The sequence below is a fragment of the Watersipora subatra genome, unplaced genomic scaffold (assembly GCF_963576615.1).
Source record: "Watersipora subatra unplaced genomic scaffold, tzWatSuba1.1 SCAFFOLD_180, whole genome shotgun sequence".
NCBI lineage: Eukaryota > Metazoa > Bryozoa > Gymnolaemata > Cheilostomatida > Watersiporidae > Watersipora > Watersipora subatra.
In genome coordinates, this window is record NW_027045379.1 from 7,871 (window position 1) to 79,959 (window position 72,089).

General features: G+C 39.9%; 2 protein-coding genes across 2 annotated transcripts; one reads left to right on the forward strand and one right to left on the reverse strand.

Moving 5' to 3' along the window:
* Nucleotides 1-25,001: 25,001 nt before the first annotated feature.
* LOC137410400 (galactosylceramide sulfotransferase-like) lies at nt 25,002-43,457 on the reverse strand (the record flags this gene model as incomplete). The annotated part of the gene is made up of 4 exons (XM_068095826.1): nt 43,332-43,457; nt 40,307-40,479; nt 37,843-38,098; nt 25,002-25,161 (listed from the first exon to the last, which is right to left on the reverse strand). Coding segments are annotated over exons 1-4 (715 nt in total), but the record flags the coding sequence as incomplete, so codon positions are not given.
* Nucleotides 43,458-57,119: 13,662 nt separating this feature from the next.
* On the forward strand, nt 57,120-59,535 carry LOC137410398 (zinc finger protein 862-like). The gene is made up of 4 exons (XM_068095825.1): nt 57,120-57,585; nt 57,775-58,066; nt 58,439-58,677; nt 58,889-59,535. Exons 1-4 carry the CDS (start codon nt 57,302-57,304, stop codon nt 59,469-59,471), a joined length of 1,398 nt encoding a protein of 465 aa, XP_067951926.1. The 5' UTR covers nt 57,120-57,301; the 3' UTR covers nt 59,472-59,535.
* Nucleotides 59,536-72,089: the final 12,554 nt, after the last annotated feature.

Below are 72,089 nucleotides of genomic sequence, written 5' to 3' on the forward strand. Positions count from 1 at the left end.
ATCATCTCATCATACCAACTTATCATACCATCTCATCACACCATCTCATCACACCATCTCATCACACCATCTCATCACACCAACTCATCACACCATCTCATCACACCATCTCATCTCATCATCTCAACTTATCCCACCATCTCATCATCTCAACTTATCCCACCATCTCATCACACCATCTCATCACACCATCTCATCATCTCAACTTATCCCACCATCTCATCATACCATCTCATCACACCATCTCATCACACCATCTCATCATACCATCTCATCACACCATCTCATCACACCATCTCATCACACCATCTCATCACACCATCTCATCACATCATCTCATCACATCATCTCATCATACCAACTTATCATACCATCTCACCACACCATCTCATCACACCATCTCATCACACCATCTCATCACATCATCTCATCCCACCATCTCATCACACCATCTCATCACACCATCTCATCACACCATCTCATCACACCATCTCATCACACCATCTCATCACACCATCTCATCACACCAACTTATCATACCATCTCATCACACCATCTCATCACACCATCTCATCCCGCCATCTCATCATACCATCTCATCACACCATCTCATCACACCATCTCATCACACCATCTCATCACACCATCTCATCACATCATCTCATCACATCATCTCATCATACCAACTTATCATACCATCTCATCACACCATCTCATCACACCATCTCATCACACCATCTCATCACACCATCTCATCACATCATCTCATCCCACCATCTCATCATCTCAACTTATCCCACCATCTCATCACATCATCTTAACATACCATCTCATCATACCATCTCGTCACACCATCTCATCACACCATCTCATCACACCAACTTATCATACCATCTCATCACACCATCTCATCACACCATCTCATCACACCATCTCATCACACCATCTCATCACACCATCTCATCACATCATCTCATCACATCATCTCATCATACCAACTTATCATACCATCTCATCATACCATCTCATCACACCATTTCATCCCGCCATCTCATCATACCATCTCATCACACCATCTCATCACATCATCTCAGCATACCAACTTATCATACCATCTCATCACACCATCTCATCACACCATCTCATCACATCATCTCATCATACCAACTTATCATACCATCTCATCACACCATCTCATCGCACCATCTCATCACACCATCTCATCACACCATCTCATCACACCATCTCATCACATCATCTCATCGCACCATCTCATCGCACTATCTCATCACACCATCTCATCGCACCATCTCATCACACCATCTCATCATACCATCTCATCACACCATCTCATCACACCATCTCATCATCTCAACTTATCCCACCATCTCATCACACCATCTCATCACACCATCTTATCATACCATCTCATCATACCATCTCATCACACCATCTCATCCCGCCATCTCATCATACCATCTCATCACACCATCTCATCACATCATCTCAGCATACCAACTTATCATACCATCTCATCACACCATCTCATCACACCATCTCATCACATCATCTCATCATACCAACTTATCATACCATCTCATCACACCATCTCATCGCACCATCTCATCACACCATCTCATCACACCATCTCATCACACCATCTCATCACATCATCTCATCGCACCATCTCATCGCACTATCTCATCACACCATCTCATCGCACCATCTCATCACACCATCTCATCATACCATCTCATCACACCATCTCATCACACCATCTCATCATACCATCTCATCACACCATCTCATCACACCATCTCATCACACCATCTCATCACACTATCTCATCACACCATCTCATCACACCATCTCATCACACCATCTCATCATCTCAACTTATCCCACCATCTCATCACATCATCTCAACATACCATCTCATCACACCATCTCATCACACCATCTCATCACATCATCTCATCACACCATCTCATCATACCATCTCATCACACCATCTCATCACATCATCTCATCACACCATCTCATCATACCATCTCATCACACCATCTCATCACATCATCTCATCACACCATCTCATCCCACCATCTCATCACACCATCTCATCATACCATCTCATCCCGCCATCTCATCATACCATCTCATCACACCATCTCATCACACCATCTCATCACATCATCTCATCACATCATCTCATCGCACCATCTCATCGCACTATCTCATCACACCATCTCATCGCACCATCTCATCACACCATCTCATCATACCATCTCATCCCACCATCTCATCACATCATCTCATCATCTCAACTTATCCCACCATCTCATCACACCATCTCATCACACCATCTCATCCCGCCATCTCATCCCGCCATCTCATCACACCATCTCATCATACCATCTCATCACACCATCTCATCACATCATCTCATCATACCATCTCATCACATCATCTCATCATACCAACTTATCATACCATCTCATCCCACCATCTCATCATCTCAACTTATCCCACCATCTCATCACACCATCTCATCACACCATCTCATCACACCATCTCATCACACCATCTCATCACACCATCTCATCACACCATCTCATCATACCATCTCATCACATCATCTCATCATCTCAACTTATCCCACCATCTCATCACATCATCTCATCATACCATCTCATCATACCATCTCATCACACCATCTCATCACACCATCTCATCACACTATCTCATCACACCATCTCATCATCTCAACTTATCCCACCATCTCATCATACCATCTCATCACATCATCTCATCATACCATCTCATCACACCATCTCATCACACCATCTCATCATACCATCTCATCACATCATCTCATCATCTCAACTTATCCCACCATCTCATCATACCATCTCATCACATCATCTCATCACACCATCTCATCACATCATCTCATCATCTCAACTTATCCAACCATCTCATCACACCATCTCATCACACCATCTCATCATACCATCTCATCACATCATCTCATCACACCATCTCATCACATCATCTCATCATCTCAACTTATCCAACCATCTCATCACACCATCTCATCACACCATCTCATCATACCATCTCATCACACCATCTCATCACACCATCTCATCACATCATCTCATCATACCATCTCATCACACTATCTCATCACATCATCTCATCATCTCAACTTATCCCACCATCTCATCATACCATCTCATCCCACCATCTCATCACACCATCTCATCACACCATCTCATCACACCATCTCATCACATCATCTCATCATCTCAACTTATCCCACCATCTCATCATACCATCTCATCACATCATCTCAGCATACCAACTTATCATACCATCTCATCACACCATCTCATCACACTATCTCATCACACCATCTCATCATACCATCTCATCACACCATCTCATCACATCATCTCATCATACCATCTCATCACATCATCTCATCATACCAACTTATCGTACCATCTCATCACACCATCTCATCATCTCAACTTATCCCACCATCTCATCACACCATCTCATCACACCATCTCATCACACCATCTCATCATACCATCTCATCACATCATCTCATCATACCATCTCATCATACCATCTCATCACACCATCTCATCACACCATCTCATCACATCATCTCATCATCTCAACTTATCCCACCATCTCATCATACCATCTCATCGCACCATCTCATCACACCATCTCATCACACCATCTCATCACACCATCTCATCATACCATCTCATCATACCATCTCATCACACCATCTCATCACATCATCTCAGCATACCAACTTATCATACCATCTCATCACACCATCTCATCACACTATCTCATCTCACCATCTCATCATCTCAACTTATCCCACCATCTCATCACACCATCTCATCCCACCATCTCATCACACCATCTCATCACACCATCTCATCACACCATCTCATCACACCATCTCATCACACCATCTCATCACACCATCTCATCACACCATCTCATCACACCATCTCATCACACCATCTCATCACACCATCTCATCACACCATCTCATCACACCATCTCATCACACCATCTCATCACACCATCTTATCACACCATCTCATCATACCATCTCATAACACCATCTCATCACACCATCTCATCACATCATCTCATCACACCATCTCATCATCTCAACTTATCCCACCATCTCATCACACCATCTCATCACACCATCTCATCACACCATCTCATCACACCATCTCATCATACCATCTCATCCCACCATCTCATCATCTCAACTTATCCCACCATCTCATCACATCATCTCATCCCACCATCTCATCATCTCAACTTATCCCACCATCTCATCACACCATCTCATCACACCATCTCATCATACCATCTCATCACACCATCTCATCACACCATCTCATCACACCATCTCATCATACCATCTCATCACACCATCTCATCACACCATCTCATCACACCAACTTATCATACCATCTCATCACACCATCTCATCACACCATCTCATCATCTCAACTTATCCCACCATCTCATCACACCATCTCATCACACCATCTCATCATCTCAACTTATCCCACCATCTCATCACACCATCTCATCACACCATCTCATCACACCATCTCATCACACCAACTTATCATACCATCTCATCACACCATCTCATCACACCATCTCATCATTTCAACTTATCCCACCATCTCATCACACCATCTCATCACACCATCTCATCACATCATCTCAACATACCATCTCATCACACCATCTTATCCCACCATCTCATCACACCATCTCATCTCATCATCTCATCACACCATCTCATCACACCATCTCATCATCTCAACTTATCCCACCATCTCATCACACCATCTCATCACATCATCTCAACATACCATCTCATCACACCATCTTATCCCACCATCTCATCACACCATCTCATCTCATCATCTCATCACACCATCTCATCATCTCAACTTATCCCACCATCTCATCATACCATCTCATCACACCATCTCATCACACCATCTCATCACACCATCTCATCACACCATCTCATCACACCATCTCATCACACCAACTTATCATACCATCTCATCACACCATCTCATCACACCATCTCATCCCGCCATCTCATCATACCATCTCATCACACCATCTCATCACACCATCTCATCACACCATCTCATCACACCATCTCATCACATCATCTCATCACATCATCTCATCATACCAACTTATCATACCATCTCATCACACCATCTCATCACACCATCTCATCACACCATCTCATCACACCATCTCATCACATCATCTCATCCCACCATCTCATCATCTCAACTTATCCCACCATCTCATCACATCATCTCAACATACCATCTCATCACACCATCTCATCATCTCAACTTATCCCACCATCTCATCATACCATCTCATCACACCATCTCATCACACCATCTCATCATACCATCTCATCACACCATCTCATCACACCATCTCATCACACCATCTCATCACATCATCTCATCATCTCAACTTATCCCACCATCTCATCATACCATCTCATCACATCATCTCAGCATACCAACTTATCATACCATCTCATCACACCATCTCATCACACTATCTCATCACACCATCTCATCATACCATCTCATCACACCATCTCATCACATCATCTCATCATACCATCTCATCACATCATCTCATCATACCAACTTATCGTACCATCTCATCACACCATCTCATCATCTCAACTTATCCCACCATCTCATCACACCATCTCATCACACCATCTCATCATACCATCTCATCACATCATCTCATCATACCATCTCATCATACCATCTCATCACACCATCTCATCACACCATCTCATCACATCATCTCATCATCTCAACTTATCCCACCATCTCATCATACCATCTCATCGCACCATCTCATCACACCATCTCATCACACCATCTCATCACACCATCTCATCATACCATCTCATCATACCATCTCATCACACCATCTCATCACATCATCTCAGCATACCAACTTATCATACCATCTCATCACACCATCTCATCACACTATCTCATCACACCATCTCATCATCTCAACTTATCCCACCATCTCATCACACCATCTCATCCCACCATCTCATCACACCATCTCATCACACCATCTCATCACACCATCTCATCACACCATCTCATCACACCATCTCATCACACCATCTCATCACACCATCTCATCACACCATCTCATCACACCATCTCATCACACCATCTCATCACATCATCTCATCACACCATCTCATCACACCATCTCATCACACCATCTTATCACACCATCTCATCATACCATCTCATAACACCATCTCATCACACCATCTCATCACATCATCTCATCACACCATCTCATCATCTCAACTTATCCCACCATCTCATCACACCATCTCATCACACCATCTCATCACACCATCTCATCACACCATCTCATCATACCATCTCATCCCACCATCTCATCATCTCAACTTATCCCACCATCTCATCACATCATCTCATCCCACCATCTCATCATCTCAACTTATCCCACCATCTCATCACACCATCTCATCACACCATCTCATCATACCATCTCATCACACCATCTCATCACACCATCTCATCACACCATCTCATCATACCATCTCATCACACCATCTCATCACACCATCTCATCACACCAACTTATCATACCATCTCATCACACCATCTCATCACACCATCTCATCATCTCAACTTATCCCACCATCTCATCACACCATCTCATCACACCATCTCATCATCTCAACTTATCCCACCATCTCATCACACCATCTCATCACACCATCTCATCACACCATCTCATCACACCAACTTATCATACCATCTCATCACACCATCTCATCACACCATCTCATCATCTCAACTTATCCCACCATCTCATCACACCATCTCATCACACCATCTCATCACATCATCTCAACATACCATCTCATCACACCATCTTATCCCACCATCTCATCACACCATCTCATCTCATCATCTCATCACACCATCTCATCACACCATCTCATCATCTCAACTTATCCCACCATCTCATCACACCATCTCATCACATCATCTCAACATACCATCTCATCACACCATCTTATCCCACCATCTCATCACACCATCTCATCTCATCATCTCATCACACCATCTCATCATCTCAACTTATCCCACCATCTCATCATACCATCTCATCACACCATCTCATCACACCATCTCATCACACCATCTCATCACACCATCTCATCACACCATCTCATCACACCAACTTATCATACCATCTCATCACACCATCTCATCACACCATCTCATCCCGCCATCTCATCATACCATCTCATCACACCATCTCATCACACCATCTCATCACACCATCTCATCACACCATCTCATCACATCATCTCATCACATCATCTCATCATACCAACTTATCATACCATCTCATCACACCATCTCATCACACCATCTCATCACACCATCTCATCACACCATCTCATCACATCATCTCATCCCACCATCTCATCATCTCAACTTATCCCACCATCTCATCACATCATCTCAACATACCATCTCATCACACCATCTCATCATCTCAACTTATCCCACCATCTCATCATACCATCTCATCACACCATCTCATCACACCATCTCATCATACCATCTCATCACACCATCTCATCACACCATCTCATCACACCATCTCATCACACCATCTCATCACATCATCTCATCACATCATCTCATCATACCAACTTATCATACCATCTCATCACACCATCTCATCACACCATCTCATCACACCATCTCATCACACCATCTCATCACATCATCTCATCCCACCATCTCATCACACCATCTCATCATACCATCTCATCACATCATCTCATCATACCAACTTATCATACCATCTCATCACACCATCTCATCACACCATCTCATCACACCATCTCATCACACCATCTCATCTCATCATCTCAACTTATCCCACCATCTCATCATCTCAACTTATCCCACCATCTCATCATACCATCTCATCACACCATCTCATCACATCATCTCATCATACCAACTTATCATACCATCTCATCACACCATCTCATCACACCATCTCATCACACCATCTCATCACACCATCTCATCACATCATCTCATCCCACCATCTCATCACACCATCTCATCATACCATCTCATCACATCATCTCATCATACCAACTTATCATACCATCTCATCACACCATCTCATCACACCATCTCATCACACCATCTCATCACACCAACTCATCACACCATCTCATCACACCATCTCATCTCATCATCTCAACTTATCCCACCATCTCATCATCTCAACTTATCCCACCATCTCATCACACCATCTCATCACACCATCTCATCATCTCAACTTATCCCACCATCTCATCATACCATCTCATCACACCATCTCATCACACCATCTCATCATACCATCTCATCACACCATCTCATCACACCATCTCATCACACCATCTCATCACACCATCTCATCACATCATCTCATCACATCATCTCATCATACCAACTTATCATACCATCTCATCACACCATCTCATCACACCATCTCATCACACCATCTCATCACATCATCTCATCCCACCATCTCATCACACCATCTCATCACACCATCTCATCACACCATCTCATCACACCATCTCATCACACCATCTCATCACACCATCTCATCACACCAACTTATCATACCATCTCATCACACCATCTCATCACACCATCTCATCCCGCCATCTCATCATACCATCTCATCACACCATCTCATCACACCATCTCATCACACCATCTCATCACACCATCTCATCACATCATCTCATCACATCATCTCATCATACCAACTTATCATACCATCTCATCACACCATCTCATCACACCATCTCATCACACCATCTCATCACACCATCTCATCACATCATCTCATCCCACCATCTCATCATCTCAACTTATCCCACCATCTCATCACATCATCTTAACATACCATCTCATCATACCATCTCATCACACCATCTCATCACACCATCTCATCACACCAACTTATCATACCATCTCATCACACCATCTCATCACACCATCTCATCACACCATCTCATCACACCATCTCATCACACCATCTCATCACATCATCTCATCACATCATCTCATCATACCAACTTATCATACCATCTCATCATACCATCTCATCACACCATCTCATCCCGCCATCTCATCATACCATCTCATCACACCATCTCATCACATCATCTCAGCATACCAACTTATCATACCATCTCATCACACCATCTCATCACACCATCTCATCACATCATCTCATCATACCAACTTATCATACCATCTCATCACACCATCTCATCGCACCATCTCATCACACCATCTCATCACACCATCTCATCACACCATCTCATCACATCATCTCATCGCACCATCTCATCGCACTATCTCATCACACCATCTCATCGCACCATCTCATCACACCATCTCATCATACCATCTCATCACACCATCTCATCACACCATCTCATCATCTCAACTTATCCCACCATCTCATCACACCATCTCATCACACCATCTTATCATACCATCTCATCATACCATCTCATCACACCATCTCATCCCGCCATCTCATCATACCATCTCATCACACCATCTCATCACATCATCTCAGCATACCAACTTATCATACCATCTCATCACACCATCTCATCACACCATCTCATCACATCATCTCATCATACCAACTTATCATACCATCTCATCACACCATCTCATCGCACCATCTCATCACACCATCTCATCACACCATCTCATCACACCATCTCATCACATCATCTCATCGCACCATCTCATCGCACTATCTCATCACACCATCTCATCGCACCATCTCATCACACCATCTCATCATACCATCTCATCACACCATCTCATCACACCATCTCATCATACCATCTCATCACACCATCTCATCACACCATCTCATCACACCATCTCATCACACTATCTCATCACACCATCTCATCACACCATCTCATCACACCATCTCATCATCTCAACTTATCCCACCATCTCATCACATCATCTCAACATACCATCTCATCACACCATCTCATCACACCATCTCATCACATCATCTCATCACACCATCTCATCATACCATCTCATCACACCATCTCATCACATCATCTCATCACACCATCTCATCATACCATCTCATCACACCATCTCATCACATCATCTCATCACACCATCTCATCCCACCATCTCATCACACCATCTCATCATACCATCTCATCCCGCCATCTCATCATACCATCTCATCACACCATCTCATCACACCATCTCATCACACCATCTCATCACATCATCTCATCGCACCATCTCATCGCACTATCTCATCACACCATCTCATCGCACCATCTCATCACACCATCTCATCATACCATCTCATCCCACCATCTCATCACATCATCTCATCATCTCAACTTATCCCACCATCTCATCACACCATCTCATCACACCATCTCATCCCGCCATCTCATCCCGCCATCTCATCACACCATCTCATCATACCATCTCATCACACCATCTCATCACATCATCTCATCATACCATCTCATCACATCATCTCATCATACCAACTTATCATACCATCTCATCCCACCATCTCATCATCTCAACTTATCCCACCATCTCATCACACCATCTCATCACACCATCTCATCACACCATCTCATCACACCATCTCATCACACCATCTCATCACACCATCTCATCATACCATCTCATCACATCATCTCAACTTATCCCACCATCTCATCACATCATCTCATCATACCATCTCATCATACCATCTCATCACACCATCTCATCACACCATCTCATCACACTATCTCATCACACCATCTCATCATCTCAACTTATCCCACCATCTCATCATACCATCTCATCACATCATCTCATCATACCATCTCATCACACCATCTCATCACACCATCTCATCATACCATCTCATCACATCATCTCATCATCTCAACTTATCCCACCATCTCATCATACCATCTCATCACATCATCTCATCACACCATCTCATCACATCATCTCATCATCTCAACTTATCCAACCATCTCATCACACCATCTCATCACACCATCTCATCATACCATCTCATCACATCATCTCATCACACCATCTCATCACATCATCTCATCATCTCAACTTATCCAACCATCTCATCACACCATCTCATCACACCATCTCATCATACCATCTCATCACACCATCTCATCACACCATCTCATCACATCATCTCATCATACCATCTCATCACACTATCTCATCACATCATCTCATCATCTCAACTTATCCCACCATCTCATCATACCATCTCATCCCTCCATCTCATCACACCATCTCATCACACCATCTCATCACACCATCTCATCACATCATCTCATCATCTCAACTTATCCCACCATCTCATCATACCATCTCATCACATCATCTCAGCATACCAACTTATCATACCATCTCATCACACCATCTCATCACACTATCTCATCACACCATCTCATCATACCATCTCATCACACCATCTCATCACATCATCTCATCATACCATCTCATCACATCATCTCATCATACCAACTTATCATACCATCTCATCACACCATCTCATCATCTCAACTTATCCCACCATCTCATCACACCATCTCATCACACCATCTCATCATACCATCTCATCACATCATCTCATCATACCATCTCATCATACCATCTCATCACACCATCTCATCACACCATCTCATCACATCATCTCATCATCTCAACTTATCCCACCATCTCATCATACCATCTCATCGCACCATCTCATCACACCATCACACCATCTCATCACACCATCTCATCATACCATCTCATCACACCATCTCATCACACCATCTCATCACACCATCTCATCATACCATCTCATCATACCATCTCATCACACCATCTCATCACATCATCTCAGCATACCAACTTATCATACCATCTCATCACACCATCTCATCACACTATCTCATCACACCATCTCATCATCTCAACTTATCCCACCATCTCATCACACCATCTCATCCCACCATCTCATCACACCATCTCATCACACCATCTCATCACACCATCTCATCACACCATCTCATCACACCATCTCATCACACCATCTCATCACACCATCTCATCACACCATCTCATCACACCATCTCATCACACCATCTCATCACACCATCTCATCACACCATCTCATCACACCATCTCATCACACCATCTTATCACACCATCTCATCATACCATCTCATAACACCATCTCATCACACCATCTCATCACATCATCTCATCACACCATCTCATCATCTCAACTTATCCCACCATCTCATCACACCATCTCATCACACCATCTCATCACACCATCTCATCACACCATCTCATCACACCATCTCATCACACCATCTCATCATACCATCTCATCACATCATCTCATCATCTCAACTTATCCCACCATCTCATCACATCATCTCATCATACCATCTCATCATACCATCTCATCACACCATCTCATCACACCATCTCATCACACTATCTCATCACACCATCTCATCATCTCAACTTATCCCACCATCTCATCATACCATCTCATCACATCATCTCATCATACCATCTCATCACACCATCTCATCACACCATCTCATCACACCATCTCATCACACCATCTCATCACACCATCTCATCACACCATCTCATCGCACCATCTCATCATACCAACTTATCATACCATCTCATCACACCATCTCATCACACCATCTCATCACACCATCTCATCACACCATCTCATCACACCATCTCATCACACCATCTCATCACACCATCTCATCACACCATCTCATCACACCATCTCATCACACTATCTCATCACACCATCTCATCATCTCAACTTATCCCACCATCTCATCATACCATCTCATCACACCATCTCATCACACCATCTCATCACACCATCTCATCACACCATCTCATCACACCATCTCATCACACCATCTCATCACACCATCTCATCACACCATCTCATCACACCATCTCATCACACCATCTCATCACACCATCTCATCACACCATCTCATCACACCATCTTATCACACCATCTCATCATACCATCTCATAACACCATCTCATCACACCATCTCATCACATCATCTCATCACACCATCTCATCATCTCAACTTATCCCACCATCTCATCACACCATCTCATCACACCATCTCATCACACCATCTCATCACACCATCTCATCACACCATCTCATCACACCATCTCATCACACCATCTCATCACACCATCTCATCACACCATCTCATCACACCATCTCATCACACCATCTCATCACACCATCTCATCACACCATCTCATCACACCATCTCATCACACCATCTTATCACACCATCTCATCATACCATCTCATAACACCATCTCATCACACCATCTCATCACATCATCTCATCACACCATCTCATCATCTCAACTTATCCCACCATCTCATCACACCATCTCATCACACCATCTCATCACACCATCTCATCACACCATCTCATCACACCATCTCATCACACCATCTCATCATACCATCTCATCATCTCAACTTATCATACCATCTCATCACACCATCTCATCACATCATCTCATCACACCATCTCATCACACCATCTCATCACACTATCTCATCACACCATCTCATCATCTCAACTTATCCCACCATCTCATCATACCATCTCATCACATCATCTCATCATACCATCTCATCACACCATCTCATCACACCATCTCATCACACCATCTCATCACACCATCTCATCACACCATCTCATCATCTCAACTTATCCCACCATCTCATCACATCATCTCATCATACCATCTCATCATACCATCTCATCACACCATCTCATCACACCATCTCATCACACTATCTCATCACACCATCTCATCATCTCAACTTATCCCACCATCTCATCATACCATCTCATCACATCATCTCATCATACCATCTCATCACACCATCTCATCACACCATCTCATCACACCATCTCATCACACCATCTCATCACACCATCTCATCATCTCAACTTATCCCACCATCTCATCATACCATCTCATCACACCATCTCATCACACCATCTCATCACACCATCTCATCACACCATCTCATCACATCATCTCATCACATCATCTCATCATCTCAACTTATCCCACCATCTCATCACATCATCTCATCATACCATCTCATCATACCATCTCATCACACCATCTCATCACACCATCTCATCACACTATCTCATCACACCATCTCATCATCTCAACTTATCCCACCATCTCATCATACCATCTCATCACATCATCTCATCATACCATCTCATCACACCATCTCATCACACCATCTCATCACACCATCTCATCACACCATCTCATCACACCATCTCATCATCTCAACTTATCCCACCATCTCATCATACCATCTCATCACACCATCTCATCACACCATCTCATCACACCATCTCATCACACCATCTCATCACACCATCTCATCACACCATCTCATCACACCATCTCATCACACCATCTCATCACACCATCTCATCACACCATCTCATCACACCATCTCATCACACCATCTCATCACACCATCTTATCACACCATCTCATCATACCATCTCATAACACCATCTCATCACACCATCTCATCACACCATCTCATCACACCATCTCATCACACCATCTCATCACACCATCTCATCATCTCAACTTATCCCACCATCTCATCATACCATCTCATCACACCATCTCATCACACCATCTCATCACACCATCTCATCACACCATCTCATCACACCATCTCATCACACCATCTCATCACACCATCTCATCACACCATCTCATCACACCATCTCATCACACCATCTCATCACACCATCTCATCACACCATCTCATCACACCATCTTATCACACCATCTCATCATACCATCTCATAATACCATCTCATCACACCATCTCATCACATCATCTCATCACACCATCTCATCATCTCAACTTATCCCACCATCTCATCACACCATCTCATCATACCATCTCATCACACCATCTCATCACACCATCTCATCACACCATCTCATCACACCATCTCATCACACCATCTCATCACACCATCTCATCATCTCAACTTATCCCACCATCTCATCATACCATCTCATCACACCATCTCATCACACCATCTCATCACACCATCTCATCACACCATCTCATCACACCATCTCATCACACCATCTCATCACACCATCTCATCACACCATCTCATCACACCATCTCATCACACCATCTCATCACACCATCTCATCACACCATCTCATCACACCATCTCATCACACCATCTCATCACACCATCTTATCACACCATCTCATCATACCATCTCATAACACCATCTCATCACACCATCTCATCACATCATCTCATCACACCATCTCATCATCTCAACTTATCCCACCATCTCATCACACCATCTCATCACACCATCTCATCACACCATCTCATCACACCATCTCATCACACCATCTCATCACACCATCTCATCATACCATCTCATCACATCATCTCATCATCTCAACTTATCCCACCATCTCATCACATCATCTCATCATACCATCTCATCACACCATCTCATCACACCATCTCATCATACCATCTCATCACACCATCTCATCACACCATCTCATCACACTATCTCATCACACCATCTCATCATCTCAACTTATCCCACCATCTCATCATACCATCTCATCACATCATCTCATCATACCATCTCATCACACCATCTCATCACACCATCTCATCACACCATCTCATCACACCATCTCATCGCACCATCTCATCATACCAACTTATCATACCATCTCATCACACCATCTCATCACACCATCTCATCACACCATCTCATCACACCATCTCATCACACCATCTCATCACACCATCTCATCACACCATCTCATCACACCATCTCATCACACCATCTCATCGCACCATCTCATCACACTATCTCATCACACCATCTCATCACACCATCTCATCACATCATCTCATCATACCAACTTATCATACCATCTCATCACACCATCTCATCATACCATCTCATCACACCATCTCATCACACCATCTCATCACACCATCTCATCATACCATCTCATCCCGCCATCTCATCATACCATCTCATCACATCATCTCATCATACCAACTTATCATACCATCTCATCACACCATCTCATCGCACCATCTCATCACACCATCTCATCACACCATCTCATCACACCATCTCATCACACCATCTCATCACTCTAACTCACCACACCATCTCATCACACCATCTCATCACATCAGCTCATCATACCATCTCATCACACCATCTCATCAAACCATCTCATCACACCATCTCATCATACCATCTCATCCCGCCATCTCATCATACCATCTCATCACACCATCTCATCACACCATCTCATCACACCATCTCATCATACCATCTCATCCCGCCATCTCATCATACCATCTCATCACATCATCTCATCACACCATCTTATCATACCATCTCATCACACCATCTTATCATACCATCTCATCACACCATCTCATCACATCATCTCATCACACCATCTTATCATACCATCTCATCATACCATCTTATCATACCATCTTATCACACCATCTCATCAAACCATCTTATCATACCATCTCATCATACCATCTCATCACACCATCTCATCACATCATCTCATCATACCAACGTATCATACCATTTCATCAAACCATCTCATCATACCATCTCATCACACCATCTCATCACATCATCTCATCACATCATCTCATCATACCATCTCATCACACCATCTCATCACACCATCTCATCACAGCATCTCATCATACCAACTTATCATACCATCTCATCACACCATCTCATCATACCATCTCATCACACCATCTCATCACACCATCTCATCACATCATCTCATCATACCAACTTATCATACCATCTGATCACACCATCTCATCACACCATCTCATCACACCATCTCATCATACCATCTCATCCCGCCATCTCATCATACCATCTCATCACACCATCTCATCACACCATCTCATCACACCATCTCATCACACCATCTCATCACACCATCTCATCACACCATCTCATCACACCATCTCATCACACCATCTCATCACACCATCTCATCACACCATCTCATCACACCATCTTATCACACCATCTCATCATACCATCTCATAACACCATCTCATCACACCATCTCATCACACCATCTCATCACACCATCTCATCACACCATCTCATCACACCATCTCATCATCTCAACTTATCCCACCATCTCATCATACCATCTCATCACACCATCTCATCACACCATCTCATCACACCATCTCATCACACCATCTCATCACACCATCTCATCACACCATCTCATCACACCATCTCATCACACCATCTCATCACACCATCTCATCACACCATCTCATCACACCATCTCATCACACCATCTCATCACACCATCTTATCACACCATCTCATCATACCATCTCATAATACCATCTCATCACACCATCTCATCACATCATCTCATCACACCATCTCATCATCTCAACTTATCCCACCATCTCATCACACCATCTCATCATACCATCTCATCACACCATCTCATCACACCATCTCATCACACCATCTCATCACACCATCTCATCACACCATCTCATCACACCATCTCATCATCTCAACTTATCCCACCATCTCATCATACCATCTCATCACACCATCTCATCACACCATCTCATCACACCATCTCATCACACCATCTCATCACACCATCTCATCACACCATCTCATCACACCATCTCATCACACCATCTCATCACACCATCTCATCACACCATCTCATCACACCATCTCATCACACCATCTCATCACACCATCTCATCACACCATCTCATCACACCATCTTATCACACCATCTCATCATACCATCTCATAACACCATCTCATCACACCATCTCATCACATCATCTCATCACACCATCTCATCATCTCAACTTATCCCACCATCTCATCACACCATCTCATCACACCATCTCATCACACCATCTCATCACACCATCTCATCACACCATCTCATCACACCATCTCATCATACCATCTCATCACATCATCTCATCATCTCAACTTATCCCACCATCTCATCACATCATCTCATCATACCATCTCATCACACCATCTCATCACACCATCTCATCATACCATCTCATCACACCATCTCATCACACCATCTCATCACACTATCTCATCACACCATCTCATCATCTCAACTTATCCCACCATCTCATCATACCATCTCATCACATCATCTCATCATACCATCTCATCACACCATCTCATCACACCATCTCATCACACCATCTCATCACACCATCTCATCGCACCATCTCATCATACCAACTTATCATACCATCTCATCACACCATCTCATCACACCATCTCATCACACCATCTCATCACACCATCTCATCACACCATCTCATCACACCATCTCATCACACCATCTCATCACACCATCTCATCACACCATCTCATCGCACCATCTCATCACACTATCTCATCACACCATCTCATCACACCATCTCATCACATCATCTCATCATACCAACTTATCATACCATCTCATCACACCATCTCATCATACCATCTCATCACACCATCTCATCACACCATCTCATCACACCATCTCATCATACCATCTCATCCCGCCATCTCATCATACCATCTCATCACATCATCTCATCATACCAACTTATCATACCATCTCATCACACCATCTCATCGCACCATCTCATCACACCATCTCATCACACCATCTCATCACACCATCTCATCACACCATCTCATCACTCTAACTCACCACACCATCTCATCACACCATCTCATCACATCAGCTCATCATACCATCTCATCACACCATCTCATCAAACCATCTCATCACACCATCTCATCATACCATCTCATCCCGCCATCTCATCATACCATCTCATCACACCATCTCATCACACCATCTCATCACACCATCTCATCATACCATCTCATCCCGCCATCTCATCATACCATCTCATCACATCATCTCATCACACCATCTTATCATACCATCTCATCACACCATCTTATCATACCATCTCATCACACCATCTCATCACATCATCTCATCACACCATCTTATCATACCATCTCATCATACCATCTTATCATACCATCTTATCACACCATCTCATCAAACCATCTTATCATACCATCTCATCATACCATCTCATCACACCATCTCATCACATCATCTCATCATACCAACGTATCATACCATTTCATCAAACCATCTCATCATACCATCTCATCACACCATCTCATCACATCATCTCATCACATCATCTCATCATACCATCTCATCACACCATCTCATCACACCATCTCATCACAGCATCTCATCATACCAACTTATCATACCATCTCATCACACCATCTCATCATACCATCTCATCACACCATCTCATCACACCATCTCATCACATCATCTCATCATACCAACTTATCATACCATCTGATCACACCATCTCATCACACCATCTCATCACACCATCTCATCATACCATCTCATCCCGCCATCTCATCATACCATCTCATCACACCATCTCATCACACCATCTCATCACACCATCTCATCACACCATACCATCATACCATCTCATCACACCATTCCATCATACCATCACACCATACCATCAAACCATCTCATGACACAATCTCATCCCACCATCTCGTCATACCGTCTCATCACAACATTCCGTCACACCATCTCATTACACCATCTCATCACACCATCACACGCTGCCCTGAAGCTGTAGACCTCTTAAGCATCAACAACCCTCAAAGTATGCATAAATGCGATCAATTGTAAGCATCAAAATCTACATAAATATATTGTTTATGGTTCATGGTATGCAAAACCTTTTCTTTATTCAACGATTGACATAAAACTCATGACACTAAAGATATATCTGTAAGGGAAATTGACAGAACAAGAGCTATTACTTCTTTCTTACAATTATTATTTAGATGAGCCTGTCCCATATTGCTCCTCATTGGCTTATTAACTATGCTATTAGCATATTAATTATTTATAGTTATAAGGTCTATGGTGCAACTTATCGATGTTTTGATTTGCTTCAATGCAGAAAAGGATCTCTCGCTCATTGCATTAATGGCAGGCAATACCAATACTAGATTAGTGAGCCTGAAAATTAGTGAAAATGCAAGTTTGAGGGTTTTTTTCACATCCCTACCATAAGCAATAATGTTCAGTTTCTAAGTCTTAACAAAGTTTCACAAGATCACTCATTTGACGAGATCACCACGGAGACAATATAAAATGCTAATTGCTCGCACTTAATTTAGTTGTTAGAATTTCCAACTTGGAAATACCAAATGAATGAGCTTACCTTAACTTTAGGTTGAGGTGGAGAACTTAAAATGAGCTTCTCACCTAACTGCCAAAAGTCACTAAAAAGTTGGGCTGGCTCAGCCGCCCAGTGAGCCACCCAGCCGCCCCAGGGAACACGGGCCTGATAAATACAAATCAATTTTCAGAATCCATTCCGAATACATTCATAGCACCATTTTATATTAGAATACCACTTTATATTAGTATACTATTTTTATATTACAGTACCATTTTTATATCAGAATACTATTTTTATATCAGAATACCGTTTTTATATCAGAATACCATTTTATATCAGAATATCATATTTATATTAGAGTAGCATTTGACATCAGCAACTACAAGTCTGTCTCTAACAGCTTTTTAAGAGTATGTATAACTTATCATTGGCGATTATTGGTAATTATCAACTAAATTATGTTATTGTCAAAAGAAAAAAAAATGACAGGACGGAAATCAGAAACCATTGAATGAGTTGAACCGATGTGTTTTAACATTTTGAAATATAATATTAGACGTGATAAGATAATATACAAAAGGTTGAAGTAACAGAAAGTTCATAAACCAAAATATACAAGAGGATGTAGAATGTTGGTGTCACAGATTAGAAAACGATGTTTGTCATATGTGGGGAAGGACAAATATAAATATTTTGACCATAGTTTACACAGGATTTTCAAACCTGTAAGACAAATGCGAAAATATGCAAGTTTGTTATAAGGCAATATGTTTGAGGATTCTGTGATGTGACGGGTAGCAGTGTCGTAAGCTGGGATACATGGTAGTACGCAAGTCTTAATATAGATTTCTGTGAAAGTAAGACAGGGAGTAGTGAGACGTGTGTGCATGCGTGCTTTATTTCATCAATTAGTAGAAATATAACATTAAGCAAAATGAAGATATAGTTATAATATTAAGTTGAAGAAAATAAATTAAAGATTAGTTCCTACTTGTTAAGACGTTATGAAGCCCACGTGCGCAGTAGCACTGCAGCTGGTCAAGGCGCTGGGCCCGCAGGAGTTGGCACATTCAAGCAGCAGATCTGAACTTATCTAGGCTTAACAAATGGCTTTTAACATTAACTCTAAAACTACTAAGTGCAGACGTTTTTGCGTAAGTCTATTGGAAGACTGTTCCATTGTGTTGGTACTCTGTATTCGAGTGTTTTTGTCCTGAAGCATTATAAAATAATGGTAAAGGTAGAGGTTGGTTTTTAAAAATCTGATGTTATATTGTGAATCCTTTTTTGTTTTGTCATCACTTGAATAAAATTTTGAATGAGCTATCAAGAGAACTTTATGCTGATAAAGTTTATCGACAGGCACCACAAACAGCTGAACAAACAGGGACCGAGATGAAGCCAGTGGTGGTTTATTAAAGATTATGCGCAATAGACATTTTTGTGATATTAATTTTTTTTAAATAGGATAATGAATCATTTCACGAATGACTCCAGACAGTAACCAAGTTTAGAGTTAATAAACGCGTTGTTTATTAGTTTCATAATACTTCTGGGTAAAAATTTAGAACGTCTACTAATAAGACCCGACAGATACTATCCGCTTATTAAGCTTATTGACATAGTTTCTGTAGTGAGACGAAAAAGTATACATCAATGCTAGTGGTCAGATGGCAATGCACAAATTGAAAGCAAGACAACAGTACTACCTTTTGGCTTATGAATTACTTCTGTTCGTATTGAAATATCTTTAGTATAAGTTTTTTTCTTCATGAACTCGAGCTCTCAAACTTGTGGTGACATTTAAAATACAGTACAACAATCAATACCTCACCTCAATGAGCTTTTGCACCGAATTCATTAACATTCCCAAATCTGTCTCTTAAATACCTTTTTATACTCTGAAAACAAGACTGAATTGAATTTGTAGTGAAAACCTTTTGTTTGAGCCTGTTTATTTTGAATACTATTGTCTAATTTCACTTGAGAGGATGGACATTTATAATTTTAAAAATCATTTTTAAAAAAAAACTTATAAAAGTGCCATTTATGTTTTCTTTATAGTACCAAATATGTACAAGACGAGTCACATGCAAAAAAAATACATAGACTAACATTTTGATACGTCGAGCAAACTTCATTCGCGAAAGTCTTTGACATTTCATTCACAATACAAAATAAACAGCAAATCATAAGTAGGAGAGGCGGAGCATACCTCATGCGCATTGGGACATGTCCCAAGGCATCCCATGTGTCCCAAAGCAATCCATGAACTATCTTGCTGTTTGCTTAGTTTACTATTACCGGAGTACAAGGAAAGTTAAATACTGCGCTATGCGCTTCATCAAGGCCATGCCGGCCTTAGCAATAAGTAACAGGGATCAGTAATAGCTACTTGCTTTAAAAGTGCATAAAATATATTATACATTTTTATTACAGAGAGTCATGGTGCCTAATTGAAAACCAACCACACACATTAGTTGTACAGATGAGCATATTACAGCTTTACAACTGGTGTTAAATGGAAAATCTACTTTGCAAGGAGCAAAGTAGATTACTAACTTTAACTTCAAGTAACTTGAGCTTTAACTTGGCAAAATAACGTGAAGAGACATTTTCACGTTATTTTGCCAAAGAAACGAATGCAATTGAACCGGGCCAATCTCCAGGCAGTTTGACCTATCGGCTATGGTTTAAAAATAGCAGTGTTCGATGGTGACCAGGAGAAAGCTATAACCTTTTGACTGCATCTACACTGCATGATGGGCTCACAAAAAAGATGCTGAGAGAACTTGCTTTTGAATATGCGAAGATCAACTATCGCTCTTATTTAACTAGCTGGGATACAAACAAACAAGCAGGTCTGTGGTAGTTTACTTGTATATGTTATATATGTTCTACTTATAAATATTCAGAACGTTTCCTACAAGTTTGCAACTACTATCTAATATACCGTAAAACCTCTAATTGATTTCCACCTCTATTTGACTGCCACCTCTATTTGACCACCACTATGAGAGAAAGGTTGGAAAATGGAGCGCTACCGTCTAATGGAGCGTCACCTCCATTTGATTACCACTTTGACTATCTTTGATGTTTATGAGTCCATAGTATCAAGTGATCTGTAAAAAAGTGCCTACAAAATTGTATTCATAACGAATTGTTTACATTAACAACAATCAATCCCTTGTTGACCTACTCCAAAGCTTTTCGCTTTTTTCATCAAAACTTTGCAAGCAACGCCATAGATATAATCAATAAATTTCTCAGGCTAATAGTAGTTCCTTGTTTAACTCGATCTTTCTACTTCGAAGTACTTATATAAAAACGGGTTAAATTTACGTTGGTAGATGAACTTTAAAAGCAGCACCATAAAAATAATTACTAACTCTCTCAGGCTAATATTAGTTCCTTGTTTACTGAGATCAACAACCTTGGCTGCACAGTCACTGTCCATGATATTAGTCCACTGCTAGGGTGAATCCTATCCAAAAGCTGTCACTCCTGCTAATGTAACTGCAGGTTCTAAAGAAACAGAATTTTTGCCATATAACCCGTATAGCCATAAAATATCCAAAATATATTTGTGTTTGTTGTTTAGTGCTACTCCAGTTGTTTAATATATAGTCCCAATGCAACCCGCTACTGTCCCAATGCACCCCGGTATCGGATGCATTGGGAAGCCATTAGACATTAGAAAGCTATAAAAAACTGATGACAAATTCTTAAATACTCATTCTATGGTATATGATTATAACAAAAGATGCTCAAAATAACACTTCATAATGACCTTGAGTTACAGCAGAACTGCTATGAAATATCCCATTTGAATCAAAAATGTTTGAATTTTGTCCTAATGCATCTGTTACAATGATGCAACCTCTGTTACAAGGGTGCAACCTCCGTTACAAGGATGCAACCTCTGTTACAAGAGTGCAGCCTCTGTTACAAGGGTGCAACTTCTGTTACAAGGGTGCAGCCTCTGTTACAAAGGTGCAACCTCTGTTACAAGAGTGCAACCTCTGTTACAAGAGGGCAACCTCTGTTACAAGGATGCAACCTCTGTTACAAGGGTGCAACCTTTTTTACAAGAGTGCAACCTCTGTTACAAGAGTGCAACCTCTGTTACAAGAGTGCAACCTCTGTTACAAGGGTGCAACCTCTTTTACAAATTGTATTCATTTAAAGATGACTAGACTTTCTTTCTTTGTTTTTATACACACGCCTGCAAAAACACAAAATCTCATTTTTTAAAGACAATTTGTATTATATTTGATTATCAAAGCTCTCGATTTACTTCCAGAAGGAGAAAAGTCAAAATTAGGACAGTTCTCATGAGTAACAGAAAATTCTTCATGCCATTGGCAAGCAGGAACAGTTAGCGATTGAAGTTGTTGATTAATCTTTGTTTGGCAGTATTCTGTGACTTTCTTGTTTAGTTGGCGAAAGTGTGAGACCTGAAAAAAAAGTTCGCACATGTTCAACAAGAAATTAACAGAAAATATATGCTGGAGAGAAGAATTCACCAAGTTGAACTGTTTACATTTCAGAACTGTTTCACCCTTCGACTATAACTAAATTTGTTAAAGATTTTATGAACGGCTCTATTCATATGTAATACTATCATTCGTCAATGAATAAAAAAAGAACGGCAGCTTTAAAGGGCACTAAAAGGAAATTGAGGATGAACACAAAGTAATAGTAAGAGAAAGTGAACAAAAACTAGCTGGTCAATGCACCAATCGCGCCTTAGCCTAATAAAAACTTGGTGAATATGGAATACAGTATACGCACCTATAATAAACTTCCTATAACTTAAATTCCACTTTAATGTAAATAATTTGTGTAAAGTTTTTGCTTGATATTACATAAAAAATTCCATATAACATAAAGAGTCAAGTTGATGCAAGTTCTCAAATTTGATTTGAATAATGAGAGTCTCATAGTTAGCCTCTTTTACTGTAAACCAAGTGTAAGTGGTAAGAAGTGTAAGTGGTAAGAAAAAAGATAAACGTTGTCGATACGAACTGATAAACCATTGTTACTGCACAGTCAACGAATTAAAAATTAAGTTTAGCTTTTTTTCTTGATCACAGGGTGAGTTTGAAAAAATCTTGGGACGAAATCGATTATTTACATGTATAAATATAACATAACATAAAATCCCTATTATTTGTACATTCTTGGAATAGAATACATACGCTGTGTGAGTGTCTAATGTAACTACTCAAAATTTTCATCTTTCGCTTTAGATCACGACTAACTGGTTGTGATTTTTTCTTTTTTGAAACTAGTTTTCAGTATCTAAACATTTGAGTATAGGACTACTATATAGTTATATTAGCTCTTACTCAACTTGCCAGCTAATCTCAATTATTAAACACCATCTCAATGCCAGGCAGCGAAAAACACGTTATTTTCTATTAGGTAAAATGGGCAACTGTTAGTAGCACATGGAGAGCGGTTGGTGACCAGGGATTTTGACGATTGATTAATAGTTTCAAGCAGCTTCTAGTTTCTGATTGGTCAATTTTGTGCCGAGCTCTGTGATTAGCTAAAAATCTCAAATTCTGCCTCTCTGCAGAGCATTTTTGACATTTTTTTGTATTTGGTCAAGTTATAAAACAAAAGTTATTTTATGATAATCTCATTTATTTATTCATAAAACCGAAACTACTTCCGTTTTGGGTCTATGCTGATTTCTGATTGGATGTTTTGCTGATATTCCTAATTGGTCTATCGTTAGCAAAACAACTCCAAATATTTGAAAAATTTGCATGCGGTATCACTTCTCCAGTCAATGAAATAAAAACATACAAACATGTAGAATGCACTTGCACTTCATAGCTGTAGGCAACTACCCGGCGTGGACCCGGGTAATAAAAAAGTTTTTGGAAAGAAAATTAATTTGTATTTACTGTAATAAAGCAATATTTTCCATTCTAACTTTCAAACTACATATCATGAGAAATGTGTTTTGTGTAATTGAAATAAATTAAGAAAGAAGATAGAAACAACTGTAAAGGTTTTTTTTACGTTCTATCATGAGAAAAATGTTTTGTGCAGGTAAATAGAAAATAAGACAACTATAAAAGGGTTTAAATGTAAATGTGAAATAATTAGTAAGTAATGCGTCAATTGAGAGGAATGTGTATGGTTCTTTGGTCGCTTGTTCGTAGGTCTCGGTAATCTGCTTGATCAGGTTGGCTGCAGTCATGGCGTCTCCAGGATTATTCTCAATAAAGAAATAGTGCGTATTGAGCGAGATAATTTTCATCAACTTCGAGAATATGTTTTGTACCACCAGAAAAACTGTGAGATTCAGGTGAGGACTTTACTTAGTAAAAAGCGTGTCGACTTTTCCTCCCTCAAAGCTTCCTTCATGAAAGTTTTCAGTAAGATCCATATGTTACCTTCACCACTTTTCAAACCGAAATCATCTTTGTCTGTGTCGATGACTCCATCGTGAAAGTAAACTTTGTTGTCAAATCTGTCAGATGTCATAGTAGTGCGCGATGTGGATAGCTGATGGATTCACTACACTCTCAGAATGAGATATCAAACCAAAAGGCAGTCTCGTATTGCCTGCACCCGTCGACGCTCCGATCATTATGGCCACCAGTGACTGTATTAAAAAATCGATAACCGCTCGAAGGTGTAGCTGTTCATACATGGTTATGTATCAACCCCTTAAATTCCATTCGCAGCGCACCTGGTGATGTAGCCACTTATATTGTAGGTGAATGAGGAGGAGTAAAAGGAGGAGGCAAAGGCCAGTCTTCAAAATAATGACAGCTGTTTCAGTGCCCCTTTCAATACCGTAACTGTGAGGGTATATACCGAAGCAAAGAAGATTACTAAAAAGCTTCTAGTGATCACATTCGTGACAGCTCTCTTTATCCGTTTCCGTCGAGTTTCATGGTCGAAATTTGCCCATGTTGTTCTTTTATTGATGTTAAAAAGGAAAGGTGAAAGGAGGAGAGCAGAAAAGATCAAAGATGCCGTGAAGATGTGGTTTTATTATTTTAGATTTCAGGTTGCTATATTGGTAGAAGTTACAGTGGTGTTGTTACATTAGTGGATATTTCAGTCAAATAGTGGGAGGTTTGATTGCGAGTGAAAATTGTTAGTACAAAAACAATTGCACGAACTATAGTAATGAGGATTCGTGAGCAACAGACAACCCCAAAACTGTTAAGAATGTTAATAAAAATATTGTGTTGGTTCCTGCGACCAACACGTAGAGGCGACTAGGTCGGCTTACTCTACCGGTCAACATTCACCCTTCACAGGGGCTGTGTGCTGGTTTCCCGTGACCAACACGTAGAGGCGACTAGGTCGGATTACTCTACCGGTCAACATTCACCCTTCACAGGGGCAGTGTGCTGGTTTCCCGTGACCAACACGCAGAGGCGACTAGGTCGGCTTACTCCACCGGTCAACATTAACCACCTCACACAAGGGATTGCACCAAAGAGGTTTTATACTAGGTCGACAAGGTCGACCGGAGGTCGACGAGGTCGACAGGGGTCGACAGTGTTTTTATGAGTCTATTCCCACAGCACAGTCCATAGACCAAGTCTTTGGAGATAGCTATATGCCGGGGTGGTTCTGGTATCGCTTAATGTAGCAGAAAGAGTATGATTCAATTGCACTGCATGTATTGAACGAATACAAAGGGCCGAGACTCTGCCTTATGTACATGAAATTATGCAAATTACATGATAAGACCAGCCTCCCTTAGGGGCGTGGCTAACAAAAGAAAGAAAGGGAACATAACTCTGGTTAGAAACTGTACAAGAGGGGATGGAAATCTTGTGTTCCACCACACACGCCGCCCCTATAGACGGCAATCGGCTATAACAAAAAAAAACAAAAAAAACAAAAAAAACACAAACGAGCTAGAATATACTACAAGATAAAAGATGTGTAAATAATGGTTTCTAGGAATAGTCAATGTTTTTAACGGAATCTGTATCGTAATCTTTCACTTAGTCGACATCTGGTTAGCCAACTCTTCCAGGCGGCGGGCCGTTCGTCTGAGGCTGGAGGCCTCCTCTCGGAGGGCGTCTACCGTGGCACGGGGTCGGACATCCCCCAGTCGACTTTGGATGCTTCCCACCGTCGTTAGCGACTTCCTGGGAGCAGGTATGGGCTTCCCTTTCTTGAGCGGACTCTACTTCCGATCCACCCGCTTTTCCTTCGGGGGAGAGGAAAAAGGTGCCTGTGGTCCTCTCCTCACAGGGGGCTTTATCTTAACCGGACCATGAGGCATAGGCTTCTCGAAGGCCGGTGGATTGATTACTTTGACCCTCCTTATCCATGCGGGTAACTGGCGCGGTCGACCTCGTAGATTCTGATGCCCCCTCCGCCGTGATTTTTCCGGTTCTCCAGGCCCTTCATTCTCGATTGGTGTTTGGCTATCGTATCTCTCGAAGAAGAATTTCTTCCACATTTGCAGAAAAACCTCGTGAAGTGTTGTGAAATATGGATCCGACGCCTTCGGGGGGTGGAAAAAGACTGATGGCACAAAGGGCAGTGGGCACCGTCTTCCTCACACAGCTTTATTATTTTTTTTTGTCGTCTCCTCCGAGACCCACTTGGTCGGTATTCGAGAGCTCGGAGAAAGATCTTCCTTTGTCGTGTCGGAGTCTATACCGTCCAACGTCTCATTGGGAGCAGAGTGCAGCTCTAACGGAATTACTAGCTCTGATAGCAAGGGTAGAGCTCCGGTAATTGGGGAAGCTTCCTTGATGGTTTCTCTAATCACTTCCATGGCTGGAGGGTGTAAGTGTGCGTGTGTGTGCGTGTCGAGCTGGTAACAAACAGTGAGAGGGCTTTTTTTATTTTTCAAAATGGCCGCCCTTTAGCCTTGACCCCTTCTGGCCTCTCCTGATTGAACAGTACTTGTGTCGTAATCTGCTAGATACGCAGGGGGCTTTCTTATTCGTTGGGGCCGCGTGGTATTTCCAGTCCCAGTGGTACTAGCCTGGACTCCTTCATTCCCCGTAGCTCTTGTTTCTTCGGTTGCCAATTCGCAGCCAGTGTCGAGGCCAGCCCTCGAGTCAGAGTTGTGTTCACTCGGAGAGACCACAAAATCTTCGTTGTGGAGCCGAGGTGGTTCCAACCTTCCTGGCGATTGCAGTATTGGTAAATCTATTAATCGACTAGGCAGAAGTGATTCAGAAATAACAGCATCTGGATTACCGTTTTTCTGTGATACTCGTCTCCGAGGATAACCTCTCATGTTGGGACGTCTGGCAGGTTCGACTTCAGTTGGGGCTCGACCTTGTTGCACAGGGCTAGGGCGACAAAGCCTTAATCTTTCTTCGGCCTGAGTGGATCGCTGTCCATATCTTTCTACTTCGTACGTATGATTTTCGTGACTCCTTAGTACGCTATAGGGCCCCACATACTTGGCCGCTAATTTCGGATTTTTGCCTCTTCTTCTCCGCTTGCTTAGCAACCATACGAGGTCACCCTCATTGAACAGCGGAGGCTCCCTCACATCGGTTGATACAATTTCCTTCTGTCTATCTCGGAGGAGAGTATGAGCTTGCATCAACCGGTCGTGAACAGTCTGGACATACTCGTGTGTGCTAGTAAATGACTCCAACCTATTTCCATGCAGCAATTTGTCAGGAAGGCAAAGCTCTCGACCCAACATCAAATAATTGGGTGTTTCCTTAGTGGCGGAGTGCGGTAGACCTCGCAGCGTCCGCATGATCTGTGGCAATAGTTGATCCCAGTCCTCTTGTCCTCTGCCCAGTAAAAGTGCTCGTAGGGAGTCACCCAATACTCGGTTGTTTTTTTCAACCACACCATTTTCTTCGGGGTGGTACAGAGTGGTCCTAGATTTGTCGACTCCCCACAAGTCACATAGCTCTTGAAGCAAAGAGGACTCGAATTGGCTCCCCTGGTCGGTGTGGATAATTTCGGGCAGACCGAAGTAACTGAATACTCTTTCATCCAAGACTTGGGCCACCGTTGGAGCTGTAGCGTCAGGGATAGCCAAGGCATCCGACCATCGAGTGAAATGGTCAGTGAGTACCAACACCCAGCTATTTCCTCAAGGTGTCCGAGGTAGGGGTCCCACTAAATTTACTGCTAGACGTTGCCATGGCCTTCCAGCGTACAACCGTTGTCGATTTCCGGAGGTCCGGGCCTTTCCCGTCTTAGCCCGCTGGCAAACTTCACAGGAGAGAACTGCCCTTTTGATATCTCCAGTCATGCCCGGCCAGTACCAATCCAACTAGATGCGCTTCAGGGTCCTTTCCACACCGCAGTGAGTTTGTTCGTGGGCCTTCCACAGGATCTCCTGTCGCAGAGTTTGGGGGCATACCACCACCACCCTTTCTCGCCCATTCTGAATGAGATGAAGGGTCAATACACCTGATTCATCAATCTGGAGCTGATGGAACATCCGGGCCAACCGCTGCAATTCGGAGCTGCCTACTTGCAATACTGCCTCTTCGACTCCTTTCCGGTTCCTGACGGCCTGGTAAATTATCCCTAGGTCGGTAGCGGGTCTCCGTTGCAATGCTCGTACTTCATCTAGTGAGGTTTGTACTACTGTCAACAATTCTGGGCCCTTTGGGGCATCTGGCGGTGAGAAATCTAAACTCGTGGCCCTAGCGTCTGATCGTACTGTAACTTGGTCAGTCTCCACAACGAGTCCTGGCTCACCTGCCACCTTGATGGCCCGTAACCGAGGGTTTTGAGACTTTCTGAGGGGGTTGTCCAACACTCTGGGTGACCCCGCACCGCATGGCAGCCGTACTGGAACTAGGCTAGCTGGTGTGGGAGTCGAGAGGCTGGGCCCTGATGTATGTCTGCTGCTGGGTAGTCGAGGCCATTCGTCTTCGTCCAACTGGTGGGCGCTAGGACTGGGTCCTCCTGTACCTCTTGGTGGCTGTACTGAAACTTGGTCCACTGGTACAGTAGTTTCCCAATTAGTCCCTGGGGGTACTAGAGAGTCACACACTTGTGACCTAGTTGGCCCCCGATCCCGCTTCTTAATGGCAGCACACTGTCGGCAGTCGATGCACTGTTGTCGACTCAACCCATCGGCGTTACCGTGCTTAACGCCTTTTCGATGGATGATTCGATACTTGTGCTCAACAAGGCTCTCCAGCCACCGGGCCACCTGGCAAGAGGGTTCCTTTCTCCGGTGCAGCCAAACCAAGGAGGCATGATCTGTCCGGATAGTAAACTCTCTGCCATATAGGTATGGCCGGAAATGTCGGACAGCTAGCACGACTGCCAGCAGCTCTCTTCTAGTTACGCAGTAGTTGCGTTCGGCGGGAGAGAGGGTCTTGCTATAGTAGGCTATAGGTCGCTCCTTGCCTTGCTGGACCTGGGATAACACAGCTCCAGTCCCTACGTTACTAGCATCAGTATCGAGTACGTAGGGTAAAGAGGGATCAGGATATGCCAGTACTGGAGCGTGCGTCAGTGACCATTTGAGCTTAAGGAAAGCTTCCTGTTCATCTTCTCCCCACTTCCAGGGGGCCCCCTCGCTTGTCAACAGGGTGAGAGGTTTGGCGATCGAGGCGTAGTCAGGTACGTATCGGTGGTAGTACCCAGTGGTACCCAAGTACGATCTCAACTGAGTCACATCCTGTGGTGCTGCCCATTCACTGATGGCCTGAATCTTCTCAGGGTCGGTAGCCACTCCAGTGTCGCTGACTATGTGGCCCAGGTACTTGACTTGGGTCTGGAACAGACTGCATTTAGAGGGCTTCAATTTTAATCCTGCTTGCCTCAATCGTTCCAACACCTCTGCCAGCCTAGCTACATGACTAGAGAAGTCTGCCGACATGACGATGATGTCGTCTAGGTATAGCAGCAAAGTTTTCCAGTGTAGCCCTTGGAGGACGCGTTCCATTAGCCGTTGGAAGGTAGCCGGAGCGGAGGTCAGCCCAAAGGAGAGCACCTTCCATCTCCATAATCCACTGCGTGTGGTAAATGCTGATCGTTCCTGGGCCTCAGCAAAGAGAGGTACCTGCCAATACCCGCTCATCATATCCAGGGTACTGAAAAACTTGCTGCCGGACAAGGCATCTAAACTCTCGTCAATCCGGGGAAGGGGGTAGGCGTCCTGGCGAGTGACACTATTGAGCTTTCTATAGTCCACACATAGTTGCCACGCCCCGTCCTTCTTCCTTACCAAGACCACCGGAGAGCTTCAGGCCCCGTGAGCAGGCTCAATCATGCCTTGTTTCTCAAGAGCCGAAACCTGTCGCTCGATTTCGGCTTCTTTCTCATGTCCTACTCGATATGGGGGTTGACGGATGAGCTGTGCCTTTGGGAGAAGGGGGATTTCATGTTGTACCAGGGTGGTACGCCCCACGTCTTCGCTTCCTTGGCTGAACACATCCGCAAAACGAACCAAAAGGTCTTCCATCCTTCTGTGCTCGGTAGGGGACGAGCAATGCGGTGCCGCTTGTTGGAGCAAGTTCTGCATGTGGGGGGGGCACGCCTGAAGGTGAAGGGGGATGTTCCTTAGGAGTCTCGACATCCTCCTTTACTGTCCAGGGAACCCCTATTTCGTCCGGCCCTACTCCAGTGTATTGTCCCACAATCGTCCCTGCCGTCACGCAGACTGGATGGTCGGTAGGATTCATACAGCGGATGGCCACTCTTCCCTTTTTACCGGGTTGATGTAGGCTGGCGGCCACCATATAACTGCTTCTTACTCCTTCGATTAGCCCTACTGGCTAATAGGATGAGGACGTGAGACGCCCAGCAACTAGGACCTCGGCTCGAGGGGGAAGCGTTGTGGCTCGCATTATCTGAACTCCACTTGTCAGGGGTCGACCCTCTCTGTCAGTGCAAGTCAATTTCTGCCCATTTAACACCAACGTAGGTTGCTGAAAATTCATCTCACAGTGGTGGTCGACCAAGAATGGCATGCCCAGGATGGCATCCTCCTTCAGGGCACACACCACTAGAGATACAGTGACTTGGACACTCCTGATTCTGACTGGGAGAGTGATGAGTCCGTGAAATTGCAGCCGTGTACCATCTGCCATCCGCCCATAGTCTTCTCGAACCTCTAATCGGCTCTTGACATCCTTGGGTAAGCGCTCAAAAACATGTCGTCCCAACAGATTAGACGTGCATCCGGTGTCCACGAGAAACTGGACGGGCTGCCTTCCGATGCGACCTGGCAAGAAATAGCTGCTATTATGTGGCTTCCACAATTCATCTCCATGAGTTTGTTCGGCTTCGCTCATTCTCTGGGGGCCTTTTTTGGAAGGCCGAGACGGCTTTGGCCAGACGTATGTTTCTTCCTTGGTTTCTGAGGGTGGGAGACCTGCACACTCAGGTAAGGGCTGATACTAGTTATGCAAGGGGACCAGTGGCGACCAGGGGGGGAGCCTGTGTCGCCTAGTCCGTCGTGGCCGTTGCCACTGGTCTTGCATTGGTATAGTAGATCCACAGTCAGCACTTCCCCCTACTGCTGTGGATGGGAACCGTTTCCCGACCTCGTGGCTTGAGGTGGTTGTCTTTGGATAGTTTGAGGGCACCAGCGCTGTACGTGCCCTGTCTGGCCGCAGCCCCAACAGTTAGGTTCCTTTCGCTCCGCTCTTCGCCGCCCCAATCGGTTTCCTTCTTTTAGTCCATCTGTTAGCCCTTTTATAGCCAGTAGGACGTCATTCAGGGTGGCTGATGGGGGATCTGAGTGGATGGGGGCGACTGTAGCAAGGGTAGTCTCCTCATTCTCCATTGTCATTACTAGGGGTCGAGCACCAGGCCGAGGAAGAGTGGGCTGAATTTGCAGGAACTCATTTCCTGCCTGCACTGCTTCCTCTAAGCTCTGGGCTCTTACTGCCAAAAGATGGCGTTGGAGGTGCGTGTTTCCTAGAGTCAGGGAAAACGCATCCATGGCCATGTTAGCTTGGTAGAAGTCCGGAAGGTCAGCGTATGCTATCTTCACTAGACGCTCCATCTCCGTTGCGTGTTCTTGGAGGCTAGTCTTTGGCTCCCTCTTGAGGTGGAGCCTACTCTTAGCCTCTCTCGGGGAGAGTCCGTACTTTGTGCGTAAGGCCGAGAAGATGGAGGCGGGTGAATCTCCTCGACTGCAACCTCTGGCCCCCTCTTTCAATGTCTCACGCAGGTGGAGGAGAGTGGCCTTCTCATTCCACTCATTAGCTTCTGCAACCTCTTTGAACTGGGAGATGAATAGTTCCACATCTTCACTCCCATCGAATTTCGGTGGCTTGAAGCTAGCCTCCCTCCTAGGTATTTGTAAGGCTCTAGTAATAGCCTCTGTCATCTGACCAATCTGGTTGACCTGTTGTAGCTCTGCCTCAGCCAGATGTCTGGTAGCAGTCCGTCGGCTGCTTGGCATGGTTACAAAGGTTGTCTTAGAAGTCTTTTTTACAGCAGTCTGATCCCAATGCTGCCACCAGTGTGTTGGTTCCTGCGACCAACACGTAGAGGCGACTAGGTCGGCTTACTCTACCGGTCAACATTCACCCTTCACAGGGGCTGTGTGCTGGTTTCCCGTGACCAACACGCAGAGGCGACTAGGTCGGCTTACTCCACCGGTCAACATTAACCACCTCACACAAGGGATTGCACCAAAGAGGTTTTATACTAGGTCGACAAGGTCGACCGGAGGTCGACGAGGTCGACAGGGGTCAACAGTGTTTTTATGAGTCTATTCCCACAGCACAGTCCATAGACCAAGTCTTTGGAGATAGCTATATGCCGGGGTGGTTCTGGTATCGCTTAATGTAGCAGAAAGAGTATGATTCAATTGCACTGCATGTATTGAACGAATACAAAGGGCCGAGACTCTGCCTTATGTACATTAAATTATGCAAATTAGATGATAAGACCAGCCTCCCTTAGGGGCGTGGCTAACAAAAGAAAGAAAGGGAACATAACTCTGGTTAGAAACTGTACAAGAGGGGATGGAAATCTTGTGTTCCACCACAATATTTACAATATGTTTTTAAGTTTTTGTCTAGTGAAACACACTATTAGAATCACACTACTTGTCATCGGTCTTAGCGTTGATTATGTCAATTACCCCCCTATACTAGTACTACTACTAGTACCCCCTATTCTAGTACTACTACTAGTACCCCCTATACTAGTACTACTACTTATACCCCCTATACTAGTACTACTACTAATACCCCCTATATTAGTACTACTACTAGTACCCCCTATACTAGTAATACTACTTGTACTCCCTATACTAGTAATACTACTAGTACCCCCTATACTAGTACTACTACTAGTACCCCCTATACTAGTAGCGCAGCAGCGTTATTAAGCTGTTAATAAAAGTTGAACAGCAAAATTCAAGAGAAGCAGAGTTCATAATAGCGATTTTACAGTCAATTCACACGGCGTACATGAGACATTTAGCTTGATACCAATACGTTTCATACTCAAACTGGTGACCTGTTAATATATGCAGTAACGTATATCCTTCCCAATGATGAAGAGTATTTTTCATTTTTTTATTGTTACTTCCCATTTTATTAGTGTGTAGTATTACTATTTGCAAATATAAATATATTCTACATGTTCACTCCTTTATTTGAACGACTAGAAAAGTGATATCACACACAATGTTTTTTACATATTGTAGGTTGTTCGCTTCACGACGAAATATGGATTAGGAATACTGCCAAAACACCCAATCAGAATAGACCAAAAACAAAAGTAGCTTTGCTTTTATGAATGAACCAATCAGATTAAAGCAAAACTAGTTACATTTTAGAAGTTTACTAATCGGAAAAAATGTCCAAACTGCTGAACAAAAAACAGCAAAATTTGAAATTTTTAATAAACCACAAAGCTCAATACAAAATTGACCAATCAAAAGCAGTTCGACACTAATTAGTCCATCCTGAAAATACTGAATTTTAATTAGTGAACCTTTTTTGGTAACCAACTGTTTTAAGCTGCTTTATTACTGGATACTATTACTGCTGCTTATAGTGAATTCAAACTATGTATCTCCTGGTTTGCTTAGTATAATTTATTTGAGCATGACATGACGCGTTAGATTTCGAACTGATCATTAGATGTGAATGAGTCTCTAAGCTTTTTTTGTTGCTCATATACATATGTTTAAGCATACAGGCAAGTTTTGATTTGTTTTGTGAACAATTTACGTCATATTTAAGAATTAGAAACCTTGATTCACTTTCGGTAGCAGAAAATTCAAAACTAAAGCAATGTCCATTAGTCACATTTAAACCTATGAGTCACTCGTTATCAGGAAATTTTAGTGATTCATTTCTCAGAGCTTCGGTCTTATGGTAAAATACCGTAAATTCCTTGCTTGTTTGCCTAAAAGTGAAACCTGCAAAAGGGCAATAGGGCCTGTAAATTGACGATTTATCAAGAAAAATGATTGGAGATATCCTTATCAAATTAACACTGTGCTGCCTTTCTTGACAGCGATCTACTAAAAACAATGATGTTTAAGCTGTGAAAACAATTCTAATTAGACCTATTGTCAACTTTCTACAATAACTTCAAAAAAATCAATAGTACCACATTTTCACACCATCTCCGCATACCAACTCATCATACCATGTCATCATACCATCTCATAACACCAACTCATCACACCATATCATCCCATCATTTCACCACACCGTCTAATCACACAGTCTCATAACACCATCTCATAACACCATTTCCTCATATCATCTCATCACACCATCTCATCATACCATCTCATAACACCAACTAATCACACCATATCATCCCATCATTTCACCACACCGTCTCATCACACCGTCTCATAACACCGTCTCATAACACCATTTCCTCATATCATCTCATCACACCATCTCATCATACCATCTCATCACACCATCTCATCACACCATCTCATAACATCATCTCATAACACCATCTCATAACACCCTTTCCTCATATCATCTCATCACACCATCTCATCATACCATCTCATCCCACCATCTCATCATACCATTTCATCACACGACTTCGTCACACCATCTCATCACACCATCTCATCACACCATCTCATCACACCATCTCATCGTATCATCTCATCACATCATCTTATCACACCATTTCATCACACTATCTGAGCAAACTATCACAGGTGACTCTAAAACACAAATTATACAAATTACCTTTTCCCAAAAACTAGCTTCAGCCAGTTCATGCTGCTGCCACCATGTTCTGTTCATGGCATCATAAAGGAGCTTATCTCCAAGGTTAACTTCCTTAGAAAGTAGTTTAGTGATAGCTTTATCTGACAATTCACTTGGTTTTCCTGTTGCTACTCTGTTGAATGTGTAAAAAATGTCAAGATAACTCCAGTTAAACCTTTTCCGCAAGATCAGCAAAGAGGCATCAAACTGGTCACTTAGTAGCATAACATCCATCCTAAAAAAGTACACACTATATGACCATATCTACACATCAAGTAGGCCCACAATATAATTCTTATTTATTTTCCTAGCTATACATATATGTATGTGGGCTGAACACCAACAGATTCTACAGACCTCGTTTCATCAGACAGATATCTTAAAACCTCTTTTTGAATGCCACCTCGAATAGAGCACCATTATAGGAGAAAGAGTTTCACCGCCTTCCTTTAATTGAACATCGTTTCTATTTAACCGCTACTAGGACATTCTTGATCTTTACGATTCCACAGTAGAAAGTGATCAGTAGAAAAGTGTCCACAAAATGTTACTAATAATGACTAATAATTTTACATGGTTATAACAATACTTTCGATAATCATACTAATAATGTTATATTGATAACAATTAATTCTTTTGCTGTTGCTGTAGCAGTTGCCATGGTTTCACCGATAGTGTACCCGAGAATATTGATTGTCACTATCATCAGAACTACAATCCGATTCGAAGTCATTAAGGGCTAAATCCGATTTATTTTCTTCAGATTTGTCCATAATGTCGTTTACAACTTGACCTGAAGATTTTAAAGCGTTTCGATGAATGATGGGAATACTTTTCAGGAACGCCGTTAGAAGTAATAGCAGCCATTATTACTGCATATCAAAGTCTGTTTTTTACACCAAAGCTTTCTGGTTTTTTCTCTAAAACTTAAAAACTGACACCGTCGAAATAATTAATAACTGTATCCAGCTAATGTGTTTTAATCAAAATAGTCCCTTATTTATCTCATTTATTGTCAACGTAAGTGAAACACTGTTTAACAAAAATTCTGCAGCTGACGACATTAGCTTCGCTCCGCCCAAAAGAAAGCGCAAAATATGCGCAATATTAGCGCTTCACTTGTAAAAGGGTTTAAGTTATCTTCTCAAATTTTGAACATGCTAGTCAAAAAATACAGCCTCACCCTCTATTTGAATGTAACCTCTAATAAAATGCCATAATAGGAGAAACTTTGTAAAATGCAGCGCATGACATTCAAATAGAGGTTTTACAGTATATATCTAATTCCTCATGTGTTAGAGCTAATGAGGGCAATATCCTTGCATCTTGTTGTTAACAGTCCAAACTTACTACTGAATGTCATTAGCAAAAGAAAAACTGTAGTTTTACTTTATTTATGCATTGCCATCTGATCAATGGCGTTAATACATATTTCCCTGTGTCACTAAACTGACAGTGAAAAAGGATATTCCTCGTACAGAAATCTATGGCAAAACTGGCATACTACCAATCGCGTCTTCCAGCTTACCACAATTCCGTCATTCATCTTGCAAAATCTTTGAAATTATTACCACATTTCAAACTTGCTCATTGCAGAATTTATGTTACAGGTTTCAAAATACTGCGCAAACTATGCCTAGAATAATTGTATTTATCATTCCACTCATATGACAAATATCGTTTTCCATTCTCTGACACCAGCATACTACATCCATCTTTGTATGTTTTAGTTTATGAACTTTCTGATACTACAACCTACGAATCAGTATCTTGACTCTTCTGCAATACTATTAAAATACCAACTTTTTAAAACACATTTGTTCAACTCACTCAATAATTCCTGATTTCAGCTTTCTCATTTTCGTTTTGGCATGTAACGAAAAATATAATTTAGATGATGACTACTAGTGAAACCTTGTCAAACTGAAACCATAGTGAAACCTTGTCAAACTGAAACCATAGTGAAACCTTGTCAAACTGAAACCATAGTGAAACCTTGTCAAACTGAAACCATAGTGAAACCTTATCAAACTGAAACCATAGTGAAACCTTGTCAAACTGAAACCATAGTGAAACCTTGTCAAACTGAAACCATAGTGAAACCTTGTCAAACTGAGTGAAATTGCCAGATAGAATTAATCATAAAAAATAACGTAAAATGATAGTTGATTCTTATAACAAATGCCTTTGTAAAAAAACTTGAAAATTAATCTAATACTATTAAACTGTAATATCCCTTATAACGCTTTTCTTACAAGAAATCACTAAGTTGTAAAATGAAGTTTTGTTTTGGTGAAACTTCCTTCATCATATTGGATTGTAATATTTCCTTTCCATGTTCATCTATCATATTATGTCTGATCTACATAATGAGATATTGCTGTCAATATTTCTATAACTGTAAAGCTGTTCCGTTTTATACATACTCGCTGCCTAGGTTTACCTTGGAATAAGTGAAGCAATGAAGTTCTCTATAGCTGTGAGGTTATATCTGTCAGCATAGTTGAAACCGTACCACTGCAGTTGGTTTAAATGTAACCAACTTCTTGGAACTCCTTGACCAGATGGACGAGTTTGGTAGAGTATGTCATCATTGAAAATCACCTCTTCTGGTGTCTGTAAATTTGCAAGTCAATGAGTCATTAATAATGCAGAGCTGATATGATCTAACTGTGAAACAGGAACAAATAGTCAAATAGCCATGATATAAGATGAATAATATAGCAAATCAAGTAGAATTTGAGAACTTGCACCGATTTAACGCTTTATATTCCATAGAATTTCATAAGTAGTTTGGTGCAAAAACTTAACATAAATTCTTTATGTTCGCGTGAATTTAAGGAAATGGATGTTTATGTTGTAGGGGCGTCTACTGTGTTTAGTACTCCTTGGACTAAAGATCACATTGGCACAAAACTTTGAAAACATAAATTTGCTGTCAGCTTCATTTTAAACACTCCTTAATTAATCAAATTGTATTCCGGTTATTCCTGTTTGTATGCTCAGATTTCCTCAACAAATCTAACTATGAAGCAACAACACTCCATGGAGTACCCTCACCTTTACCTATCACCTTTACCTATCACTTTCGTGTGATACTCATGACCTGTGTTTACAAATTTTTCAAGAGGTCCGTGTTGTTTTCAATTACAAAAAATTTGAAAGTTGATTTGAGTCATGAGATGGATTTTTTCAATAAATTCAAAATAGAAAATACATAGGCTTAAAACAAAGAAAATAATGCAATATTTTTTTATTAAAGATGTGGTTGCGTCAAATCTGAGTTGATTTAAAAAAAAGGATTTTTTTTGCTATCAGTTGATATGTTCTTTGTTGTGTTAGGCAATTTAATTGTCAAGATAATTGAAGATTAAAATCGAAAAAATTGATCGCGGTAAAAACGTTCAGGCCAAAAAAACATGCTCAGACTTGCCCAAAATGATGTAACTCTGATACAACCTGTCTCTATATCTCGTATTCACATCGGCTATTGTGATAAAAGTGTTGAAAGTTGTGAAATGTATATCTTTAGATAGTTTTCTCAAGCTAAACACCTTTATTAGTCAAAGTCCAGACAACAACTGACAGCAATGGTCATGCAAACAGGGTGGTCATTGAGTGCATAATGAAAGAAACAGGAATGCATACAAGGTCTGCTAAGGACACAGGTGTGACTGCTACGTATGCAAAACTGGCATGTTCAGATATTAAGTATCTGAATATGCATGTATGGGGCAGTAATGATGCAAGGTCATAGAAAAAGGTTACAGTACCATTTAAAAAAAGTCTAGTCCTATGCGGCTCTATTGGCATATATTTTATTTTGTATTTGCTCTTATTGGCTAGAATAAAATTTTGAATCCAGCTACAGATAAATTATTATCAATGTTTCAAATGCCTCAAACAAGGGAAATTAAAAACTTGTCATATTAGCCTCTTCTAAATGCTGTGTGAACATCTTAGTGCCGACTACCAATTCTACCGGTCTACGGTAGCTATGTCAAGCAAACTATGTAGATTAAGGTCTTTGTATCGGCACAGTTCTGTCGCTACCCACACCGAAAACTAGTTTCTTACTAAGTAAAATAAGCAAGCTGCGTTTTTGAAAAGAATATGTGGCAAAACTAACTGCATCCCTACAAGTCATGTGCATTGTATAGTCAACTGTCAACGTTATCGAGTCATTATCGGTATCAATTTGTAGAAAAAAAGTTCACTGGTCACATTTGATTAGTTGATTCATGTACTAACCAAATGGTCGAGCTATGCAAAAGTACCTGTTCATACAGCTCTGATTACACTTCATAAATCTATCTATCAGACAAGATTTCAGCACAGGTGCCAACGGGGCTATGCTGTATTCAATGTTCTGCAAATCATGTTTTGCATTATTTTCAACAATAATATTTTATAGTATAATTTTTACAAGCAAAAATATTTTCATTGCGGCATAAAGCTTTTATTAAAAATATCCATCCAAGTCGTGGCCACTCACATAGTTTCAGCTCATACAATAGGACAAATTCATCTACTGCAGCAAACTCAAGCAAAACATCATGGTTTATGCAGTACACATTCAAGTCTCTCTTTCCCATTTATGACAGTTTCCACACTGACAAAGCTGCTTCGCTGGAGGGACCACACAAACATCCTGTAATCAATAAAACAATTGCAATAAATATATGTCATTCATAGATATGTCATTCTAACGTGTATATACTGAAAGCTTTCAAATTGGGAGTTAGATAGATTGCGAGTGTAACTTTAAAAATGAATAAATGTTTAACAAAAGCATAAGTACGCCAAGCCAACGCTTCGAAGCTTTCAGACTCAAAGTAAAAGATAAATTTACCTCCATTCCCCTATCTTCCTCTGTAGCGTAACGCTGCTGACACCTGTCAGCTCTAACTAGTGTATAAGCTGTCTGTCCCAAACGTTAACCACCTGATGCTCACAAAACTCGGAGTTACCTTCGCAGTAACTTTACAGTAATTTTACAATTCTGTTGTTCGTCAATAAAATGTGTCGATCGAGTAATTTATTAAAGTAACGATGTTAATTAATTTAGTAAATATCGATGTCGATGCGATCTAATAATAGAGTAAAATCCCTAAATTTGAGATGACAGACAACGCGTTTTACGTATGATAACATTTATTATGACCTATATAAAAACTTCCTGCTGATGATTGGCTAATAAAGCAATCTTATATTTATCGCTCATGAACTCTTTTCAGATGTGTCACTCATTATGTCACGAATGAAGCACCCGCTGGAATCTGAGCTTTTTAAAAGATGGCCTCATTCAAACGCATACATCTCTGGACAAGGTTAATTTTCAAAGACAAAAATGACATCAAATTGTAGCAGATGTTTTAGTCTTTTATGGGTCTTAATTTAATTAGGTCGACCTTTTTGACGCAACCATATCTCTAGTAGGCTAATTAATATCCATTACAAAAACTTACATATTGTTTAGGTAGACCCATGTTGCGACTGTTGGCAAAAAAATTGACAGCCGATTTGAACCAGGAGACGGGTTCTCTCGCCAACCCCACATGCTTGTAGCCGGGTTTAATATACTTTTTTATCATTGTTATGTTATAAATAGCATGATTGACCATTGTATCAGCTTGTGAGACTTTCCCTGGTCCAATAGCAAACTCTACAACAAAAGTTAGCAATAGAGCTGCTAAAGTTCTTTTTATGACGCTAATAATACACACAAAGCTTTTGTTGAGTATAGATTTGAGCAGCCTACCTAATTGTAGAACAAATGTTTTCTAAAACTTACATATTCTTTGTGATGGTAAAATTGATAAAAATTTTGTTTAACACAATTTCCTACATGTATATTTAAATAAACTTTGGTTTCTAAAACTTTGTATGAAACATAGTTTAGAGACTTTGACACATGAAGCAAATTTTCAGGCAATTACTATAAGTTGACAAGATTTAATTAGTACAAATGCTTGGAGTTACTCTCTCTTTAAACATTCGGATTCCTCAATTCCAAATAACAAAGCCTTTATCAGCTGAATTATTTTAAGGACTTCGTTTTGTAGATTTTTTTTCAAGTCAGAATCTCACTTCGAGTAGCGTTGGATTGTCAGTAGCTGCAGCAGATTTTTTTTATTTTACAGACTGAAACTGTTGCTCAGTTCAAAAAATAATTCTCATGTCAGAGTATTTATATTATCATAATTAACTTCATGAGATTCAACTATGTTCAATTTTAAAAAACAATATTTCGGTCTCATTGAGTTACTTTGACGTTAGCAAAAGCACATGGTTAATGTACCATTCACAAAATCTAAAGAATCCACTCACAAGGACTCACAACTCCAGCTTTTGGCTGTCAAACTTTTTTAGTAAAATGAGTTTTTGGTGAATATTATTTCAAGGCAAGTTTTTGGTGAATATTATTTCCTATATTTTCAACAAGGCAGAAATATTATTTCTGCCTTGTTAAAAAACATAACAATAGTTTCTAAATGCTGTTACTGTCAAAACGGTTGATGCATTACACTCGTTTGTTTTCTTTTTATTTGGTTGTTTTTAGGTTAGCAGAAACATCCTTACGCTGGAATCCCCACATTTTTATAACTGTTAGATTTTTTAACAATCTCTAAAAATATTGATTTGAAAAGTCTAGTGTTGTTAGTTACTTCTGTCATTCTTTGACAGAATATTTTTTCTCTCGTAGTCCTAAATTCCACATATCTTAATTTATCATTCAGACAATCTATGTTATGTTATTATAATCCTTTATTATCGTTGTTCAGAATATGTAGAGTACTCCAAACTCAACGATCAAATGAGTCGTTGAGTTCAGAATATCTTTGTACAAATCTTACTTGAAGGGTTCCAAGGAATGTGGTGTCTATGGCATTGAGTCAAGACATTCAACTTGTGAAAGCGGATAAACCGAACCATTATAGCGAACAATGTGGAAGATCCTGTCTTTTCCACCTTTGTCATCACAAACTGTTTAGTAGAAGTTGTCTTCTCTGAATTGACAAGCCCTTGATCCGACATATTGGTATTTTTATCACCCCTCATTAGAGCTGACTTCTCCAACTGTTCCGTAAAGTCTGTCTTCTGGGTATCTTCTAGACCTAAATTTAGTTTCTCGGTATCCAAGGGTCCTGCATCTAATTGACACCAATGCTTATTTGAAAAACGGTGATGAACAAAATAACTAAGGTGATGCAAAGAACACTACAGGAAACAACTTATGAAGGTAAATAGGTCATAAGTGACAATATGTAACGAAATATTGCATGTGATGCTAAAGCAATGACATGTATCTTGGAAAGTACCGATTGTAAAAATGTGGCGCTCACATTAGTTTCACCATAGCAATCCACCTTTTAAAGAACGCGCTATAGAAATTTATTGATCAAAAACTCAAATCCATGGTTGACGAAAGAAAAAGTAAAAGTAGCAACGCTAAATTATTACGATAGAAAGAAAGCTATAGCGTATCGACTCGTAATTTCTAATGATTACAATCACAAAAGCTCAGCTTTTAACATTTCACCTGTGGCAGCAGGTGGCAGCAAGTGAAACTTGTTTATGAGTCGAGGTTCAAAGGAATCGCTAGCTGATGAAACTCCACACATACTTTGCAACAATGGTGCATGCAAATTTCAGAAAAACATGAAGTTCATCGAAATATGTCAAATATAGGTAAGCTAAATCATCCAAGAGTAAACTATGCATAAATTCACATTTTGCAAAAATTTTCCTGTATATTTTCTGGGTCAAACCAAAATCATTTGGGTTATTGAACACTGAAAAAGTAAAACCGTGTCAAAATTATAAAAAACCTATTTTCAGTATTGAATAGGTTTAGGGATAATGCTAAAATTTAATGACAGTTCTCTCCTATTTTTGAAGCAAAACAATTAAGTGTATACCTCTACATAGTAAATACTAACATTAAACATTGAAAGCAAAAAAATTGAACCAAAATAGCCCTAAAAGTTTTAAATTATAAATACGTTTGAAATTTTTTGCTTCTATGTTAAAAATCTAGATACGAAAATTATTAATCAATTTTGAACTTGCAAAGAGACTTGAAGACCATTAGATAGAGTATTGTCAACAAATGAAATATTGTTATACCAAATACTTGTTGGCACTTATAGCAGGAGTGCAAAACTCCCACTGTCTACTTAGTTGTGAAGAATGCGCAAACAATCAATACCCCCAGTTTTGTAATTAATGATTGGTTAAGACTTAGACAGCGGTCTAACAGATTTTATGGTTTCTCAAGGTATGAAATACTTTACAGTAGTTATGAGTAAGTGAAGTGAGTGATTATCATGACAAAACTCTATAAACAGGAGCCTTACTCGTTTTCTATACACCGTAATTTTCGGACTATAAACCGCACCCCTATATAAGCCGCATCTGCTTTTTGTTTCCAAAAAAACAATAATAAAACAATACATAGGCCACACCTTTGCATAGGCCACAGAACTCACGACGGTGCTTTTTAACAAGGGAGCAACTTTGCTGTTTAAAACGGAACAGTGTCTAACGGCACTGTTTCCTATTAACCGACGCTTTTTAACCTAGTGCCTAATGGAAAAGTATCGTGAGGCATTTTTTCGTGTTTTCTTTCATCGCTAAAGGCGCACCAACCGTAGATTATGGTTAATGCGCCCTAGCGGTGAAAGAAAAAGCCACAGAATAGCCGCGCCCTTATATAAGCCGCATGGCTCAAATCACCAGAAAAAAGTAGCGGCTAATAGTCCGAAAAGTACTGTAGTTATCTATACAAACCTGTGGGCATTCTGTAGAAAAGCATTGGCGTTCTACAAAAATACATAAGATCTCAGTGTCTAGCTTTAAACTTTGCTTTCGATAAAAGTAAGTTACTGAGATGAAGCTTTCCAAAGCATGTAAATGCTATCAGTGAACAGAATACGCATCATTTCACTAGACAAATTAATAGACCGAGCTGTGACACGGTAAAAGCTGTGACGCGGTAGAACTGCACTGTGTCAGTGCAACAGAGTACACAGTATTTTTGCAGTGTATTACAACTTTTAGTTCACCGTAGACATTTACTGCTACTACAACTGCTCTCCTACTGCAAGCCGACAACTGCGCATTCACTCTCATAACGCATTACCAGAAACCCGGCAATCCACTGTCAACATTCATTCTTGAAAACTTGGAATTGCATGGGTACTGCAGTTGCGTATTAATACGAGGTTGCTACTGTAGGTCGATTGACAGTGCAGACTTTCTATGCATCTGCACTGCAAATTAACTGTTATTGCACGATGCATGTTACTCGAAGATGCATGTTGCTCGAAGTGCCATCAAAATTGATAGTGCTGCAATGTCAAATTACATGGACAGCTTCAGTTTTATCTGCCTCTAGTAGGTACTTCCGAATAATAAAACTTGCCCTCTAACTCCCATATCATTCGAGAATAGGGAGTCAGGCATTATTACTATCTTAATGAAATTGGGTGTTTGAGTTGTATTCTCATTCATTGCAATTGTATTGCATTTAACATATAATATCAGTGAGTACTCATCTTTGAGATGTTATGACTTTTTCAAAATGGTCACAATGCAGATAACAGTGCAAGTTTTTTCTATTCTGTCAGCTATCGCAAATCTAGATCTCAGTATATACACAATACTATGTCCATATTCTGACCTAATATTCTGCAAGCTTGATGGAAAACAGATTGACTATAGGCTACATATTTTATTGAAACTTGTTGAATCATGACAAACCTATTAGCAAAAATGTACCTTGTTTGAGTCAGCAAGAACACCACCAAAATGACTCCAAGACATAGCAGAAGCTGGGTCCACCCAGATGAGAGTCGCATCTCTGTCTATACAATGATGTTTTACTACTTCAACGGAGAATAATAGTTCTGAAACAAGTGAGCAAGTCTGAGAAGGTGAGTACAGATGGCAAAGGTTTTCCTAACTAGGCGGAAAGAAATGCTTCGGGCAAAACTGCTTTAAAAAACAATTAAACGTTAAATTAAATGATAACAATTAGAATTTGAACAATTAAATTATACGGCTAAACGAAGAAAGAATGTCAGATGAGGATTTCATGTGTTTACCACCGAAAATGATTTTGTCTTATAAATTATACCATCTCATTATACCCCCTAATCAACATCTAATAACAACATCTCATCATACCATCTCATCATATCACTCATCACACCATCTCATCACACCATCTCATCACACCATCTCATCACACCATTTTATCATACCATCTCATCACACCACCTCATCATACCATCTCATCAAACCATCTCATTACACCGTCATACCATCTCATCATTTCATCACACCATCACATCACACCATATCATCACACCATCTCGTCAACCATCTCATTACACCATCTCATCATACCATCTCATCACACCATCTCATCGCACCACTCATCACACCATCTCATCACACCAACACACCATACCATCATACCATCTCATCACACCATCACACCATCTCATCACACCATCTCATCATACCATCTCATAACACCATCTCATCGCACCATCTCATCATACCATCTCATCACACCACTCATCACACCATCTCATCACAACATCTCATCACACCATCTAATCATACCATCTCATCACACCATCTCATCATACCATCTCATCACACCATCTCATCGCACCACTCATCACACCATCTCATCACACCATAACACCATCTCATCGCACCATCTCATGACACCATCTCATCATACCATCTCATCACACTATCTCATCACACCATCTCATCGCACCATCTCATCACACCATCTCATCACACCATCTCATCATACCATCTCATCACACCATCTCATCACACCATCTTATCATACCATCTCATCACACCATCTCATCATACCATCTCATCACACCATCTCATCGCACCACTCATCACACCATCTCATCACACCATCACACCATCACACCATCTCATCGCACCATCTCATCATACCATCTCATCACACCATCTCATCACACCATCTCATCGCACCATCTCATTGCACCACTCATCGCACCATCTCATCACACCATCACACCATCACACCATCTCATCGCACCATCTCATCATACCATCTCATCATACCATCTCATCATACCATCTCATCACACCATCTCATAACACCATCTTATCATACCATCTCATCACACCATCTCATCACAACATCACACCATACCATCACACAATCTCATCACACCATCTCATCACACCATCTCATCGCACCACTCATCACACCATCTCATAACACCATCTCAACACACCATCTCATAACACCATCTTATCATACCATCTCATCACACCATCTCATCACAACATCTTATCATACCGTCTCATCACACCATCTCATCACAACATCACACCATACCATCTCATCACGCCATCTCATCACACCATCTCATCGCACCACTCATCACACCATCTCATAACACCATCTTATCATACCGTCTCATCACACCATCTCATCACAACATCACACCATACCATCATACCATCTCATTACACCATCTCATCACACCATCTCATCATACCATCTCATCACACCATCTCATAACACCATCTTATCATACCATCTCATCACACCATCTCATCACAACATCACACCATACCATCATACCATCTCATCACACCATCTCATCACACCATCTCATCATACCATCTCATCACACCATCTCATCGCACCACTCATCACACCATCTCATCACACCATCACACCATCTCATCACACCATCTCATCATACCATCTCATCACACCATCTCATTGCACCATCTCATCACACCGTCATATCATCTCATCATTTCATCACACCATCACATCACACCATCTCATCACACCATCTCATCACACCACTCATCACACCATCTCATCACACCATCTCACCACACCATCTCATTACACCATCTCATCATACCATCTCATCACACCATCTCATCGCACCACTCATCACACCATCTCATCACATTAACACACCATACCATCTCATCACACCATCTCATCATACCATCTCATCACACCATCTCATTGCACCATCTCATCACACCGTCATACCATCTCATCATTTCTTCTCACCATCTCATCACACCATCTCATCACACCACTCATCACACCATCTCATCACACTATCTCACCACATCATCTCATTACACCATCTTATCACACCATCTCATCATACCATCTCATCACACCATCTCATCGCACCACTCATCATACTATCTCATCACACCATACCATCACACCATCTCATCACACCATCTCATTACACCATCTCATCATACCATCTCATCACACCATCTCATCGCACCACTCATCACACCATCTCATCATACCATCTCATCACACCATCTCATCGCACCACTCATCACACCATCTCATCACACCATAACACCATCTCATCGCACCATCTCATGACACCATCTCATCATACCATCTCATCACACTATCTCATCACACCATCTCATCGCACCATCTCATCACACCATCTCATCACACCATCTCATCATACCATCTCATCACACCATCTCATCACACCATCTTATCATACCATCTCATCACACCATCTCATCATACCATCTCATCACACCATCTCATCGCACCACTCACCACACCATCTCATCACACCATCACACCATCACACCATCTCATCGCACCATCTCATCATACCATCTCATCACACCATCTCATCACACCATCTCATCGCACCATCTCATTGCACCACTCATCACACCATCTCATCACACCATCACACCATCACACCATCTCATCGCACCATCTCATCATACCATCTCATCATACCATCTCATCATACCATCTCATCATACCATCACACCATCACACCATCTCATAACACCATCTTATCATACCATCTCATCACACCATCTCATCACAACATCACACCATACCATCACACAATCTCATCACACCATCTCATCACACCATCTCATCGCACCACTCATCACACCATCTCATAACACCATCTCAACACACCATCTCATAACACCATCTTATCATACCATCTCATCACACCATCTCATCACAACATCTTATCATACCGTCTCATCACACCATCTCATCACAACATCACACCATACCATCTCATCACGCCATCTCATCACACCATCTCATCGCACCACTCATCACACCATCTCATAACACCATCTTATCATACCGTCTCATCACACCATCTCATCACAACATCACACCATACCATCATACCATCTCATTACACCATCTCATCACACCATCTCATCATACCATCTCATCACACCATCTCATAACACCATCTTATCATACCATCTCATCACACCATCTCATCACAACATCACACCATACCATCATACCATCTCATCACACCATCTCATCACACCATCTCATCACACCATCACACCATCACACCATCTCATCGCACCATCTCATCATACCATCTCATCATACCATCTCATCATACCATCTCATAACACCATCTCATCACACCATCTCATCACAACATCACACCATACCATCATACCATCTCATCACACCATCTCATCACACCATCTCATCACACCATCACACCATCACACCATCTCATCGCACCATCTCATCATACCATCTCATCATACCATCTCATCATACCATCTCATCACACCATCTCATAACACCATCTTATCATACCATCTCATCACACCATCTCATCACAACATCACACCATACCATCATACCATCTCATCACACCATCTCATCACACCATCTCATCATACCATCTCATCACACCATCTCATTGCACCATCTCATCACACCGTCATATCATCTCATCATTTCATCACACCATCACATCACACCATCTCATCACACCATCTCACCACACCATCTCATTACACCATCTCATCATACCATCTCATCACACCATCTCATCGCACCACTCATCACACCATCTCATCACATTAACACACCATACCATCTCATCACACCATCTCATCATACCATCTCATCACACCATCTCATTGCACCATCTCATCACACCGTCATACCATCTCATCATTTCTTCACACCATCTCATCACACCATCTCATCACACCACTCATCACACCATCTCATCACACCATCTCACCACATCATCTCATTACACCATCTTATCACACCATCTCATCATACCATCTCATCACACCATCTCATCGCACCACTCATCACACCACTCATCATACTATCTCATCACACCATACCATCACACCATCTCATCACACCATCTCATTACACCATCTCATCATACCATCTCATCACACCATCTCATCGCACCACTCATCACACCATCTCATCACACCATCTCATTACACCATCTCATCATACCATCTCATCACACCATCTCATCACACCATCTCATCACACCATCTCATCACACCATCTCACCACATCATCTCATCACACTATCTCATCACACCATCTTATCACACCATCTCATCACACCATCTCATCACACCATCTCATTACACTATCTCATCACACCATCTTATCACACCATCTCATCATACGTTCTCATCACACCATCTCATCGCACCACTCATCACACCACTCATCATACCATCTCTACTGTTTTACATCTAGAGCCCAACTGTCTCTATTTATTAATTACAAGTAAAACACATAAAAAGGTCAGAGGTCAATACTAGTCACAGGATACCAAACTCACCTTTTCGGCTCTTTAAATAAAAAAGTCAAAACCTAATTTTAATTTAATGATCGTACAGTAGCTTTGAAATTATTAGCTTGTATCTACAACTTCTTTTTTATCACTTTCAGTTGATTTAGGGTTGATGTTTATGGTAATTTTATGTTAAGCTAAGAGAAGCAAACACCGTCAATGTAAATTTACATCAATTTTTTTTTTTCTTCTGAACTACAAAGTCTATGCAGGAAAGAAAAACTATGAAATATGGCATATGCCTAAAATGAAGAAAAACAAAAATATATACCACAAAACCTCTATTGGAATCGCGCTCTATTTTTCAACCCTTCCTCTATAGCGTGATCAAATAGAGGTGGCAGTCAAATGCAGAGTGGCATTGCATTTCTCAACTACATGTAGCTAATCAGAATTTTGGGAAGGTAAATTCTGAATAAAAATTTGGCAAAACGATGCTAATGTCCCTCATATTTTGCAATTTCCTTTGGGTGGAGTGACATGCTGTTAACCCCAGCATTTTTGAACCATTTTTCCTATAAGTTGAAATATCAGACTGAGATAAACAATGCACTACTTTCCCTAAAGCAATATCAGCCAGATACAGTTAATATTTATTTTGATGTCAATTTCAATGTTCTAAAGAAAAAACAAAGCTTTGGAGTTAAAAAATAAACTTCGATAGTCTATGGCAATAGATTCTACTACATCGTATGGTGTTTCTGAAAAGTATTCTCTTCGCTCATCGGAACACTTCAAAGTAAACCACACTATGGATGATCCTGAAGAAAAAGGATCGGATTTAGACCTTAGTGACTTTAACTCAAGGTGTAGTCTTGATGATCTTTTTAAGTACTGTCACTAAAATCATGACAGCCACTACTGTCACAGCAACAACAACAAAAATTAATTGTTATTGATGTAACCGAGTCATTAGTAATTTATTAGTACCATCGATTTTGTGAACACTTTCTTACTGACCGCTTTCTATTATAGGTTTGTAACATCAAAGAATGTCAAAATTGCAGTCAAATAAAGGTGGCATTCAATTAAAGGGTTGTGCTTGTTCAACCTTTCTGCTGTCGTGGCGTCCTATTTGAGATGGCATTCAAATAGAGGGTTTACGGTATTTACTATTGTAAGAGAAGTGTTTGTCTGTTAGTCCATTTTTCAAAGTCAGGTTAGAGGTTAGGATAAAGGATCGCTTTCAACAAAACTTATTACATTCACCTTAGTAGACCGACACTCTAGCGCCTGCATTATTCAACCTCCTCCCGGTATTTCTTTAAAATTGTGGGCTACATGTTTTTATTGCTTTGTCGCCACACCTGACGATCTCTCACTCCACACTAGACTGAGGTTATTGTTACTTGTATATACATGTATGATAGAGATCTCTCATAGTACACTAGACTGAGGTTATAGTTACTATTATGTATAATAGAAATACCCCTATTTGCCATTTTCTCTTCTAAATGTGGCATGAGAGAAATGATCATTTAAGGCTAACTATGGAACTCTCGTTATTGAATTTGAAAACTTGCACCAATTGGATGATTTACAGTACATTAGACGTTCCTATAATGTAAACTCCCAATAGCGTAAAAGAATTATGCAAAGTTTTTGCTTCGTACTATGTAAAAATGCCACATAATGTAAAGTGTCAAGTAAGAGCAATTTCTCAAATTCGATTTTAATGGTAACATATCTAGCCGCACTTGTGAGAAATAAATACATACGTATAGTGTTATATCCAATATATATACAACTTTCATGACATTTTAGTTCGTCATGATAGATCATAAAATGTATCGACAAAACAGAGTATAGGTAGCTTGTTGTATTGTTAATAAATACTCAAAGGTGATTGATCGGTACAGGTGTTATAGTGTCAGTATACCAATCTGAATGTCACAAATTGGGAGTATCGTAAATTTGTGGCATTCAGTTATCTTTTATGCTAACTTTGACTCTTGGATACAGATAGATGACTGACAGGTGGACACAACTCTTTTTGTTGTAAAATATATTTGTGTTTTGCTTATTGTAGACGCATACTATAAGATATTTGTTATCAGTTTTACTTCACAGAATAGACTTTGCTGTTTAAAAAAAATAAACAAATCATTGTAAATAGACGCCAAATATATGCGCTCTCCATCAACTTATTGTAAAAGTACTGCAATCACAGTCTATAAAACTAGTAAAATTCATCAGAAAAAAAGACAAGTTATCGATGCAAACTAATAATATACCAGTTACGAAGCAGCCAACCCATTAAAAAGTTAAGTCTAGCTCTTTTCTTTTTCAATGGCCAAAGAAGTGAGTTTGGAAAGATCTTGGAATGGATTAGGCAATTTACATGTATTTTAATGTTCGTATAATGTAAAATCTCGACAATGTAATTGTTTTTGGAACGGATTATTTATGTTGTGGGAGCTTCTACTGTATATGAAATGTCTTACGCTATACAAAACAAAAACTTTACATCAATTCTTCATTTAAGTGGAGTTTTATATGGAATATTGAGTGGAGTCTTTTTCCAACTATAATGGATTTATAAGTGGAATAAGGTTATAGGCTACAAATAGAAGGTTTACGTTATAGGGGGGTCTACTAAACTAGCCACAAACATGGAAACAAAGATGAGAAGCGTGTTTATTTGCAAAGAACTTCGCTTTCCATTCACAGTGTCAAATCTTAAAATAACTTGCTGAAAAGTGCAAGTTTCATAACGTGTTAATTTTGCCAGATATATACTTTGTTCTCAGCAGTCATTTTTCAGAGTCATAAAGGTTTATCGCATTTTGGGCAGACATACTGACGTTCGTTTTATTGGTCAAAGCAAACAATAAAACAACTTACTCACCCTCGAAAGCAGCCAGCGGACAGAGCTGTCAACTCTCCCGGATTTTGCGGGACCCTCCCGGAATTGAGATTACCCTCCTGCAAAAATAAAATCTCCCGGTAAACTCCCGGACTTATGTTTTGTTCTAGGAAAAAATACCGATCAATTTGTTTATCAGTCGCTATAGCATTAACGCGATGCGCGTAATCTAATTATAACGAAAGACTCGCTGTATCGAAATACACTTTTTATGGCTTCGTGCATAGAATTATTGTTTGGTAACTTTATGGCCTTTGAACTAGGCACTCGAACGTTTCAGAACATTTGTTTTTCGTAGGCCCCTCGCACTACCTAGGTCTAAGTAAAGATTTATATGTATAGCTCTTTGGGTGGGCGTTTCCTACGGCCTTGACATTTTCTTGTTTTTCAAGTCACGATATGCGATCCACCGTTCAGTCATGTCCAAAAAAGTCAAGTACGCGTCAAAATTTAAACCAGAATGGACCAAAGAATGGCCCTTCATTGCATCAAGCACTAAGGGTACTTGGGATGCATCATCCTGTCATTGTACCTGGTGTAAAGCTAATTTTAGCGTTGAGTATGGCGGACGGAACGATGTCTTACGACATATAAAATCTGTCAAACACAGCAAGCACGAGGAAGCTCTTAAGAAGACCAACAAGCTACAAGACTTTTTTCAAATAGGAAATGAGGAAATTTTTCAGGTAAGTTTTGAGAGTAAAGCTAACAGGACAAATAAACAAATTAGTAATGAATGCAAGGTAATGCAGCGCTGGATTATATTCTTTTCCAGCTTTAAGCCTCCTAAAATGTAGCATTATGTTTGTTGATCCTGGATTAGTATATTTTAAAGTACAAAAGATAGGTGATATACTTTTGCATTTAAGCTTGTATTAGGTCACAAAAATGTTAAAATTTTGGTAATACACTGACCATATCTATTTTAGGTAACAAAAGCAGAATCCCTTTTCACGCTATTCATGGCAAAGCACTATTTGTCATTTTCTGCTGCTGACCACTTCACCAAACTTGTCCCCGAAATGTTTCCTGACAGTGAAATTGCCAAAAAATATGGATGCATGCGAACCAAGACAATGTCTATGATAAGAGGTTGGTCGGTTAGCATTTTTTGCTACAGCCACAAGCATCTTTATTGAGACAGCTATCAAGACTTTATATTCAATTTACATTATTCATAAAATTTTGTTTAGCTCTATTTTTATGCATGTGTTTTGTGTAATTGGTCTGTTTAGTAAATTGGCGTAACTACAACTTGCATTTTCATGCTCTATCGATCCAGAGGGTTATGGACCATACTGCACAGCACAAGCTGCAGAAATCTGCCAATCGTCCTATTTTGGCCTCATGATAGATGAGACAACAGATGGCCATGTAGATAAACAGCCATACTTGCACGAGTGTTTAAAGATGGTAAAGTTGTAACCAGATTTATTGGCCAATATGTAATCTGTGCACAGCAGGTGATTTGTTTTCTACTCTGGACAAAGCTCTTAAGTGAGTTTTAAGCAAAGTATCGTTGCTGACTAGATTTTTGTTTCATGACTCTAGTTCTTTTAATTTGGCGTTATTATTATTCTAGGAATAACAGGTACCAGAGGTAGGTACTGCAGCTGTTGAGTGGCCTCTAACACTTTCTGTGGAGCAAAAGCAATTCTAACATTCTGTGGAGCAAAAGCAATTCTAACATTCATGTTCTGATTCTGCTTAGATCCTGCTGAGCTCACTAATTTGCACTTTAACATTGCCTCTTTTATTTAATCAACCAACAAGTAAGACTTTGGAAAGTAACTCACTGTTTCTCTGATGTGGTACTTAAGGCATAGCTAACTGTAAAATGAGGGTCGGGTGATAGTTGATGTTGATGGCGACACATAACAAGTCATTTATGCATGTGTCTGTTAATTTTAGCAATCTAAAGATACCATGGGAAAAGGTGATAGCCTTTAACAGTGACAACTGTTCTGTCATGAAAGGGCATCGCAATGGAGTGATTGCTAAAATGCGAGCTGTGAACCCTCAGATAGTGGATGTAGGGTGTATCTGCCACATGGCTAATTTGGCAGTGGGTAAATCTCTAAACGAAGCTTTGTTCAATGTCGATGAGCTGATATGTGATATGGTATCTCATTTTAAAAACAGGTATGCATACCGAGCTATGTTGCATTTAATGAACTTACTGACAGATTTGGCTCAAACTGATATAGCTTTATTTACAATGTTGCAAAATAGATCGTGCATTTAGCCTAAATTACTACTGTTTGTTGATGTCTATGCCTAGAAATGTCTACGTAAGTTTATTTAGACTACTGATTTAACCTCTAATTGCAGCACTAAGCGCATGGAAAAGTTGCGTGAGTTTCAAGAATTTGTTGGAGTGGAGCAGCAACGCCTGTTGAAACATTGTCCCACACGATGGTTGAGTTTGCGAAAATGCGTTGAGCGTGTGTTGAAGCAGTACAGTGCTCTAAGGTCATACTTCGGAGCTCACTGTGAAATTGATAGACCTCGCTCTAAAGTTCACTATATTTACAGTCAACTTATGAACCCTCTGCTGCTTCCATGGCTGCACTTCGTCAACACATTTCTGGAACCATTCTATGCCTTCAACATGAAATTTCAGGTAAAATGTTTTGTTGTATTGTTGCAGTACTTAAATGCATTATAACTTGCAACTTTCAGCCCAGGGTAAGGATTTTATTGCAGAGAAGGCCATTTGTTCCTGATATGAACGATATCATCTTAACGTTAACCTCTTTTTTGCTACAGTAAAAAAATCTAAACTTAAAATACTAATAGACACTTTATGAATTCTGAGTAACTGTGCCTTATTGTGAAAAACTTTCAATAAAACAAATACAGAGAGAAGCTTTTTTTTGAGTGTGCTACATACATCTCATTTTGTCTCGGAAATAAGAACACTTCGTTGTGTCAACTATTTAGGCAAAAATGTTGTGTTGCAATAGTTAAATTGCATGACAATAATTGGTTACAGGGTGAAGATTTACTAATTGTGGATCTTTATTCTTCTATGGAGAGGCTAATCAAACAATGCATGAGCTGTCTCATCAGTGTTCCTGAGATAAAGAAACACGCTGCAGTTACAGAGGTTCCATATACAGACCCGCAGAAACAGCTTTCTGACTTGGAACTATTTGTTGGTACAGAGTGTCGGACCCAGCTAGTAGCCTTGGAAGATGAGGCTAGCCAAGTCCAAATCCAACAGTTCTTCAGGTCAGTAAGTTAAACAACATGTGAAGTATGGCTTATTAGCAGTCACTTGGTCTGGTGTTCCAAAATTTGTTTTCTCATTTTGCTGTTATTCTTATTGGCCAGCTATAAGTCTCAAAACTAAAAGTCTAAATAAGGAAACATCTTGCCATACTTTTCACAGTCAAATTGCCATAAATAACTGATTACTGTATATATTATTGGTTACTTTCAGCTCAGTCAGAAATGTCCAAATGGCTGCTATATCTAAAATGTTGGAGTTATTTCCTTTGGCCAGCAAAGTCCTAAAGATGGTTCCAGCTAGTGATGTTAACCAGAAGATGTCCTTCAAGCCTGATGACATCAGATGGCTAGCTAAAGAACTTGGCATATTTACGCAGCCTGCTGATCTAGACCTTATTCATCAGGAATGGGTCAACCTGCAGCTAGATGATACTCCAGCATCGCAATCAACACCAGCAAAGTTTTGGGATGCTATGGCATTAGAGCGTTATCCCTTACTGACGACTTTAATGAGGGCCATTCTCTGCATACCTCACAGTAATGCAGCAACAGAGCGCGTTTTTTCTATGCTTAAAAAAATACATACCGAGGCTAGGGCTGACCTATGTTCCGAAACGGTGAATGCTCTGATAGCCACTAAAATAAACTTTTCTACCTGCTGCTTTGAAACAGAGTTGAAAGCTGACCTACTCAAAAACCTTAAAAAGTCTGCCAAAACCTACAATTTAAAACATCAAGGAGCAGCAGCTACCTCATCCCAAATCAGTGCAGACTCAAATGTAGAGATGATATAGAATCCCTGTCTAACTACCAAATTCGTTTAAAGTAAACTTTTGAGAGTTTTGTGTTTAAGTTATGTTCATCACCATGGATATGATACAATGTTTTTTTGCAGAACTGTAGTGTACAACATTAATTTCATAAAAGTTGCCTGTGATTTGTTTTGATATTTTTGTAATTCACTTAAGCATAATCTTAGAGCTGAAATACAATGTTAACCTGCTTAGGTCCCGATTTAAAAACTTTCCGCTAGCGCGGGGCTTTAGAGGCTAATTTCTCCCTCATTTGTATAGCACCAGGTTGACAGGTCTGTTTCCTAATGTTGGCTACACCGTGTTTGTCCAAGACATAACGGCTAAAATTGTTTTAGCTGTACTACTGTTGTGAAGAATTTAACACACCAAAGTGAAAAGACACAATCACTTTATAAGACTAGAGTGTTTTTCTCTTTCTACGGTGAACACTTTTTCCGCTCAAGCAACTTAAAGGAATTCTTTCGGGTTCATAAGTTAAATCAACTCGCAACGTAAGATCTCATTGAACAAATCTTTGCAAAACTTTGCTAACCCTGCTGGGAAAAATTCTATAACTGTTTGTGTGTTCTATAACACTGGCTGTCTGTGTGGTCTATAACACTGGCTGGGTTGTGTGTTCTATTAGTTTAGCAGAGCTGCGTTTACTAATAGTTTGCTTTGACAACGAGAAAATCTCTTAAAAGAAGAACTCGCACAAGATTTTAGTAGATTTCATCATTAAATAGCAGTATTTTTTATCATTTCCAGTTGTTTTTGATGTTTGAGTTTGTCTGTCTGCCATACTGTTTCAAGATTAAAATCGACAAAACTCGATAATGCTCACAGGAAAAATATGTGCAAAATGACATCATCAGTTGGTATCGTTCCTATAGTTGACATCGGCTATCGCCTTCAAGCATCACACGTCTCTATTCTGTCGACCTCTTTGCAACTATAAATGCCTATAAAATTATATAGAATTATAAAACTGTAAAAGTATAAAGTTTTGCTGGATCTCAGTGTTTTACCAGCGACCAAGTTTTGTTGACTTTAACCTTAAAACATCCTTGTATCAGATCACTTGAAATATCAAAAACAATCACAAATGATAGAAAAGTACTGATAGTTTCCGATAAAATCTACTAAGATTTTGTGCCAGTTCACCTTTAAGGGCAGGTAAATTGCAAATACTTGTAATGTTTTTATTACCTTGAAGGCTTCTCAATTAGTACTGTTGTTGCCATAGATATCTAATATATTGGAAACTTGTGTCACATGTATATTCATTCGAATGAAACAAAGATATTAATTACTCAGCTATATAAATATATGAATGCATAAACTCGGTATAGCTCCATAAAGGAACAAACTCTCAGGTACATTAACATATATTGATTTTGACTTTCATACCATTTCAGTTTCATAGCTAGAAAATAATTTCAAACGCTACCTGCAGACATCTGACTCACACGATTAGCAAACATTTTCAATTATCATCACATTTAAGTTGGAGTTTGCAGAATTTGTTTAATATTTCAACTTGTAAGAAGAATGCTAATTGCTAGCCTTCATTAGTTAAAACTGTGGTCATTGATGTCTTTCCTTTTGTGTTTTGCTAAAAGTATGCAAACAGATTTCCTATACATACACATACACACATATACATATAAATATATACATATACGCATATACATATATATATATATATATCTAACCTCCAAACAAGGCAACTCCAAGCAAAGAACTATCAAACGAGAAACGATCCTCGATGATGCGGACTGTGCAAAGATGCACCTGAGACCATCCATCACATTATCATGTGTGTGTATGTATATATATATATATATATATATATATATATATATATATATATATATATATATATATATATATATATATATAGGCAATTTAGTGGAATTTAGGCAATATATATATATATATACTCATGCTACAGACAGTACTGTTTCGACTATACATATACCATAAGTTCTCATGCTCAAGCCTCGCGGCTTGTCGTTGGGCGCGGCTTCTGGTTCAAGGTCGTAGACGGCGGCCAGAGGCCATTCTTTTAAAACCTGCGTGGGGCCCAGGGTGGCTTCTCGATATGTGCGGTCTCTGCTCAGCTCCCGCGCTATAACCATAGAATCACATTTATGATACACTTTTATGTACGGGGGTTTTGGCGACCTACTCATTTATTTTCAAGGTCATGTTTATGGAATACTTTAGACTAAAGAAGAACTCATCGCTCTAAGTCGAGATGAATTCATGACACACGAGTGAGAGACAAGTGGTTGGGAGCGTGTTAATACCCGCTGACATCGAAGCAGAAACTATGGACCAAACTGAGTGCAAAACTTTTTTTAAATAAATTTGAATTCCAAACGAAACTTCTTTCTATGAAGATGATGAGGTATGTTTAACTCACCACAGTCATAGGTTATTAACACTTTTTCATTGTTGACCGGCATCTTTCCATAAACATGAAGCTCTCTAACAGTGCAATAAAATTCTAGCTGAGACTTGGCAAGTAAGTTCTTGATGCAAGGATTCAGGAATTTTAATTCCAACTTGGAAGTAAGAGAAATTTCTTTTCAAATGTACTGATGTAGCATGCATTCTTATTCAAGAGAACGGGGGTATAGCAAAACCCGTCTCAACACTCTCACTCCCGAAGGGGTCAAAGATGACAAAACCTCAGTCGTTAGCCGTGGTCTGTGAGCATATGGGCCTTGTTGGTAAAGGCGGCTAGATACCACAGACGGATTGTTGGAGGGTTATTTTTTCCTTCCTGAGTCATCTGTTTGTGAGCACGAGCCGCGCGGCTTGAGCATGAAGACTTACGGTATATATATATATATATATTTAATATATATATATTATATATACACATATACATACAATGTATATATACGTACATATATATCCATACTCACATATATATCTACAGTCATTTGCAAAAGTTTAAGATCACTTCCAGTTACATACAGCTTTTTTGGCTTATCAATGATTGCTTTCATACTATGATATTGTTCAATCTAAATGCTGCTTTCAAACCATCAAAGCATATTTGTGGTCTCATTAGGGGTGAATTTGAGCCATAACATGATGTCTTGCACAGCTCACACACTACCCTAGGACACTTATGTATTCGCCTCATCTAACTTTCGCGTTTTCGCGGAGTCAGCCTCTTGCAAAAATTTCATGAGCGAAACTAAACTATCATAACGAACGAGCGAAAACGCGGAATTAAATAGCTTTTTTCATTAATACTGTAGAATGGAATTTTATAACGACATTTATTTTAACGTTTTTAACGACCACTTAACGACCATCGTTAAAATATAAACCAACAAATTAATTTGACTGTCAAAATTTATTATGTTATTATTTTGCCATTAATTATGATTATTTTCCCATTAAGAATGATTTATAATGATAGGAATTTGATGTCAATTCACACGCATTAGTAATGTTATCGTTGTTGGGGACATCAATCAATGCAGTGAGCACAGCGTGTTGAAAGAAAATAAGACACTCTGACACTCACAGCACTACACAAGCAGCATGGCTCTAGGAAGGTTTGGATTCACCCCTGACACCCCTTCAATAACTTGTAATGATTCAGAAGATGAGGCAATAGAGAAAGAGTTAGCTCTGATAAATAACACTAATAAAAAAGGAAGAGAAGACGTTATAATAACTACGCACACTGCTAGTATCTGTAGCTGTAATATTACTAGCAGCTGTATCATGTATGTATTTGTATACAACTTGTAATTGCTGTAATAAAGATGTTCAGCAATTATTAGCAGCAGTTGAGTGTTTGGGAAAATGTTAAAATTAATACCTACACACAACACCGTTGATCGTTAAAATTAAAATACGTTAATATCAAAAGAAGCTAAATTGTGACAAAAATGTTAAAATTTTCAGCGTAATTAAATTCCATTCCTCCGGTAAGAAAATTCTTTTCCTACCGGCGATCCGAACCTGAGGAATATAATTATGTTTGTCCCACTGCATTTATTTTCACATCACTATATTTTCGCATTCATCAGAGTTGCGAAATTAAGTTGCAGCAAAATTTTACTCTGTATGCTACTCACGAAACTAAATACTAGCGAAATATAAGTGTCCTAGGGTACTCAGTTGCATTACACTACCAAGAGCAATCAAACACCCGATAATTTTAGCTTGCAATTTCAACACAAAAATTGGTCAAAACAGCATCACTCTCACCAACCAAAAGAGCTCAAATAGTGGCTTTAAAGGGAGAAGGGTACTCTGGGCGACAGCTAGCAGAAAGATGTCACTGCAGCAAGACAGCTGTACACCAGGCCATCACAAGACATCAAGCGACTGCTTCATTCAAGGACAGAAAGCAGAGCGGCCGACCCCAAATAACAACTGGGGGAACAGAGAGCATGATGAAGAGAATTGTGGTGTGCTCACCAAGCTGCTCATTGATAAAGATAAAGTCTGCTTTAGAAACAACAGGTGCAAGAATCTCCAGAATCACCATATCAAGGAGACCATGCAAGGACATCCAACTTCCATTGAGGAAACCTGCCGCCAAACCGAAATTGACATCAGCCATGAAGAAGAAGCGACTGGATTTTGCCAATAAGTACAAAAGTTGGACAGCAGATGATTGGTCCAAGGTTCTGTTCACAGATGAATCAACAATGCTGCAAGGTGAACTTCTAAAAACAGCATGTGAGGCGGCTTCCAGGCAGGTGCTATGATGATCGGTACACTGCCATGACAATGAAGAATCCACCACCCCCCCCCCCCCCCGGGTCAGATGGTGTGGGGTGCAATGTCTGTGATCGGAACTGCAGGTCTGTACTTCCTAGAGAGAAACACCACCATGAATGGAGAAAAATACAGAAAGTCCTTGAGGAAAAACTGGTCTTGCATATAGGTGTTCATAATTGTACAGTCTTCACGCATGATGGTGCACCATGCCATCGATAAAAGATAGTGACAGAGTTTCTGAAACAAAACAAAGTCATAGTGCTTGACTGGCCAGGAAACAGCCTCGACCTGAACCCCATAGAAAACTTGTGGACGATATTGAAGAATAAAGTAGCAGCAAAGCAGCCACGAAGTCTTGAGGTCATGAAAGAAACCATAAAAGTTACATGGGTGGAGCAAATCAGCCGTCAGTATTGCCGCACCTTGATAGAGAGTATGCCAAGGCATCTAGAGGCTGTCATCAAAAACCACAGTAGCCACACCAAATATTGATTTGGAATAGATGAAGCAGACTGATATTCTGTTAGTAACATGTTTAAAGTTGAGAAAATATTATTTTTATCCATCAGCAGGAACTAAAGCAATGTAAAAAAGTACCAACAGTGTGTGATTTAATGATAATTACAACAGTAGACTTAAACTTTTGCAAATGACTGTATATCTATATTCATAAATATACATATACATATATATACACATATACATAGATATAGATGTATATTCATATTAATAAATCACATTTGGTCGTTGTGTCTGTCTGTTAGCCTACGCAAAAGCTATGCTTTTCCACATTTTGGCTGATGTTATCAAAACTGCACAGATGTATGCTCCCTGCCTTGCATCAGCTTGCTTATATTATTTGTTATTAATACATCATCTGGTTCCGGAGAACCACCCCCTTATACCTCTGCAGGCTATCAGATTAGAAATGAGAAAATCTGGGCATCACCTGGATTACTGCTAGCCAGACGGGCAAGCTGGAAGGCAGTCGATTAAAGGACGTAATAAAGCGTCTGTCTGCTAAACAGTATATACCGGTAATGAGTCCACTTTACACGTACATACAAAGCAACCTTTGATGACTCTTCAACAACATCCTTTACCACTTTTCAATGAAACTGTTGACCGTTTCCAGCAAGCATATAAGTAGCAATACGTTGGCAGTTTCTTGTGTCGTGAAGGATTGTCTTAGCTAATCACTATGTGCACATTTATCCGTAGACATGCAAAGTTTGTTGAGTCATGCAGATAGTAGCCTGCTTGCATATAAATGAGAAAAGACATCCTGGGATTCAATTCTCGTGTGACGCCATACTTTTTTCTAGCGTTTTGTTAAACTGCCGTCTGCAACTTTGAACAGACGGATGGACGACACGGCTCTTATTATAGTAAAGATTAATATAGTTTTCGTATATCGCTTTCTGTTTGCAGAATAATATTTACTATAATAAGACTGGTATTCCGTGATGCAAACAAATTCTCTCATGAGGAAAAAGCTATAAAATAAGACTGCCAGAGCTCCTTGCGTCACCTCTATGATTTATACATAAGGTGAAAAAGCAGGCAAGCCCAAGCAACACCGGGCTCATTTGGCAACCTTGAAACTTTCAATTTTTATATACAGCAAATGCCCCGCAAAATACCTTTCTGATTAAAAAGTCAAGAATGCTCCTTCACACGCATTGGACAACGGACACAGGGACAACACACGGACAACTTCTCTTGTTGACCGTGTTTATGGATTGTGGTTGTGAAAGCAGTGTAGCAATTCGCGTTGCTCCATTGTTTGTGTAGCATTTGCAGATGCTGCAGGCTATCTGATAGAAATCAAATTAAGGCTAGTTGAGTATAGAGGTCTGCGAGCGCATAGTGATACTAACCTTGTTTGTCAACGAGCAATACCAAGCAGTAAATCTGTGAGCTTTAATGTATAGAATACACTAAATTTTATACAATTTAATATAATCTCATCGAAATTAAACCTGGTAAACTACCTCATATCATTACAATGACGGTTAGCGACTGTTTGACTACTATAGGAGGTTTGTAATAATTTTGACCGTCTACCTCGCCTACTGGTCAAAAATGATAAATTATGAAATTATCAGTTGTGGACCCATTTTTATCCTGCTATGTTAGCTGAAGCTTGGTTACATTTTCATAGTTTATGGGAACGTCCATTGCTACTAAGAAAGAAAGTTCAAGAAAGTTTAATGAGTATAAAAATTGATTATATTCTAAAGAAAATTAATTTTATTGTATTATTTTGTAAAAAAAAAAATAATACAGTATTAACGACAACAACATATATTATTTGTTTCAAGAAGCTTTAAATTATTAGAATTTTATGTAAAATACATTAAAATACATTTAAAATGCTGAATCCGTTCCAAGACCTTTGTCACTTTAAAAAATAAAAAACTAATTAACTTAAATTTTAAATTTAATGAATGCACAATAATTGTAGTAATACTGGTTTGTATCGAAAACGCTTATTTTTTCTATCATTTTGCAGCAATTTTGCGTTAAGGGTGTTGTATATTCACTCACTACAATATCACTCCCTGGCAGCAAGAAGAAGAATGAATACACAACAAGGTCAAGGTCAACACAACAAAAGGGACCACACAAACTTAATGTTATTTCAAGTCAGTTTTTTCATTTTTCCTACATGTCTAGATCAAGATTGATGCTACAAAGAACAACAAATTGTATCTGTCTAAGATAAAGTTGAACAAAAATATATTTTCACCATAATAAGAGTGGTGTCTGTATGTCTGTTCAAAGTCAAGATTAGAGGTTGTAGTAAAAGACTGCCATCGATGAGGGTCGTGACATTCAGCTTGGTATATTGACACTATGACACCTCTACCACTCGACTGCGTTTGGATATTTTTGATAAATTATGCATCTACTTGTTATCTGTGCTTTACCAGCCCTTCTGATGATCTCTCACAACACTCTAGACCACCTGAGTACTAGTATATATATATATATATATATATATATATATACAGTCAAACATGGATAACTCGAACTTCAAGGGACCGAGCAAAAGTGTTCGAATTATCAGAGCCTTCAAGTTATCAGAACACTGTCACAAGTCCATATATTTACTTATTTATTAGTAGATACATGTACATATACAAACTATAATATAAATCAAAAGCACAAATGGCTTGTTTCAAATTAAATGCTTCTAATGTAAAGTTTAAAACGTTTTTATGAAAAAGTATAGAGATTTTTCTATCACTTGAGATTGGTTTGTTGTTTGAGGTGATGTTATTGCCAGGACGTTTATCAGATTGACATTGGCAAAACTTGATCGTTGTTGAAATGCTCAAAAGAAAAGACATTTTTTTCTTTTGGGGTTTACCCACGATCAATTTTGCCGTTTTTTCTTGAAGTTTATGCAAAGATTATCTTACTTTATCTGGGATTCGTTAAGAGCAACACTCCGAGGCAGTTCAATTAGAAGTTTTACGAGGTTTTACGTACATTCTATATCACTCACGTTTTTTTAATAGATACTTTTTGAATGTACACACGTATTCTGTGTTTAGGTCAAACGATGAATAGTTTTTTGTAGCTCAGACAACGTTAAAGTTTAATTACAACAGTTTTAAAGACGTTTTAAACATTCAACATTCCGACGTTGATTCAACACGGAATCAATGTCAGAAAACTATTCATCACGGGCTAGCCGGGTCACGCACTCAAAGATTTTCCCCACGCACATACAAAACAAAAACAACACGCGATTTTTGTTTTGTATGTGCGTGGCGAAAACCCTTGCGCGCGTGACCCGGCTAGCCCGTGCTACTCATCGTATAGCAGTATAAATCAAATTTCACCAAACCTTTAGAAAAGTCGTTGACAAAAATATTTTGCCGATGGTGGTAATAACGACGCTTATGAATTACGAAAAGATGAAGTTTACCTCTATGGCTTTGAATAAAGTGATTTTCTAAAGCGATAACAACCGTTTCGGTAGCCGTTGGGCAAAAAAACAGTTCGAATTAACAGTGTTGAGTTCGAGTTATCTATAGCAATTTATCATTACGTGGGAACGGACCAAAGGAAATGTTCGAATTAACCATGTGTTCGAGCTATCCGTGGACGGGTTATCCATGTTTGACTGTATATATATATATATATATATATATATATATATATATATATATATATATATATATATATACATATATAATAAAGATACTCACATACGTCGTTTTCTCTACCAGGTATGGCAAGAGGGAAAACGATATTTTTAAGGCTAACTATGAAACTCGTTAATCGAATCGAATTTGACAACGACTTGACGCTTTATGTTATATATATGAAATTTGTTACACAATACGAAGCAAAAAGCTATATAAATTCTTTACAATAAGTGGAATTTACATAAATGAAGGTTTCTGATATAGGAGTGTCTACTGTATAAAGCGTAACTAGACTATATGATACCGAGTTCCCAAACAAACCTACAAGTTTTACAAACCTAGAGATATTGCTAGCATACAATGAACAGTGCAGAACGATAATCCGATATCAGATTAGCTCTACTTTGATTTCTTAAGATTTTTACGAACACCTGAACAGACAACTTCCAGTGAAGAGAATGATGCTTTAAATACATACCTTTATGTCTACAATGATGAGTAGGCTGTGTATGTTAGAGAAAGTATATTTATGTGCGTATAGTTCAAATACATATGCATGTGTATGCATGCCAAGCAGAGTTCCAAGTGATTATGTAAATATATGTAACTATTCAACAGTGGCTGAATGGTCAGCCTCGCTCCCTTAGATTGTAGCTATAGAATGGGGTTTTAGCAACCATGCTTTATGCGTAATTCATATTTAGTCTGATAAGTGCGTTCTGTCTGCTGAGAGCGTAAGGCTTTAGAACAGTGATTAAAGGCTGGCTTGCATTACATAACCGCATGCCGGAGTTGCGCTATCGTAAACTGATAGCGTCAATGCAATAAACACGGATATTTTGGACAACAGCCTGTAAAATGTGCTCCATTTCAACAATGCTAATTTGCTTTTGCAGATAGCAAGATTTATTTATTTCCAATAATTTTCATTGCTTGCTGCAAGACTAGTATTTGATTCGAGAAAACGAGGAGGTTCCTTTGGAAAAAAATTGAAAAGAAAAATAAAAACAGTATGTCACGGAGTATTCGCAGAACTCAGACGGGTTTGCGATAGTGTGAACATAGTTATCATCGATGATCACGGAAGTATTGTGGCATTAACAGCGGGATATGGTGATATAGTGTGAATCACCCATAATGATGATTGAATGACAATTCAATGCCTGAAAAGCTATTATTTTTTGCTGTATTAACTAGGTGATACTGTAGATAGATTGACTTTTTGTGTGTCATACGATTTTAATTGTAGAAAAACTCTCTCCCTCTTTACGTTACATTAGATATGCTTTAAACCTTAAAGATTTAAATTCTTTTAACACTGACTTTCAATAGGTTACTTTTCTACAGAGCTTTTCACAAATTAAACTTACAAGTTTGGTAACTAACAGCTTTTGTTAAAATAATTTACCACCGCAGCTGAAACCAAACTTTATGACTGCATACGCGCAGATGCTCAAAAATAGCTATGTTACTAGCAAACATGAATATGATCTGTTGATAGCTTGAACCTTTTTTAAGAAGAAGCGCTGGTATCAAGACTTGCATTGCCAGTTCGCTTGAAAAAGTAATAAGGGAAAACTCCAAAAAAAGATATTTTGGGCTGATATAACTCATTTGAAATGTGAAGACACTAACTTATGACATTTTCAAACTTTCACTAAAAAGCAGATAGGTTGTATTTTATGTACATATAGCTTTTTCCTTGATAACTAACTGGTGACTATGCCTTACTACTGGCATACTCCAAATAGCTATGGGAAAAATGCCATTGAATTTCTGCATATGCTTCATTAAACAATTACCAATGACTGATGACTTACGACTGATGACTGATGACTTACGACTGATGACTGATGACACATGACTGATGACTGACGACTGACGACTGACGACTGACGACTGACGACTGACGACTGACGACTGACGACTGACGACTGACGACTGACGACTGATGGCTGACGACTGATGGCTGATGACTGATGGCTGATGACTGATGACTGATGACACATGACACCTAACTTTATTACTAATGTGCCTACATTCTTGACATTTATTTACTAAATGTACAAAATCAACACTGCTTTATTACAGCTCTGTGACTAACTTCCGAGCATATATCTTCATCAAGTAACCTGCTTTTCAAACTTACCTGATCCTCAACAAGACTTCACTATCAAGCTGAATCTTTTTTTACTCAATTTTCACCTGCACAAGTATTCAACTGCGATAAAGTTTTGTCGAATTTAATCTCAAAAAATGCTGGCAGCCAGATCATCTAAAACAACAAACAAAACTGAATAATATCAAAAAATGATGAAAATATCTATACGCTCTGATGAAATTTTTTCAAAGCTGACACAAATGACCTTTAGGCATCAATCTTGTTGTGGCTCATCGCATTCAAAACCATCTAGATTCATTTACATTGATTCTTTCTTATCTGCAACAGATACACCTTTCTAGGAGATACAATGTTCTACTCATCCCAGTCACCTCCCAAACCCTTTTTGCTTTCCATCTCATGCAACACGACTTTTCTGTCATTATTTGAATTGCTTTGTGTTATTATGTTCCGACAGCGACTTTCAGCATTCTCTAATTTATAGCCCATCCGGTATTTAGTAAGCCAAATATAATGAACCACCTACACAGGTGACAGTTCTGGTCATTAGTTAAACAAGTAAAAACAAAATAATAGAGAATGGAATTTAGCACCTTTTTAGAAAATTTACCACTTTCTCTAACAATTGGTGGTGTAAAGAAAATTGCTGTGTCACTTTACTACTGCACAAGCGACCAGACCACTTTAGTACAGTTGCAATATATGTATATACACTGCTCAATATATAAGTTGAACAGTTCAGAGTATGCAATAAACAATAAACAACAATCAACAACGCGGTATGAGAATGCCAGACGTTCTGCTTTTTTGCTTATCCGTGCTCCTTTTATTCATCTCTGAGAGATAAGCTCTACCACTCAGTCGTAGAGGCCGGCACGGCGGTCCTATCGAAGGTTTTACTTCCAGCCATACCGAGGGGTGGTTCGGTCTCTCCTTCGATCTCTGTCATTTCGGAGGGGTCGGTTTTTTCGTTTCAGCTCGGCGGTATCACCGAGCTGAAACGAAAAAACGAAAAAATCGGTTCATCTGTCTTCTGCCGCCAAGCTATTTTAAAAAAATTGTTTTTTATTTTAAAGTTATTGCCGGAATCGCTATAACTATACTTAAAAAAATACTAAGACTGCTGTGCTAACTATGAAAGGTGATGAAGCTGATTCTGTAAAAGTTTTTTGTTTAGAAAACTTGTATTCCTTCACAAATTATTGTTTTTGAAAATAGCTAATTGATTGTAACTGGTAATTTTACTGTTGATTGATTTTATCTGATATGACAAAAACAACTATTTTACCACATTAAAAGCTAGCGCAGTACCTAACTCAACTTTAATAAAAATTCCATTTTTCAGTTGTGTGGGAAAATTTTCTGTTGTAAGTAAATCTCAACTGGAACATTGCTAAAATTACAGATTTTAGGGGTTATGATCCTGTTATGATTTGAGTTGTTATGATCCTGTTGGGCAAGGCCAAGCATGGTGTCACACACAAAGGCAATTTTTTTTCTGCCTTTAGCAACCATAATTTTTAGTTAATTAGCAAGCAAACATGTTCAGACATGTGGAAACACAAAAGTTTT

Coding starts and splice junctions, on each gene's coding strand:
- LOC137410398 (XM_068095825.1), top strand. CDS start 57,302: ATGTTGATGGCGACACATAACAAGTCATTTATGCATGTGTCTGTTAAT. Junction 58,067..58,438: donor CCTTCAACATGAAATTTCAG/GTAAAATGTTTT, acceptor AATTGGTTACAG/GGTGAAGATTTACTAATTGT. Junction 58,678..58,888: donor CAAATCCAACAGTTCTTCAG/GTCAGTAAGTTA, acceptor GGTTACTTTCAG/CTCAGTCAGAAATGTCCAAA.